Source organism: Cygnus olor, chromosome 2 (assembly GCF_009769625.2).
Source record: "Cygnus olor isolate bCygOlo1 chromosome 2, bCygOlo1.pri.v2, whole genome shotgun sequence".
Lineage (NCBI taxonomy): Eukaryota > Metazoa > Chordata > Aves > Anseriformes > Anatidae > Cygnus > Cygnus olor.
Genome location: NC_049170.1, coordinates 130,544,521 through 130,615,334, shown reverse-complemented (window position 1 = coordinate 130,615,334; position 70,814 = coordinate 130,544,521). Strand labels below are relative to the sequence as shown.

The 70,814-nt window shown below is 46.2% G+C and overlaps 1 protein-coding gene across 10 annotated transcripts; it reads left to right on the top strand.

Annotated features, from left to right (window-relative positions):
• Window positions 1-17,876: 17,876 nt before the first annotated feature.
• On the top strand, window positions 17,877-60,159 carry TPD52 (tumor protein D52). Of its 10 annotated transcripts, none has more exons than XM_040546165.1 (8): window positions 17,877-17,996; window positions 47,832-47,947; window positions 49,910-50,058; window positions 50,895-50,996; window positions 51,972-51,998; window positions 56,220-56,261; window positions 57,617-57,665; window positions 58,760-60,159. In XM_040546165.1, the coding sequence occupies exons 1-8, from the start codon at window positions 17,978-17,980 to the stop codon at window positions 58,874-58,876; spliced, it is 621 nt and encodes a 206-aa protein (XP_040402099.1). In that variant the 5' UTR covers window positions 17,877-17,977; the 3' UTR covers window positions 58,877-60,159. The 10 variants fall into 10 exon arrangements, with proteins under 10 accessions (XP_040402099.1, XP_040402102.1, XP_040402093.1 ...); XM_040546164.1 differs by lacking the exon at window positions 17,877-17,996 and adding an exon at window positions 24,086-24,234; XM_040546161.1 differs by lacking the exon at window positions 17,877-17,996 and adding an exon at window positions 42,647-42,785.
• Window positions 60,160-70,814: the final 10,655 nt, after the last annotated feature.

The following is a 70,814-nucleotide window of genomic DNA, read 5'->3' as shown; positions in this document are numbered from 1 at the left end:
TGTTTTCTCCTTATTTTCCTTTCATGTGAAGGCCAGCGTTTTAAAGCACTGATTGTTTGGAGCTGTAAAGCAGCTCGTGTTACTTTTGGTCTATCTTGTGGTTGATCATACCAGTTCTGCCTCAGCATTTTCGAACAAAAATAATTTCCTTCTTTACTCCTCTGCTACTGCATATGCAATCAGGAGTGCATAATCATCATTTTGGTTCCTTTTGGCTATTTTACAAAACAAAAGGTCTTTACCCATGCAATGCAACCAATTCAGTTTGAACAATTACAACAAAACAAAACAAAACCTTAAATGAAACCACCGCCATAATTTTAAGACTTTTATTCCAAGTAACCTTTTCTGGGAAAATGATGGTGACTGAAGCCAGAAATGATTGGGTGTCTTTTCCCAAAAAGGGCAGAGCAATGCTGAGACAGTAGTGTGCAGGACTGAGCTGAAACTGCTAAAAAGACTTTCCAAACAGTGTCTGATTAAAAAACTCAGAATATCATCCCCTACAATGAGTTTTTATTGCTTTTGGACATCATTCAGCACTTAGAAATACACATCATGGACTCCATAGCATACATTTAAGTGGTCTGTATGTTTTCCTTCATTATTTCGCGAACATGCTTCCTATTTTTATTATTTTAATTAAATCACTTTGTTGGAAAAGTGTGAAATCATTTTCAAACAGAATTAGTAGAGTTTTAAGTTCAAGTACATTATGGCTGAACCCCCAAACCGGTAAGTTTTGCTCCTGAAGATCAGTCTATATATTTTGACATATAAAAGGAGATACCAGGTCTTTATCTGACAATGGATATATATATATATATATATATATTTTAACTCTAGTGGCTGAGACTTCACATTTTCAGGCTTTCTCAAATATGAAGGAGAATTTTCTCTAAAACCTTACTGAAAAGCAAAAGTTTAAATTCCTCAAAACCAAATAACTCTTGGAAGCTGAGCTTTAAGGAAAACATTGGATGTTGGAACACGTTCTACAGAATTCAAAAAATGCAAAACAAATATCATTGGCTTGAATGAGTTACTTAGAGTAAAAACCATCTTTACCTACATCTGCTCTTTGAGAAAACAATATGGTCCTGGAAATATACCAGACTTCTCAGACAACGCTAATGTTCTTCTAATGCAGTTATTGATCTGGGAGTATTTCAAAGTCTGGGTGTTGTGAGGTGGCCTGCATCAGATTCTTTGAAGTTGCTCCCCTGCTGTGTTTTGGTTATAAATTGTGATTTATGACTGTGGTATTGCTAACCTCAGAATATTCATTATCCTCCGTTCTGTTATTTTGGTATCTTATACATAAGCTTCATCACCAAATTAGACTGAAAAAAGTAGTCCCTTATATAAAAATAGACTTCTGAGGAGCTCTGTAGGGTTTTATTTGCTCGCTTGTTTGTTTGCTTCGGGGGCAGTCTTCAGCTGGAGCTGCCAAACCCTCTTCTGTTGTAATTAAACGGTACATTTGGAAAAAAAGGAAAATATGTAGCGGTTTGTTTATTCAGGAGGAAATGTTTGATTTAATTTAACAGATTATATTCTTGAAAAAGAACGGGAGCAAAAATAGACCCTGTGCCAAGTTCTGCCTTTCGCTGCATCTGGGAATCTCAGGCGCCTGCAGAGGCTCCGAAACTGGAAGGGGAATTACGGACCTTCATCGGGCGGCTGGAAAAGCTGCTGTGGGTCTGCCCACCCTGCAGCTGAAACTGGTAAGGGACTGGGTCTGTGGCAACGGAGACGGTGGCTGAAACAACTGGTCTGTTAAAATGCACAGTGGATTTTGCAGCCTGAACTAAGCATGGGAAGGTCGGGCATCCCTTTCTTCAGCGCTGGTTTGAATGCTGAAAGCCTAGCGTTGCTGTTGTAGATACCTGTCTGAACGATGGCCTGAAGTAACAGGCTACATGTTGTCTTGAAATGTAGCCTGTGAGCTCCTGGGATCTGGATTTGGTACAGTAAGGGCCCATTCTTGCTGGGGTCGGGATGCCTCTGCAGTGCAGACAAGATACCCGAGCTCGCCCTGCAGCCAGGAGCATGCTGGCAGCTCGCAGGGAGTGCGGCTCTGCTCTGCAAAACAAACAAAGACGAGCCTTGGAAAGGGCATAAGGTTCATGAAGAGTAATAAAATTTTAAAGACTTGCAGTTAGGGCGATTCTTTTTAAAGAGACAGACAAAATGTCCTGCAAGTGTTACAACATCCCGGCCCTAGCTACCTTAGCTCTCAACGCCAGGGCCCAGTGAAGCCAGGGAGGGGTGGGGATGGGGTGTGAGCTGACCATGCGGGTGAACCTTGTTCTCTCTTCCAAGAAACCCAAACCACAATTAAGGAATTTAAATTACGGGGAGTCATAGCTTCATATTTCAGGGATTAGGAAATTTCAGTCAGCCAGGAAATAAAAAAGGGGAAGGAAAATCAAAGAATTCCTAGTGTTTGTAATCTACTAAGCGTCACCATGATTCATCTTTTCCCATATTGGGTGGAATGACATAAGAGGACAGCTTTTAATTTTATTCAGGCTGGCATCCAACAAGAGGAAGCCGATAACAGTGGCCAGTACATCAGCAGGTAGCTTCAGAAACTCTCTGGATGCTGTCGGGGAGCAATGGCCACTGTTGAGGATGCTCACGTTCATGCTCTGCACTTCTAACATTTTAAACGCGTCATCTTTTGAGCATCATCTCCATCTCTTCTTCAAGAAAAGCAAACGTGTCTACTGAGCAACAGCAGGTACCTTGATTTGTACCAAACAGTATATAATTTTTTTTTCCTTTTTCCTCCAATAACTCCTCTAATCATGCACAGGATGCTTCACAATTAATGCTGTCTTACGCTGAGAAGCATTTTCCATGCTGTTACCTGTTGTTAACAGAACAACTGTTCTGCTGTTGTTAACTGTTTTGTTCCATGCCTCTTCATTTTGGTGTTGTAAGAGGAGGTTGCTGCCTGTTTTTCTTTGCTGCATCAACCATGATCCTATCAACCTCTGCCATAAGTCCCCTGCACCATTTTTTTTTTTTTTTTTTTTTTTTTTTTTTTTGTGAGGGACGTGAACTGAAAGACAGAAGGGTACCAAATCCTTGCAGGTGCATTTAACAAGACACGGAGTCACAAAGTGTCTTACTCATAAAAGCAAAAGCCAGAGGCTTATTCTGCACCAGAGTTTTCTCTCTTGAAGGAATGTCTTTGTGCAGGATAACACACAAATCCGAGCCCTGAAAGCCAGACCTTGACCTTCTGCCAGCCAAGCTGAACCAGCTCTGCAAGCAATGTAAAGCTGGGGCTGGTTCAGAGGGTTTGACCCACCACACACACTTTTGAATTGCAAGGAGGAGCAAAGCCTTGCTGTTACATTCCTGTGACTCCTTCAGTGGTGGTTTTGAACTTCGGAGAATTAAAATGTTACTTTCAAGGCTTTTACATAAAGAATCTATTTCAGGAAAGTATTTTTAATACTTGCAGCTGGTGTTTCTCTTCATTGACTCTTCTTTCTTTAGTATCAATTGTACCATGTTCCCTACCAAAGCGCAGCTGCCCTCTAGTTTCAGAGGGCTGTGTTCTGCAGCTGTATTTATTGTGTACAGGAATGTGAAGGTGTTAGGAGCTTCTCATGCTACCATGCAATGGCCCCAGTGCTCCACCTGCAGGCCTGGGGCTTATCTTTGCTTCTCATGCTACCATGCAATGGCCCCAGTGCTCCACCTGCAGGCCTGGGGCTTATCTTTCCATGCACTTTGCACCGGGCCAAAGACTTCTGCATTTTAGAGGAGGAGGCAGGTTCAGTGTGCGTGTCCTCGCATCTGTGGGATTGAACACCTGGCAAAGGGGTTTTATTGCTGCTCTGTTTGGGAATAATTTTCCATCGGAGAAAGTGAAAACATTTATCTGGCACTCATACACCACGGTATTCTCTTTGAGTGCGAGTGTTTTCAGGTGTGCTGCCAGCCAAAGCCAGCGCCAGCCGCCCTGGAGAGCGACTTTGGCGTGAGGCAGCAGAGAGGAATCACACTTTATCGCAGACATAGCTGGGAAACTCAAGGACAGAAAGGAGGATGGGGCCAGCTGGGAAACGCTGAACAGATCAGCCCGAACGCCCACACCTCATTCTGCTCAAATGGCCTTGAAACGTGTTTACAGACCAAAGAAGTGTGAGTTGTGCTGGCTGACGGCGCTGGGAGCTGGTGCAGGAAATCAGCGGAGGAAGTCAGGGTTAATTTGCCGTCCTCGCGAATCTTAGGAATTTATTTTGCTTTCTGTTGAAAACATATTGTGCTAAAAAACAGTCTCGGGTTGCTCCAGGAGGGGTTTAGACAGGACATTGGGATGAATTTCTTCACAGACAGGGTGCTCGAGCATCGGAACAGGCGGCCCAGGGAGGTGGTGGAGGCTCCACGTGGGGATGGATGCGGCACTGAGGGACATGGGTTAGTGGTGGGACTCACCAGGTCACGTTGATGGATGGATTTTGTGATCTTGAAGGCCTTTCCCAACCTAGATGGTTCTTCAAAAAAGCTTTTGATAGCAGAGCCTTTCCTATGTTGCATTAAGTTCACTGTGGGCCTTGTTTTGGTAGCAAGCGAAGTACAAGCGAGGAGCACGTCGCACAGCACGGACACCACGAACCCCTCCGGCTCCAGAGCTCCTTGCAGGATGGGAACCTGATGGTGGCCACAGGGGAGGAGAGGTGGTGTTTCAGATTCAGAGAGGGCTCTAGCAAGGTACAGATGAGAGGCAGCACGCCGCCCCAGAAGTGCCTGCTCCTGGTGGCTGCCAATAAGCACACTTTCTTGTCTGTTACCTGGTTCAGAACATGGTGTCTAATGGGCAAGAAAGCCCTCAGAGCATCAACACTTAACATCTGCTGGCCTGCCTTCATGAGCAGCTCTCACCCAGAGGATCTCCTAGACCTCCCTGGCTTACCCTGCTAATCAGACCTCCAGTCGCATTGCCCCAGAACCACCGCAGCTGCAGCCGGGAAGAACAGCAAGGCAACGCAGCAGGCAGCTCATACGCAGCCCGGCTTGCACCAGATGCTTCTGCCAGGGCACTTTATGTATCAGTGTACCAAGGAGCCTGAGAGAAATATCTGAGCAAGGCTCCCAGCCTCCAGGGCCTTGCAAATCTGTGCAGTGGCCTTGGGACATGGCTTTGCAGAGTGGGATGTGACATGAGTTTTATCATCAGTACCGTGGAAACTAAGCAACCTGGAATGAGCCAGCTCTCGTTATCTTCAGACCTCTGCTGTTACGGCCACAAGATCCCTGCACAGTCCCAAGGAGAAAAAGCTGCTCTCAGCAGCTCTGAGACCTCTCCCAAGCATCCATCATCGTGGTGTAAGTCACTTCTGTCCATTAACTGAAACCTCTCTGCTTCCACAGCTGCATGTGTCACCAGTGCTTGCACACTTAGTGCTGTCTGCTCTTTTAGGAGGTGATCTTCAGTGGTACAGAAGTTGCGTTTTGTTTAAGAACAGGAATGTGTTCAACCAATTTGTTTGTGAACAATTTGGGCTTCCCATGCTGGATCCACAAAGCTTTTGCAGAACAGCCTTTGTATGAATGAGCCTACCTTGGCCTCGCACCCCAATGTTTAGTGCTCATAATTCATATACATGGCCAAATGACACTCACCAAGGGATATATGCATCCCATATCATGTGTCCCATGTGGTCAGTTTTTCACAAGGGACATGAAAACCTCTGAAAAGCCGCTGAGCCTTCATGTCCCCGCTGTGGCAAAGCCTTCTCCTGTACTTTTCCAGGTACTGTGCAGAATGCAGCACATGAATGTGATGTGAAACAGGCTTTGCTCTGCTGCCTTCATCTTCCTGTTAACAGCTACCAGGTGTTCCTCATTTTCCCATAAACTTTCAGGCTCAGCTTCGGAGAGGACAGGTAAACAAGTTTTGCTCTGTGATGCAGTAGGAGGTGGCACTGCTTGCTGCGGGTGAGGAGGGGGTGCTCAGGATAGGAGCACGAGGGCTGATACTGCTCACCTGCATCATCAGCAGAAGAGGTTAGGGGCTTTAGGCTCCCATGCAAGCAGGGGGATGTGTCAGAGGTTCGTGTGGCCCTGGGGCAATGTCGGTACCTCTGGCTGCCGCGTGCTGTTGGTTCTCACTTCCCCCACTGGAGAAAACACCTGACACATCTTGTGACACAAGCAGAGGCATTTACTGCCCTAGCAGCGTCACAGCATGCGGGCCTGCCTTGCCCATAACTGCCTGCTGGGGGAATGAAAACGTCCCAGAGGAAGATGAAGGAAATAATTTCAAAAGCTGATAGGAATCTGAACAGCATACCTGCCCTTGGTATCTTCCTGCAGATGTCTTGGTGTCTGACCACTTCATGGTACTTTTGGGGGAGGCACACACGGCAGGAAGGATGGTGAGGGACAACTTCTCTCTCTGGCATTTTGGGCAAGCACAGTTCCACATGAAAGCTGCAAGATTTCTGCCTCGATGCCCTGTTAGAAAAGGAGGAGGGAAGAGCAAGTGAGGCAGCTCTCATTGCAGGTTCCCCTCTACCTCAGCTAATGTTTGCACGGGAGCACAGAGACATTAGCCGGGTTCGGAGAACCATTAACCACCAGCTTTTGTGGCCTCGAGGTCATGGAGCAGCAGCGCAAGGCTGCAGGCAGGCAGCAAGGCTGGCGGTGCTGGGGGGACCATGGCACCTTGCCCACAAAGGGCAGAGCACTGCCTGCAGCCAGGTGCCTGTAGAGCTGCAGCCAGGATTGACTCTTCCTCTCTGATGCTGGAACAGCACAAAGATGTGAAGTTTAGACTTCCTAAAAGCTGTTTCTTTCCCCTGCCCTTTTTCTTTTTATCTTTTTTTTTTCTTTATCTCTTTTTTTTTTTTTTTTTTTAATACCTTTGCTGCAGTTCCAGGGGTCAAAAAAAACAGCCCTAGATATCTGACTGTGGTTACCATCTGCTAAATTTTAAACATCCTGGTCTAGTTGCCTTGTCTTCCTGTTTTCTTGGCCGGCCAAGGTGTGCCTTGCTCTCTCGTGAGCACCCATGCTGCTGGGAGGATTAAAGGCAGCTGTAAGAGTGGAATCCACCTGTGCCCCACCGCAGTGCTGGCATCCTGCTGTTTCCAGCCCCAGCTTTGAGCTGTGTCTGGTGCGTGAGGTCCCCAGGCTGGGGACGGGTCACAGCACTGCGGCACAGCCACCGCGCAGTGTCCTGTGCTCACAGCTTCATCCCCAGATGTCAGCCCAAGGACACCGGACCTCCCTCCCATCCCCACGCCTTCCCATTTTCTGGTAACGCAGCCCTGTGCTCTGACATCCAGCCAGAGCAAAAGGCTCAGCCTTCGTGTTTGCAAACTTAAATCAGGCACAAGGGATTATTCTACTCGCACCTGGCACGGACAGGAAAAAAAACACACCAACCTTTAAGGAAGACTCCTGTGTTAATATTACCACCTGCAAGTTTAGTTTTGTGCAATCCTCAGTGTTCAAGGCTTGCTCTCACCCACTTCTTTACGGTGGGAAGATGCTGCCCGCATGCAGAGCCCTCACGTCGTGTAATTAACAGTCTGACCGCTGGATGCTACTGTTGCTCCAAACATCTGCGAGCGCAGGCAGGGGGACGCCTGGCAGTGCCACCTTTGCATTTTTCAGCCCAGCTGAGTCGGTGACCTCTGGCTGGCCGGGCCGTCCCCTTGCTGCCTGCACCAGGTCCGGAGGGACAGCTGGAAGCTGTTGTTCGGACGCGAGGCGATGCCCGCTTCCAGCAGCACGCAAGCAAATTATTAAGTTAACAGCACCGGACTGAGATTTTAGTAATGATGAAGTCATCGATTTCTAAACCATTAGGCTTGGGAATTCTAGCATATTGCTCAGGACAGTCAAACCGTTGTGTAGGTAGCACACTAGCAGTGCACAAAGCCCAGAAACTACAGTTTTCAGGTACCTTTGAGCATTTATGCTGCAGTCTACTCATTATATTGTAGCCTACTCACCCACCTCCCACAGAACGATTAGTTAGACTTAGGTGTACGCACTCTTTTTATTATTATCATCACCACCACCATCATCATCACCAGATGCAAAAATTGATCCTTTTTTCTTTCAAAAGCAACGATTATCACCACAGCCTGGCACTAGACAAACATTGTATCCCGTCACGCACCAGCAAAAAATCTCTGAGCTAACTGCATCTATCCTTTAAGAACGGACCAGAGCAATCCCAAACTTAGGTTGTTTTCTCTTATTTTTCTCTCACCAGCAGCCTCCCCTTACTCCTGTGAGAGCCATTCTAGGGGACGCCCCGTATCGTGCCTGCTTCCCTCTATTTTAATTTTTACTTAATCCCTGTTATTCTCAGATTTTTGTCTCCCTTTTGGAATACTTCCCAGATCTGTAACCACTGTTACTCTCTACTTATCTCCCCCCAGCCTCCTTTCTGTACGGATCCCGTACACTTTGTGCACACAGCTTTCACTGACGTACCCTGAAGCAAAATCTTCCTATCAGAGGAGCACGGTTGGTATGATTGAGACATGCCCAGAGCAATTCATCACTTATTGATGGGCACCTCTGCGGAGTATTTCCTTTGTGCAAACTGGGTTACGGGCGCTCCCTTTTTCATCTTCCCCAAACAAGGCAGAGAGCCTTGTAGATGTGCAGGGTGATGTCCCCATGGGAACACAAAATCTCTGCTACAAAGCTGACAAATTCAGGAAATTTCTGCTCACCAGTTGTCCACAAAGATGGTTTTGCCAGTTTGAGCTTTTCCTTTGGATTCTTCACACACTGGAGGAAGCATCCAGGAACTGTTCCCCCAGCAAGGCAGCATTTTGTGATAACAACCTCCTATCTGTAGACCCAGTAACTTATTCACACACTGCCTCACTATTCCACAGTTTCAGTAGCTCCAAGCAGAAATGTCAAAGAATGATTTTAGCAGTTTTCTGAGACCTCCAAGTGATTTCTGAGCCTGTTTGTCCTGTCTCAAGATCCACCTGGCTTGAAATCAGAAGTAAAGCTCCTGCCTGAGACGTGAGAAGTATGGAGGCTCACAGACACTGCTCTGTCAAACAGGGAGCTGCTCTCAGGGAATTCACATAACTGTTTCAGCTGCTTAATGTAAATGATTAATGCTTTAATTTGTCTCATTTGGCTTTAGACCTAGTTTTGGTCATAAATTTGACAATCGGGCTCTTTGTCAGTGAGAAGAAAGAGACACCTCCAAGGGGGAGTGCCAGCGGATCTATGGCAGAAACCTAACTCAGGAGGATTCATAACTCAGGATGGAGATGCCGGCTTCTGCCCATTTGTGCATGGAATAGCAAGGGAAAAGCTTCATCACCGTGCTACCGATACAGCACGGAACTATTCAAATAAAAAGAGAGAAAAGCTTTCTCTTTTTGACCTGATGTTTTTGCTTAAAAAGTGGCCATCCAAATCCTTTCTTTTGATTCTGAACTATTTTTTTAAATCTCACCCTAAGAAATTATCAGAGATATGATACTGAAAACGGTTTACTTATCAAAATTGCCCTCTCTACATTTTGTACACAGGACTTTCTGCCCTGTTGCTGAAAGACTGCTGTTGGGCTGATGGGACATTTTAACATAGAAAATGTGGGAGTGTTTTAAACTGGCATGTAAGGGTTTCTTCATAGTTGAACCTCCTATTGTAACTCTGCTTGCTTGCCAGGGCAGAGCAGTCTACACCTTTTGCTACGTGCTTGCCTGCTGTCATGATTTAAGTGCAGGATTAAAGTGGGGGCGATAAATTAACCAAGTGTAGCTCCATACTGCATAACTCCCGGCGCTTTAAATGAAAAGCTGTGTGCTGTGGGCAGAGGAGTGCTTGGTGCAGAGCTTTGCCCTGCAGGCACATTTTTCACCGCCCCCTCTGTGGCCCCAGATGCTAGCGGTAGAAATGCCCATTTTACTCGTTTTTCTTTTAGGGGATCATCCTTTCCCCTTTATTTTATTATTATTATTATTATTTTTACATTATCTTTCTTGAGACTGTTACCAACTACACATGAAATCAAGCATTCAACCCAAGGCACAGAAACGCAATGCATGCTACAAGCTAGCGCAGCATAAAATATTCAAAGAATGAACACGCGTGTATTTAGGTCAAGGAAAATGAGGGATCCCTGCAGTCACTTCCTTTCTGTGCCCCGAACACACTGTTACTTGTTGGTATTTATGTGCCCGGGATGTCTCCTTCTTTCAGCTCCCCTCAGCTGAAGAGCTGGTGGCCTGGCATTGGGTCCCTGGAGCCTTTTCCATGCCATCTGCCTCCATCCCAGCTCAGTCCCCTTTCCACCAGCAGCATCTACAACAGCTTTGCCTATGATAGCTTTGCTTTCCCTTCTCCCTTTCTTTCTTCAGCACCATTATTTGCTGCCATGGGCTGGAATAGCAGCTGCTGTGGGAAAAGATGGAAACTTGGGACACAGATTTTGCTAATTATCTATCTTTTGTTAAACCTCGATCTTCCATTCTGGCATATGTAGGGCTGACACAGTCTCTGTGAAGATTACACGACTGTGCAAAATTCCCTCCATGGACATTTTTGCCTGTTGTCCCTTCACATACTCTCTCTGTGAGATTTCATTCATAAGGGTCTTTTTGCCACACCCGAGTCTTGCTCAGCGACCAATATATGGGAGTTGAGATGAGAAAAGCTCAAACTGCTCCTTTCCCACAGCAATTTGCCCAGTCACGGAATGAAAGCTGTTAGATCAATAAATAGATGTGGGCATTTTCTTTCTTTATTTTTTATTTATTTATTTTTAAGTCTGCCCCTGAAAATACAGGTCTAACTCAGTGAATGCCTGAAAGCTGAATGGCTGGGCACTCTCACTGACTATTTCGTGTAACTTTTCAGACATATATTTCTGAAATATGTTGGGGCTGTATTACTTCACAGCTAAAACTTTGTTGTTCCCTCCTACCTCCTGTAAAAATCCACTATGGGACGGATACCCACCCAGACTCTCATGGCTGTGGGGTGCCTGGGGGATGGGAAGGAGCCGGCCGTGGGCGCCCCTTGTCAGGTCTCAGGAATGTGTGGAATGAGAGTGGGGAAAAACATCCCCGGTTCTCCTTATCTCCAGCATTAGCCACGTCCACCACTACGTGGTTCAAAGAGAGCTCATTCGACCCTTTCAGGTTCAATGCTCCAACAGTGGTCGCCGGAACCTCTCCCGTGGGCAGCCTGCCCCACACACCCCTGTGGCCCTGCCCGCTGTCCCCTGCAGAAGCCCCCAAATCCCTCCAGGACACCACAGCTGAGAGTCTGCTCTCTAGGGGGTCCAGGTCCCTGTAAGTGTCCCTCAGATAAGGGACAGCAGATCCCTTCTGGCTCAGGACGGAGCAGCTGGCCTCCCCATCTGAGTGGGCTGCTCCCACTTCCCAAGCAGTCGCTGGAAGGAAGCAGGAGGTGGCCCCTCTGCAGCGAGGAGCCCTGCGAAACATCAGCCTTAACCTTGGGGTCAGGATTTTCCTGGCTGGTTCTGCACACTCCGTAATTTTTCTCCAGAACTAACAGGCTCCATCTCATTTACAGCACATAACCACTTCCCTCCGAGTTGCCAGTATTTCAATAATAAGATAAGCACTGCAAAATTAGCATGGTTAGTGCTCTAATTGGGCCATCTGTCCCCTCTCTGGCTCTCTGTGTGTTTGTTGCCTTTTTGATTGCTGTTTCTTATCTCCACCAGAATCCAGCCCTGAAAAACAGGTTTTGGGGCCAGAGAGCATCTTTCTCCCCACCACACATATTTATGCCAGCACGTAGCATAAAATGAACAAAATGAAAGCAACTGCAACAGTCGGAGGCTTTCTACCATTTGTGTAGACAAAAGGGGAAGGAGATCCTGCTCCATGTGCATTTCCATCACAACGCAATCCAGGGCTGCTCAGGTTGCCCAGAGAAGCTGTGGATGCCCCATCCCCGGGGGTGCTCAAGGCCAGGCTGGATGGGGCTTTGGGCAACCTGGTCTGGTGGGAGGTGTCCCTGCCCATGGCAGGGGGTTGGAGCTGGGTGGTCTTAAAGGTCCCCTCCAACCCAAACCATTCTGTGATTCTGTGATTCTACAATCCAGCCCCAGCATCGTTGTGCTCAGCCACTACTCAGCCCCTCCACACAGTCCAGGTAAGTCAACAATGAGTTTAGTAATGGGAGTAATAGATGCATTAACATTTATTTTGTGATTTCCTTTATTATTTTTTTTCCCAAGCACAGACCAGCTTCTCTAAATGGATTTCTTCAGTCCATAAGAATAACCCCCTGGGCTTTTACATTCCCTGTAAGGAAGAATGAGCAGTATGTTAAAAAGTTCTTCCTGCTGACTTATTTAAACCTGTCTTCTCCTAATCCTTCTGTTTTAGTCTGGACATTAAAATACATTTTCTTTCTCCTTTCATCACAAACTCACCCAGCAATTAGACTGCTGAAGATTCAGAAAAATTCTAAGTCGTACTAATGAGATACAGTTCTCTTTTGAGTACTATCTATCCAAGGAGATTAGGAGAAGGTGGCAAAAATAATGTTTCGTTTTGGAGATGGAAAAACGGAGCCAAGGCCAGCTCCCTGGTTAGGAAGCGCTGCCTGGAAGCTCACACCATGCTGGCCCCCACCTGGCCCCCAGCAAAGCCCCCAGCCTGCCCTTTCACTCATGTGAGCCCATGGCAATACCTGATCCCCTCACTGCCCCGGGCCTGATCCTGAGCTGGGCTGGCTGCTCAGCATCCCGGCTCCCAGCCAGGGAGGTCTCTGCCCTCCACACAAAGCCTCAGCAAGATGACATTGGCCTCGTGCAGCCACAGGATGAATCTGGTTCTCCCCAGCTCATTATTTCCAATGAGTAACAGCAGATTTGCCAATATTTATGCTGCACCCGCAGGAAAAGACAGCTTGTTTAAGCTGATGTCAACATAAACTGTGCTATTCGCTCTGGCTGAAAAGCTGTCCGTGTTTCCTAAACCATTCAGTTAAGGTAAAAACCCTCACACCTTTATAACCGTCTTCATATGCATTCATGCTCTGTATTAATATTCCCCATTACGGAGATCAGAGAGCAGGGAAATGACATTGGCACCTTCCTCCGGCACCGCTGACAGCCTTTGGCAGCTTCCCGACAGCACTGAGTGCGCTGTAAACAGCAGGGTCAGCAGGCTGAAGACAGGGTTATATTTTTATTAGAAGTATATTTCAGCTGTGGCACAATGTCACATCCTCGGGAGCTTCTAGTACACGTATACAAATGTTCTCTGCCTACACGACTGCCTTCGTGGGGGTCCTAAGGACGCGAGGCCAGCAGTGGGGTGAGAACGGGGACCCTGCACCTCAAACCCACCCCTCCGCTTCGTGGGGGACCTTGAGCTCGAGGAGGACTTACAAATTCCCAGTCTGTGTGAGAGCAGTGTTACCTTCCAGGTGGGAATAGCAAGTGCTAAACAAATATTTAGAGTTACTGGTTTCACCCCATTTCTCATGTGAAGAAATGCTCTCAGTTTGATCTGCTTTATTGAAGCCAGTTCTGCCTGAACTCAGTTGTGATATTACGTGGACATTACTTGGACATCGATGGTCGTGTGCACCTCACAGAAAACAAAGAATGTTCTCTTTCCTATGAGAGAGCACATGGTACTGGAATCCTTGCCCAAGCTCTGCCTCACGTTGGCATACCCAGACTAGTTGAGGGGCTGAGGATGTCAAGCTATGGAAGCAGGGGGCTCGTGCGGGGCTCCACATTTGTGCTGCCGTGTTCTGGCCTGACATGGGGCAAGAGGGGCAGCAGCAGAGACACAGAATCACAGAATGGCTTGGGTTGGAAGGGACCTTAAAGGTCACCTAGTTCCAACCCCATCGGATGCCACCCACTGGCACAGATGCCAAGGCCCCATCCAGCCTGGCCTTGAACACCTCCAGGGATGGGGAATCCATAACTAAGAACAAACTTTTTTTTTTCTTTTTTCTTTTTCTTTTTTTTTTTTCTTTATGGGTTAGAGTCAGTTAAACAGTTCTGGTTGCAATGTGGACATGCTCTAGATGAGGACAGCACAGCGTCATTAAAACTTGCCAGGAAGCAGAGAGAGGTCTGAGGACATGACCAGAGTGTTCCCTTGAGCTTCTGTATCTGAAAATGAAGTGAAAAGAATCAAAATTACATCAAACACCCTTTTTAAATCATTTGCATGATATTGGAGATTCTATCCTGTCTGCAACAGTGACAAGAAGGAGGCTATTTAGGGAGAGCATGTGAGGCTGGCCTCTGTGCTGTTCTCTTCTCCAGCACACGCAGTTATATTAAGGCTGCAGAAGGGTACATTCTTCCCAATTCCCTTTATTATTTATAGTTCTGAAGAAGAATATACAAGATAAGTGTTTTATAAGAAGCCTTGCAAGGAAGGAAGCTTGCTGGAGCTTTCTCCCCGTTTTCTCCCCACCAGAGCCACCTAAGCATGCCCTCCTCTGGCTGCTGGCCTCATGACTGTTGACTGCTCTGCTGTCCTCTCCTCCTGCTCTGCTCCACATCTGGCTCCATGCAGCCTTCAGGGACACGGAGGGGGTGTATTGGGTTTATGTGGCAAGGTTTTGGTAGCGGGGGCCTGCAGGGGTGGCTTCAGTGAGAAGAGACTAGAAGCTGCCCCATGTTAGATAAGGGCCAGTCTATGCCAGATAAGGGCATCTGAAAAGCCAAGCGAATCATTCACGTGTAATCACACCTCATAAATGTGCACACCTCCTCTTGCATTCACTAGTGTAGGAGAGTGTAAATAGGTGGAGTATTTATTATTATCAGCCCGTGTAAGATGTTGTCTTTTTCTTTCTTTTTTTTTTTTTTTTTGGGGGGGGGTGGGGGGGGGTTGGAGGAAGGGTGGGGTGGGGAGAGAAGTGTGCATGCTGTTTAAATATGAAATAAAAGACCACTTAAGGACAGAGGAAGCTTTACTAAAAGGTCTGTCTTCCCCTGGCCTTATTTATTATTTAGGTCTTCAGCTGACATATTTAATACTGCCAGGCACACGGAGACTGCAGTATGAAAGAAACGTGCTGCACAACATCAAGCTTCCTCACAGGAGCAGGGAATGCATCTTCAAAAGTTAATTGCTCTTTCACAATTAAATAAACCTCTTTATTGCTGCTCTGTTCGCTAAGGAGAACAACTGTGCAGCATGCCTTCAATTTCTTCAAGACACATCTTATATGGGCAGCTTGATCCTCCTCCCTTTTTCTGTTTTGATAGCAGTGAAAGCTTCACACCAGTCAGTTGACTCTGACTTTATCTTGGCATAGACACGAGGAGAATTATGTGTGTTATCTGTGATATTTTTTCTTAATGCTGAATTGGCTAGAGACACAGAGACACATACTGATTTATTTCATAAACGCTGGAGGATAAAGCATAGAAGAGCTGAAAAGAAAACATGGACTTTGTCCCAGGCTGTTTTAAGCCGACAGCAGCAGATAATATATTAAGTGGAGAGCACACTAGAGACACCAGTGTGTGCTGTTATAACAAGGGAAATAAAAACACAGATATCAGAGAGAACAGCTGCAAATATCAGCTCTTCACCACGGTAGGAAGGTAGAGGCCACCACCTGAGCAACAGAGCTGTTCAGATGCCTCTCTCCTCCAGAGCAAACCAAAATACGGTTCATAAAGCTGCTTCAAAGACCTCGATTAAATAGCCAACGATCCTATAACTAAACCTAACAACCAGAGCTGTCAGGGCTCTGCACAACAGATGAACATTGCCCCCTGGCAGCGGTCCCTTACCGAAGTGCAAAATGGGTGGCAGGAGGTGCAACGTGTGCTGCTGGGAGCCCAGGGCACGATGTAACCACCTGGCAGAGGTTTGGCCCAGGGTCTGGTTTCAGAGGCAAGCTGAGGAAGTGCGGCCTAGGTGAATTGACAGTGGGGTGGATTGATAACTGGCTGCATGGCAGAGCTCAGGGGGTTGTGCTCAGGGGTTGAGTCTAGTTGGAGGCCTGTAGCTAGCGGTGTCCCCCAGGGGTCAGTGCTGGGTCCAGTCTTGTTTAATTTATTCGTCAGTGATGAAGAAACAGCGCACCCTCAGCGAGCCTGCTGATGACACAAAGCTGGGAGGAGTGGCTGGTACCCCAGCGGGCTGTGCTGCCATTCAGAGGGACCTCGACAGGCTGAGGGTTGGGCCCAGAGGAACCTCGTGAAGTTCAACAAAGGTAAGTGCAGGGTCCTGCGCCTAGGGAGGAATAACCCCAAGCACCAGTACAGGCTGGGGGGTAACCTGCTGGAGAGCAGCTCTGCAGAGAGACCTGGGTGTCCTGGAGGACAGCAGGCTGACCATGTGTCAGCAATGTGCCCTTGTGGCCGAGAAGGCCAACGGGATCCTGGGCTGCATTCGGAAGAGTGTTGCCAGCAGGTCAAGGGAGGTGATCCTCCCCCTCTACTCAGCCCTGGTGAGGCCACACCTGGAGTGCTGTGTCCAGTTCTGGGCTCCCCAGTACAAGGGGGACATGGGGCTACTGGAGCGAGTCCAGAGGAGGGCTGCTTAGGTGATTAGGGGACTGGATTATCTGTCATACGAGGACAGGCTGAGAGAGCTGGGCCTGTTTAGCCTGGAAAAGAGAAGACTGAGGGGAGACCTCATCAATGTGTATACATATCTGAGGGGAGGGTGTCAAGAGGATGGAGCTGGTCTCTTCTCAGTTGTGCCCAGTGAAAGGACGAGAGGGAACGGGCACAAACTGAAGCACAGGAGGTTCTGGATGAATATGAGGGGGCATTTCTCTACTGTGAGGGTGACAGATTACTGGGACAGGTTGCCCAGAGAGGTTGTGGAGTCTCCTCTGGAGATACTCAAAACCCGCCTGGATGCCATCCTGAGCAATGATCTTCATAGGTCCCTTCCAACCTCGGCCATTCTTTGATTCTGTGGTTTGCGGTGCTGGGTCCTGCCACTGGACACCTGACCCAGATCCCAGAGATGCTGTCTTTGAGGATGAGGGAAATGAGAATAACTGTGGGTTGGAGCGATCAAGTGGCGATGCTTGTGGCTGCATGAAGGAGAAATGGAAAGGCTGGGACTTGATGGATGTGCAAAAGAGAGGGCAAACAAGCGTGCACACGGGGCCAGATGCATGTGTGAACGGCTGCATTACAGAGGGAAACACAGTCTTTCAGCACTTCCAGTGAGCATCCTGCAGTGTGGGTACACCAACACACTGCAATGACTTTCATGCAAAATTGCATAAGAAAGTTACCTTGTGACAGTTAACTTCTGCAGCCATACAGAGAACAGGATCTTTAGTGACACCAAGTCTGACTATTAGTTGGATTCATACTTGAAACTTAAGATCGCTTATTTAATGAAGTAATGGAAATGATAAATAGGCAACACAAAAATACTGTTCCAGGAGAGTAGGGGCATGTTTCAGGCTCTGAGGTTTCTCAGCTGTTCGCCCAGTTTGCATTTATTTGTGGATCCAGAGAGCTGCTGCTGTGGTGAGGACTGATTTTGCAAGGCTCTCAAAGCATGCAGCAAGCTTCATTACATGCATGCAGCCTCAGCAATTGCATGGGCAAATAAGAACACCCTCATATTTGCATTTAGCACATGCACGGATGTGTAACTCGGGCACAAAGTACACAGTCTCTTGCAAACACAGCAACTGCAGAGATTTCTCTTTGGTGGGAGAAAAAAAGAAAAGATGAAAGGCATTCAGGCAGGGGATGCCAGGTGGCTCACTTTGCACAACCACACTTGCACCTCGTTTGCTTCTGAACGGGGAGATGGGTGACCCATTTTCTGAGGCTTTCTGGTGGAAGTTTAGGTTCACTGAGAAATCAGGTGATCTCCATGCTGGTTTTGAACACAGAGGTAAATGGTGGGAAAGGAAGGAAGGAAGGGAGGAGGTCTGGTTGGTCCGTTTTGTTCTTTCTGAAATCAGAAGTACAGCCTGTCTGCCTAGGGGGAAGTTTCAAGAGTGGAGTTTCAAAATGAGCTTTGTGAGATCAGGTAGGAGCTAGAAGGTATCATTAGGAGGTGTAGTGTGGTTGCCTTCACTGCAGTCTGAAGGAAAAACTAACATACAAATCATAGCTGTTGTGCATCTTGTGTTGGAAGCATATTTCTAAGTGAGACTGTGGTGGAAGCACCTCCTGACTGGGTGATGGCGGCAGGAAGTAGGCAGCGCTGCTGGTAAAACATTCATGAGATGAATGAATCTTTAATCATGGTGTTTATGGTCTGATTTGTTGCTCGTCTTTTCACTTCATGTTGGCTGGCTCAGTGAAATGTCTTATCAGTGAGAACAGCCATATGCTTAGAATCTCAAGAAATATCTCTCTTAAAAGACTAGAAGCTATGCTATTGGGGAATTGTAAGGGATGACTTTATTTGCCAAGTAAGGAAAAAATGTTTAGTGAATGAATGTAAAGGCTGAAATTCTATGGCTTACATTATGAAAGTGAGCGGGCTTTTGAAATAGTCTTTATCTTGTTATAAAAACAAACTTGCAGCAGTTCTAGTTAATTGGGTCATCTTTTTTTTTTTTTTTTTTTTTTTTTTTCCTTCCTTGTAAGCTTTTAATGGTATTCCAGCGTTAGGAACCAAATCTTTTGTTTCTGTTTTCTTGTCTGTTTCTAGCAAATTATAAAGAAGCCTCTGTGCTTTGGTTTGTCGGTAATGAAGTGGACCTGGTATTACCTAGTTATCTCACAGGAATACACTGGAAGTTAACTACAGTTTGAAAAGCAACCCCAGGTCCCCTGCTTCTTAATTACCGTGCAGTAACTGTACAGCACTGCAGCCTTAGAAATAGCTTAATAATGAGTTTAATAATGAGAAGATGTGACCTCCTTTTATCCCTAGTATCAGTGTTTCGAAGGTGAAAATGGTCCAGTTAGCCCTTGTTCTGGAATCGAATCTTTATGACTAATTAGCAGCGGTTAGTTGACACAGATATAATTTAGCTAAAGCTTTGGCTACAGTATATTTACTGCACCAATAAAGATGCTTGTTGCAGATAGTAATGCGTGTGGTAAAGAAAAGAGTGTGCTTCCCTGATCAGTATAGTTGTTGTAACTGGAAACAGCTCGGAGGCTTGAGGACTCAGAATTCCTGGAGCTGTGGTTGAACCAACACTACCAGAGGAAGCTGCGCTACCGAGTTAGAAATGCTTTCTTCTGTTTCCATGAGGAATTCAAGAGTGGGGGCGGGAAGGTTATTCCTAGATAGGTGTGAGGTTTAGTAACTTTGGCAAAGGGGATTAAAAAGTGACGTTAACATCAAACGAATAGTTACAGATCATTCTTTGATGCGGTAAAGCTTATAGCATTCGTGGATCTGTGCGTACATCTATGCCGAGTCTTTTGCGTGCAAAATACTCCTTGTCAGGAGTTCTGGGGTCCTCATTAAGAGAAGCACACAGGTACCATTCCTCCACTGGGAAATCACGAAATAACCAGCGGGCAAACTCCGCGCCCGCGGGGTGCTCCAGCGCTCCCTCTAGCGACTCTGCACCACAGGTACCACAAACTTCTGATTTTTTTTTTTTTAAATTTTTCTGATGAACTCCCCTAATGTCTATTTATCACACGCTTGCTGGCAGCTGCACAGAGTGGGTGTCACATCCTGCTACGGAGGAGAGGTATGAGTTCTCGGCTAACATCTTTTTGCATGCACCAAGCAGGTTTAGTTAGAAGAAACGAGTTTCATGCAGGGGGGTGCCATGAAGCCTGGTCCTCTGAAAGATTTAGTTCCCCTAAGTATTTCAGGTGTTGTTCCAGGACAGATAACTGTACTACACCTAAATGACCACGCTGCAGTGCTGCGGGTGCAATGTAAAGCTCCACTATGGTGGGTTTTCAGAGCTAATCGGAGATGCCTCCTAACTTGGAGGTCTTCAGCTAAGAGCCCCATGAAAATTGTATCAACGTCCAAATGATTAGGACTGCAAGGAAAGTTTCTTATCAAGCATCTAAGCAGTTCAGAGTTTAACTCTGAGTTGCAAAAGTGACCTTGGACTTGAAGACACTCAGGCACTTACAGGTAAAAGTCACCTGCAGATATTTTCAGCAATGTACAGCACTTCTGGTGAGACGGGAGCCTGTGGCATTACTGAATTCCACCAGGAGCCTGCTTATCTACCCCAGTACGTACATGTAGATATGATCCTTAAGTCGATCTGTAGACACTTAAAGGTGTGAAAGATTAATTTTCTACTAAAGGGTTTCAGCAGGACAAGTTGAAAGTATAGATTCTCTTACTTGCTAGCCAGCTGCTACCTGACCCTGAAAAGGCACTTGCATGTGAAGTGTCTATTTTTGATGGTAAAGCTAACTGGCAAGGTGGAATTCTGCTTTTGAGGATTTCTAACACTGCCTCAGGTGGGACATACTGCACAGGATTTCTGTCCCAATGTATGGCCCTCGTTGGTTGCCAGGACTTTGATGTAGTAAGTGCTTTCAGGGTATGTCTGATAAACCAGGCCAAAAAAAAAAAAAAAAAGCCTATTTACTTGCTTGTCTGTTTTTCCTACCCTTAATAACAGGGGATAACCACCTAGGATATGGCAAGTACACGTTCATTGAGTATCTAGTTTTGATTTGCCCATGATACTGATGGTTCAGTATGCACTTGTCTCCCCTTTTCAGTTAGAAGTTAACCTTTTCAGTTAGATTAACAAAATCCTGTGGTTTAGGTCATTTAAATCCTTCTAGACATTGCCTTACAAAGGAGCCAAGCTGACTGTGCTCTTCTGCTGCGTTTGGAAATAAAAACATTGGACGTGTTCCTTAAGACAGATTGCTTCCAGCAGATGACTCAAGGCTCTGAATGAACAGAGGGCTCTTCTGGTGCCAAGTGAAGTACATAGCCTTGGAAAGAAAAGGCATTCAGGACAGCTCTCTAGCACTTTCCATTGCTTAGGCTAGGTGTCCTGTGTGGTTTGAGGAGCTTTCGTGGGTCCCACTTACTGGCACCGAACTCTCAGTCTGGCAACCAAAGGTGTCATGTGAACTCTGCAAGCTGCAGCAGATGACTTGCTGCGCTGCGTTGCCCAGCTATGTCCACGGACGTAGGTCTAAAATGTGTTAGCCCTCTCAGTAGCCGTGGCCAGCTCAGCACTGAGTTGCACAACCGTGTCTGTTTATGGCCGTACACGAGCATAACAGCCTCCCTGAACGAGTACAGCTCATCACTGGACTCAGCTCTTTGTACGCAGGAAGATGGGTTCTCTGGAGGTAATTGCATCTGTGACTACAGCGGAGGAGACAAAGTGCAGGGTGAGTCTGAAAAATAATTGCTTGTCTTAAGTCTGGATCCGTGAATGAACATGGAAGCATTAATTCTCTAAAACCTTGACCTTTACTTCTGGCTGCTTTGCCTGTTACTTGTGATAACATCTGATCTAGGGGGAATATTAAAGCTGGGATCTGACTCCACAGCAGGTGGTGCAGCCTGTTTGTTGCCCCAGTTCTGTGGCTGTGCAATGAAACCCAGCGTACAGCTGCCACAGGAGCTGCCTCTGGCGCTCTACTTGCATTCCCATGCAAGCAACACTTGCATGGGATGGGCGCTATCCTACTCAGGACAAAGAATTTTGAAATCCCATATTTAAATGGATAGTTCCAGGCTTGCCTTATATATGTGTGTGTATTTGGTACTTTTATAACCACCTGGAGGAATGAGAAGTCACTACACAAAGCACAGTAGCTCAGCACGCTGCTGGTCCCACTGCCTTTCTGTCTTGTCCTTCTTCGTAAAGACAATAAAGCCTTCAGGGCAGGCCCAGTCTTCTCTTCTGAGTTTGTGTTTATAACCTGTGATTGTAACTTTGCCTTTAGGCAAAATCATACTGATTTATTTAATAGGCGCTACTTACAGATGCTTGTTACAATGATTCAGTCTCCTCACTGTGTAAAAAGGAATATGTCATTGTCTTTGGAGATGGCCTGTGGCTTTTGAGCGTCTTTTTTGCAACTAAAACCCTTCTGGAAAAGACAGATGGGAATTCGATTTGGCCAATACCCTACAGGTAGCCCTATCTTCACTTTGAATGGCCTGCAGCTGCTAAGGAAACCAAATTGCAGGGTGAGCTGGAAAGCAGGGATTTCTGAACTTGTAGTTCCTCAAAATTGCTGTGGGACTGCACACATTAGAGCTACACCTAAGCCGCAGAGGGTTTTCTTCATTGTGACAGCCATGGGTGAGACACTGACGGAATGCCAGTGACTCCTGCAAGCTGTACCAAGGGCACAGAGTCATCTCTCGGGTTAGTACTGCTGTCCTCACTACTAGCTTTTGCACTTTGGGATGTGTTGGCTAAATAATCCTGGCTGCTAAAGCAGCGGAGAAACGCTGACAGCTTCCCTGCTCTGCAGGTTGGCTCCTGGGAGATGCTTTAGCGCTGCCAGAGTAAAGCAGCTGTACTTAAAGGGATGCAAATTGTAGTGCTGTTGGTGGTCTTTCACTGTGACTACAGCTCAATAGGAAATAGCAGCTGATCAGTGGGGAAGCTCAGGGCTTCACATGGAGTACCATGGGGAAAAAAAAAAAAATATATATATATATATATATATATATTTTAGGGGGGAAAAATACGTTTTCAAGTATCTGGCTTTTTTTTTTTTTTTTTGAAACAGTCATAACTGAGATGTGCAGGATCAGCTTGTTCTGGTGAGAATCATATGTCTAAATTGCTGTGCTATGAGGTAAGAATACATCCCTGTGTTCTCATTTTGTTTTATCTACTTGCTGTCCTTTATGGCACCACTGTAAATGCCTCGTGCTTCAGCTGTGCATAACCTAGAATTTAAGCTAGTGCTCCTTTACCCAGCAAAAGCTTGTGTCCTCAGCAGCCTCATAGGCTGAAAAATACCTGGATTTGATGCTGTTGTTTGTTATCTGAAGCAAGGACATCCCTGAATTGGCACCTCCTGACTCTCTATTGTGCTCTGTTTCACCATGTGACTGTGCATACTGCGTGTCAGTGACAATTTGGCTATTCACAAAGAGCCATGCCATGCATGCCTTGCTGCTCATTCTCTGCACACATCGATCTTTTGAACAAACACATCCATCGATGTCAAGGCCAGGGATTTGAAAAGGGTGCAGCAAGAGATGTATTCGGTAGCTTAATATTCTTGATAGTCTCTTAAAGCAGTTTACTTGTGAGACTACACAATGAAAACTCGCTGTGCTTGATGTTATATTAGTAGGAAGAGCTCAGATTGTAGGTAGGACAGTTGGTGGTCTGTTTTCTCTTCAGCTGTTTAATTCTCTATAACGTAGCCACAAGGCACTTGCTTGCCTGTTTTTAAGTGCTAGCAAGTCTCACGGGGGAATCTCTGAAGCTAAAACAAAATTACAGCTTAATTTCAGTAAAGTGGTGTTATCTGTGAGTGTGCCTATGCTTTGCTGGCAAATGTATAATAAATAGAAGGTGGAAGCACTGAGGACGGCAGCTTCCACAGCAGCACAAGGCGCTATGTTCAGTTACGATGCTCATGAAGCCTGTTCATGCTAATGGTGTTAGAGAGCAAGTTTTTCTTGCCCTGTTACCCTGGGTAAAGTTATGTCAAGGAACAGAAGTCCTGGTGTTGCATTACATGCATACCAGCCAAGGTGTGGAAGTACTGTACAGACAGCGAGACACCACACTGGGGAAAAAATCCTATATAAGGACTTGAATGAAGGGAAAAGGATTTGCGGCTGGAGGAACTCGGGCTGGGTTTGACAAGCCAGTAAATCCAGCCTTTAGGCTCCCAGTGCTGGATTAAAAATGCTAAGGGATGTGAAGAACTGACCACGTATGTGTTCACTGTGAAGATCTGAGTCTCTCCGAAGCGTGGCTGAGGTCTCTGAAGCCTTATTTCAGCTGAAGCCTTCGCTAAGCGTGGCTGTGTGCCGGGGGCAGCGGCGGGGCCATAAAATGGCGCCCCCAGCCCCCATCCGGAGGCCCCGGGGCCGCGTCCCGCCGGCACCCCCGGGCTGCGAGCGGCGCCCGTGTCCCCGGAACCCCCGTGGAACCCCCGTGCTGCCGCTGCTTAACCTCTACAGCCCGCTCCCAGGCGCTGATCGCGGCTCTTTTCCCCTCAGGGCCTGCTCCCAGCGGCGGCTTGGGGCCGCCCTCACCTGCGCGGGGCCGGCCCTGACGCGTCCCGCCCCGCCTGGCAGCGCGGGCGGCGCCTCCGCGGCACCGGCAGCGGGGAGCGGCGGAGCCGGGCCGCCATGGAGCCCCGCAGGGAGCAAGGTAGGGCCGGGCAGGGCGCTGCCCCTCGCCCGGTTAAACCCCCGGGGGAGCGGGGCTGGTTATTTTTTATGGGGGGCGGCCGCCGGCCGGGGAAACGCGGAACCGGAGGTGGGGAGGGAGGCGCCCGGCCGGCGGCTGCCACGTCCCGCTGGGGCCGGCACCCCCCTGGGGGCAGCGGGGGGAAAGGGACCGCGGTGCCCGGCTTGTGCCGGGCCCCAGCGGGGAGCTGCCTGTCCCCGAGGGGCTGCTGCCCCTGTGGCTCGCCGTTAGTGTGGGGAAGGTCCGTAAAACCTTCCTAATAGTTTGATTTTTAACAAGCAAAGCGAGCTCCCGAGGATATAGGTGGTGTGTCCCGGGGTGCCAGCCTGTGTGCGGGTCTGGACCCGAAAGCTTCCCCCGCAGAGGTACGCACGGACTGGTAGGATGTACATACACCACGTTGTGCCCAACCCCTTCCCACTGGGCCAGCACAGACACGGGTCAGTGCCCAGCTTCGTTAGAGCAAGGTGATTGTGCTGCCTGGGGTGTCCGTGCCCTTGGGACCGTGCCACTCATTTTTCATCCTGAGGAGCTGGACACGCTCGTGGCGAGCACAGCCACCCGCTGCGTGGCCGAGCCGCCTGTCCGGCCGGGTGAGGGACTCGGGCACCGGCCTTGATCGGTCCGAGCCTGTTCTGATGTTTTCAGGCCGCTGCTGTGTGCTTGTAAATGAGGAATGGCTGATTACTTGGCATAGAGAGAGAGGGGTGAGCTGGCTTTCCTGGAGCAGAAGGTAACGTGTAAGGGGCTGAAGCTTTCCTCAGGGAGGTTCTTCTAACTGTTCCCGAGTCCTGCACCGATCTTCAGTATGTGCTTAAACCCCACCTCAAAGCCGTGTTCTTGGGGACTGGCAAACAGAGCCATTCAGCCAGGAAGCAGTGTAAGTGTTGATCTGAATCTAATTCCAATTGCATGTATGTTAACACAGATTTCAGTAATTGTCCTGAAGCTTTCTCAGGTTTAGTTATTGCACTTACAGAGACTTGGACAGCTTCTAGGGGAAAAAGCTAAATATTGAGCTTTCCTCAAGAGCTCTAGTGACAGTGCTGGCTCTTCCTGGAGGCTTGTCCTGTTACTGAACTCATTTTTGCTTGAAATCCAGCTCTGAATAAGGAGAGTGCTGCACCCCAGACTGCATAACAAAGCAGTGTATCTGGTGTGACGAAACTGATTGCCATGAAGCTTGCATAGTATAACGCCCTCATCTGCTACATTCACTTTAGGGGGTGAGTATGCTATTTTGTCTTTCAGGCAAGGTGAAGACCTGCAGGTACAGGGAGAAAAACCTACAGAAGGCAACACACTTGTGCCTGTTCAGTTTGTGGCTTGTAGTATGCTGCTGGCTAGCCCTCAGAGGCTTTTCTCTGGCAAACTGGAGTGCTTGTACTGGAAATCCCATCTGATGATGCAGCGTTACTCACCAATGACATGCATTTTGCTAAACCCCAGGCTGTCAAGTCCTGTCCCTGGGGCTGGTGTGAACATCCTGGGTTGCTTCTGTTAACCAGAAATGAGTTTAAAACTGCATGTGTTTCCCCTCCCACCCACCATCTGTATGTGTCAAGAAGCAGTCTCTGCTTAGCTTGTGCACTGAGCCCTTATGTTGGAGAAGAGTGGAAAGGAAGGTACTAGCCTATGACCAGCAGCAGCAGAATCATTGAGTGATTTTTTTATTTTTTTGTCAGTTGGAGAGGCTTCATTTTCAGCGAAGGGATGTTTGGCATTCCTTTAAATGATGCTCAGTGCACACTCCTTTGCCAATCACTCTGGAAAGCTGGGGCTTTGAGTGCTTGGAGTCTCTTGCTCTGTGACTACAGGCACCAAAGCAGTGCTGCCAGTTCAGGCTGAAGGGATGTAGTATTCTCAGCTGAGGAGACCCTTCTTCTATTGCTTTGTGTCGAGGTGCCATGAATAAAAATCCTGTCTTTGTGTGGGCTAAGTTGCTGAATGGGCTACTAACTGAAGTTGCGTGGTCCTTTTTTAATAATAATAATAATAAAAAAAAAAGTACTTGGTTTTGCTTGCAAAAGAGTATCTCTGTGGCTTGCCCCTGATACCGTTAGTGCAGGTCCCATGCACCACTGGGAAACAAGGATGGAGCAGCCCCAGCAGTACAGAAGCAGCACATTGTGGTGCTCTGAATGAGGAGACTGCTTCTGAGCAGTCCAGTGACCGCACACAGCACAAACCATGATCTGGCGATACAGAAATCGTGATTTTTGTGATATAAGGTGGTTGTATGTTCAGCAGCTCTTCACTTACATATACCAGTGCCTTTCAAAATGTCCTGTTCATGGGGGACTTAGGAGTCCTGAAATACTGCATGGGATTTCTTAAGAGAGCATGTAAGTCTTTCTTTTCCTAGAGTCTTGACTTGCATTTCTGGGGCTGATAAAGTGGACTTTAACGTTCCTTATATGTCAAGGGAACTCTTTGCTGGCAGTAGGACAAAGCTTACCTCATTGTCCGACCGAACAAAGAAGCACCTCTTTCTTCTGCTTTGTTTGCTTTCTTTATCACAAAGTACTTGCAGTACTGGCGGTAGGATTTTTCTTAATGTGCTGTTGTAAAAAATCAAACGCTTTATAAGTAAATAAGACAGCTGTTGTCAGAACTGCAAAGGAGGAGTTAGCTCACTGAGCTGAGCATCCGTAGCAGTGTCCTCAGGATGAAGGAGGGAGAAATAGAAGACCTGTTAGATCAGTGGGTCCCTCGAACAGGAGCTGATCTGCCTGAAATCTCTGGGAGGGGAAAGTCTTGTTCTGACCTGCACTGAGGGTCCTGGGTGTTGTTACATGAATTACTTAACGATGTTTCTGTCCTTTCCTCCTCAGCGGGTGCCTGGATGAGGCGCTGAGCTGCTGGGGATCAGTGCGCGGTGTCGGAGGGGCCCTTCAGCAGCTGACGTGTGCAGCTGCCTGTGTTTTGGCACAGCGTGGGTGGCTGGAGCAGCATCAGCTGTTCTAGCCAGGCCAAAGATTTGGGAGTCGGAGGGTAACGGGAGGTTGTCATTTGTAATCACCCCCTTTTCAGGAGGAGGAGCAGGTGGGGTGGTGATGAGGCGGCTGCTTGTGGTGTGCACAGATCTTCTGTCCATCTTCCCTAAAGCACGCGCTGTGGCTTGCACGTATCCTGTCAGGAAAACCCTCCACCCAGCTACAGCTCCGAGAAAAAAGCCTGTTTATGGACCACTTGAGGTGGGGAAGGCTCAGCTTAAGGGTCTGCTTCCTCTGATCATCCGTGAGGCTAAGCTGTAACTGCTTGCAGCTTTTAAAATCCCAGCAATGCGAAATTCCAGCAGATCTTCTCTTCCAGTTTCCCACACCTCAAAGCCCTGCCAAACAGCCCGTGGGCTCCCCTTTCTCCTTCTAAAAACGCACATCTACGCAACGAGAGACCTCGGAGGCTCGGTCTGGCCCTGCCAGTTCAAAACAAACCGGGACTGTGGTGGTGTGAATTCGGTGAGTGCCTTGCTCTGCTTGATTTATGTGCCTTGTGGTAGAGTGGTACAGCTGACTTACGCTGTCAGAAGCCCTGTAAGGGCCATAGGGGACAGAGGGGAAAAAAAGCCTTAGTCATGGTTGTCTTCCTTCCTTCCTCCTCTCTTTGCTGCCCTCACCGTGAGTGCAATCATCAGATGACCTTGCCTCAAGCCTCTGTCAGGTTCCTCTTTTGGCGAGAGCAGCGGTGCAGGGCTGAACCGGACTCCTTCCTCCTGCCATCGCTCTGCTGCTTCACGAGCAGGTCTGGGGGCTGTCCGCTCTTCCTCTGCTTGCTCTTTTAACAGGAAGGGGCCCAGATGATTTTCACGGGGAAGGAGCTCCCCAGCCAGTACAAAGAAGCCTTGCGTGAAGTCAAGGGATGAGATTCGCCACGTACCATCAGTGAGTTGTGTGCGGATTGGTGTTTCTAGAGAGCGCTGGACGCTGGCGCAGGTGAGGGAGGATGTCAGCTGTACGAAAGAAGTGATGTTTCCATGGCAGCAGAAACAGGGTGTCGTCTTGAGAGCCAAGGTCTTGATGACCAGCTCTCAAAAGGAGGGTGAAAAAAACCCACAACCGCTCCATTCACTTAATAGGGGAAGAAACAACGGTGTTGGTTGTTGAACCCTGTGCACCAAATGTCTGATAGTTGTGGGGTTTTTTTTTTGCTCCTTTAAGGAAACCTCACCTGCAGGTAGACTGGTGGCAACTCCACTGTGAGCTCTGCTGGAGTCCTGGTGACGTGGGCGCTTTATATGGAGGCTCTCACATCAGAAGAGGGGAGGTGTTTACCCTTGTCCTTTTAATATCCTGCAGTGAGTAAGCAGAAAAATGTCAAACAAAGGATGACTGAAAGGGAAAGCGAGCATTAAGTGAGATTAAGCACTAAATTGAAATGCTGCTGTTCAGCCAAAATTGTTCCTCTGTCAGCTTCAATTTAGGGCTGCAGAGGGACCACTTACGTTCCTGTTAAAGGTAGCGAGCGTCTTCAGAGTCCCTCGTATCTGGGTTTGTATTAGCATGAGCCAGAGAGGCTGGAGCCTTTGATCAAAAACCTGTCGTGGAGGCAGCACTTCCCAGCACAGGTCTTCTCCTCTGAAGGTCTGCAGGAGCAGACAAGCTGCCCGTAACTGTCTCATCTGGCTCTCTCCTGCCGGTGCAGTGTCACTCCTGCCGCTTTATTTCTCTTCTTCTTCCTTTCCCTGTGGCTAAGGGAGCTGAACGGACACGTAGCTGTGTGCCAGCCTTGGCAGCAAAGTGTGACGTGAGCTATCGCTGGCGTAGAACGTGGCTGCCCTGCCACGGAAACATCTGTGCCTGGCAGAGGTAGAGGTGGCTGTGTGAACTTCTCAGCTGTGGCTACAAGTGGTGGCCGTCAGCTGCCTGAGGCTGCAGCTGGTTGCCCTTCGGAGAGGGGAAATGCAGCGAAGAGCATGCTGGCTGGCACGTTGTGCTGTCGTCTGCCCCTTTCCTTGTTGTCTGCCCCTTTCCGACGGGGAGCAAGCTCTCTCTATCTGTCAGAAACCAGCACTGGTATGAATGCCGTCGCTGAGTGGTGCAGCTTTCCTGTTTCGCCAGCTGGTCTCTCCGTTGCAGAACCAGAGAGCAAGCAGCGAGTGTCCTCGGGTGCTGACAGGCAGCGGAGTGCCCCGACAGCGGGTGTGCTGCCTTGGTGAGCCTGAGGTGCTCCAGTAACTCCTGCCCAGCTGAGCTCCTCTGTGGGAAGGAAGGTGCTGAGCTGCAGCCGGCAGCGGGCTCTGGGCTGTCCCTCTGCTTCGAGCCGAGTGTGCTGTGCTTAAAACCTCCGTGGGCGCTTTGCATGTGCGTGTAGTGTGTGAGCGTCAAGAGTCGTTACTGTAATTGGAGCTTTAGCTCAAGAACGATTATTAATTTAGATCGAATTATTGCAGGAAGATTACTTACGCAGATGAAGTCTCGTTGATAGTAATACAGCTGACATTCTTCCATGCACACAGTTTCTGCACCTTCTCCTGGTGTTATTCTCATCCTTCTACTGGCTTCTAAGGCTGCTAACGTCACAGTGGTGGTGGCAGGGGTGTTGAGAGCAAGTTGGCAGTATTGCGACCCCTTTTTGGGGAGGAATGTGCTGTTGGTGGCTTCTTCATCTCTTTAGGATCTTTAGGATCCTCTTCGTGTGTTTGCTAACATGCTTTTTACCCCTTTGCCTTTTCTTTCAAGCAAGCTTTGCAAGCTCCATGTTACACTCAAATTCACTATATTTAGCACCTTTATGTGTGTTAGTTCCAATTTCTGTGTTCTGTTACCTCTGAAATCCAGTTTGGTCCCGCTGTGGGTCTCTGCTGATTGACTTCCTCATAGCTGTGGGGTCTCAGCTTGGAGCAGTGGCAATACCCTACCGCAGGATCACAGAGGCTGGGGAGCAGCTTGCTGTGGGTGGTGGGAGAGGTTAGAAGAGGCAGAAAGCAGACGTCTTTTCCTGTTTTGCTTTCCCTTCTGTAGCAGCTAGAGGGAGCGGAGCTTTGTCAGAGCCTTCCAAGCCGAACGATGCACAAAGGGATGTGACCCGGGCTGGATTTGGTGTTCTGGTCAGATGCTTCCCCTGTGATTCTCTGGGATCAGAGCCCACGCTGGTCTCACTTCATGAGGAAAAGCCTTGAAAACCTTGAGAGAGCAAATTTGTAAGTAACGCTTCTTAGCTGTAATTTAGCGCAGCAAAGCAGCGTGTTTCAGCTCCGCCTCAGAGGCGTTGGTCATGTCTGTTGTGCTTTGTTTAACTTTTTCTAAGGTACTTAAATTAAGCTAATAGCGGGAGTCCGAAGCCGAGCAAAATTTAAACCTACTCATCCAGCTCCTCAGCTGTTCTCAGCCCAAACACATCGTGGTGTTTGAACGGCTGGCGTAACCCGATGTAGTTGAGCACACCTCGAAAGCTTTGCCGTGTGGTAAGGAGCATCAGAAAGAGGCTGAAGGAAAAAGCAGCGACGACGATTCCCCTGCCCGCAGACTAACAAACAGCTGTCGTTGACCAACCTGCTGTCTCTTCTGTGCGCTCTGATAGCTGTGTACAGCCGCCGAGCTTTGTCTGAGCACAGGCTTCAGTGGGCGGGAGCAGATCAGGACCTGCTGTCTCCACAGCACCGCCCAGACCTGGGCGAGGTGGTCCCTGAGGATCATCCCCGAGCAGCCGAGTGCTGCCGGGCTGAGGAGCTTTGAGAGCCTGCTTCCCAGGGCTGGGGAAGGAGCCTTGTTTAAATATCGACTTCCCTGCTGCCGGATGTCACCCTCGTGGCAGAAGACAGACAGGCTGTTTTACTGCAGCGTGCTCTGCTTTGAGCCTTGAGCTTTTAAAGCACCTGTCCTGCTGTGCTGCGTCTCCTCGCGAGCCGATTGCGGTGTCGTGCTCTGCGACTTTGTTTTAGAGGGGATTTGATCTTGAGTAAGAGGATAGACCCTTGATCTGCTCTTTGAAAGTGTATTTTCTGCAAGGAAGCCGGGACTTTTTGTCTCAGGCTCGATATCCCGAATGCAGTACAGATGCTTTTGGTATTTCCTTCAGATCCTACTGCGTCCTGCTCTGCGGTTCTGGCTTGGGGATGGTGACGTGAAGGGAATGGATTGGCAAACAGCAGCGCTGTGGCCAAGCTCCTTATTTTAGCTCACTTTCCTCCCCACCTCTCAGCACAGTGGTTTCTTGAATTCTAGCTTTCTCCCGAAGATCACTTTGGACAACACTGGGAGCCTTGAGCAACGTGGGGAGAGTTCAGGGCTAGGACTGAGGGGTCTCCTGGGAGCTCTGTTACAGCCTGGGGTGCTGCCCCTCCGATACAGCCAGCCCCAACACAGTGACCTGGACTGAGTTCCCGTCTCTTCTTCTTCCAGGACGACTTGAGCGCCTGCCTGGCGGGTACCTGTTTGTTCTTGTTCTTCAAGGGTTTGTCCTCTGGCTTATGACAGCCAACAGACCGGGCTGGTTCTTCAGGTGCCCCAAGCAGCTGTAGCACAGTTCCCCAGCTACAGTGTGTGCAGACTGACAGCTGGGAGCAAGCCCCTTGAGGGCTGGAGGGAAGGGATGTCATCCGGGGACCCGGGCAGGCCTGGGAGGTGGGCCTGTGTGAACCTCATGAGGTTCAGCAAGGCCGAGTGCGAGGTCCTGCGTCTGGGCTGGGACAATCCCAAACACGAATACAGGCTGGGTGGAGAACAGATTGAGAGCAGCCCTGAGGAGAAGGCCCTGGGGGTGGTGGTTGCTGGCTCATGTTGAGCTTCTCATCAATGCATGCTTGCAGCCCAGAAAGCCAACCGTGTCCTGGGCTGCGTCAAAAGCAGCGTGGCCAGCAGGGCGAGGGAGGGGATTGTCCTCCTCTGCTCTGCTCTTGTGAGGCCCCACCTGGAGCCCTGCGTTCAGCTCTGGGGCTCAGAGCAAAGGAGGGACGCAAGTATTAGAGTGAGTCCAGTCGAGGGCCATGAGGACGATCAGAGGGCTGGAGCACCTCTCCTGTGAAGACAGGCTGAGGGAGTTGGGGCTGTGCAGCCTGGAGAAGAGAAGGCTCTGGGGAGACCTTACAGCGGCCTTCCAGTGCCTAAAGGGGGCCTGCAGGAAAGCTGGGGAGGGACTCTGTGTCAGGGGGTGCAGTGATAGGACAAGGGGGAGTGGATTTAAACTAAAAGAGGGTTAGATTGGATATAAGGAAGAAATCCTTTACTCAAAGGGTGGTGAGGCTGCCCAGAAGCTGTGGATGCCCCATCCCTGGAGGTGTTCAAGGCCAGGCTGGATGGGGCTTTGGGCAACCTGGTCTGGTGGGAGGTGTCCCTGCCCATGGCAGGGGGTTGGAGCTGGGTGGTCTTTAAGTTCCCCTCGAACCCATGTGATTCTACAATATGCAAGTGCTTGAACTTGCCTCTCTTCAGTACCCGGACCCAGTTTTTACCTGTCAATGCAGAATGAAAAATTGTGAGTTGCATTATTAATAGTTAGCTAGATTCTGAGCACTTTCTGTGCCCATGGCAGAGCTACCAAACCTGGTGTAACAGTGATGTGCAGGGTATTATTAGCAAGACCACTCCTCAAGCATACAGGTTGGAAGGTGTACCAGACTAATCCATTAAGACGACAACTCATTACGTGGACTGGAGCATGACCGTATTTTGGGTGGGTCAGAATAGATGTGTTTTTTATGTTTACAGTTGTGAAATGGGGCATGTGATGGGTGAGCTTGTGCAATAGGAAGTGATGCTAAATGCAGACTTCACTGCAAACCCTAAGAGTAAAGCTTTTCACTGCTCCTTGATGTTGAGATCCAGCTCAAATACTGTGAGGCTCTCGTGTTTCAGTAAAATAAATGGTTTGACTTGCTCTACCTACTTCCCTTTAGAAATATACGTGAGGATACTGGAGATCAGCTTATCCAAGTATGTTGATGTTTAGGAAAACTTGCCTTTAAATGGCGTAGACTGGGACAGAATTATCATGTGTAAATACACGACTGCTGCTTGGAAATCTTGGCTTGAGATCAATACTCTTCTCATCTAAAGGAATTTCCCATTTAGGTTGTGAAAAGGCAAATATAAATTGCCTGCAATGTCACCCAGAGACAGAAAGTGGTGCCTTGTCCAAAGGCAGATCTGATGGAAGGGGGGATGCTCGAGTTCTCCCAGGATCTAGAAATCCTTAACAGCTTTTCCCCCTTGGCATGCATCTCTGGACAAGGTTTCGTGACCCTCTTCTTCACCACCTTCTGCTGTTGGAATGATTGGTGTTTTATGGCTGTCTGTTGATTCATGTTCAGCAACATCTCCGTGGGCTAACCATTCCGTTTAATTTACTGTCCTAGTCTGACGTGGAGTAAGAGCAAATGTCTCTTAACAGGATTTACTCAGCTCAAGCAGCATTAAAAGTCATTCAAGGACGTATCAATCAGATAAAGTCTCAGAATACTTATTAATATAATGGCAACCTCAGTGGTCGTATTACTTTACGGGCAGGTGCATTAGCTGCGTTATATTTAACACAAACAAACCCCCCTGCACTGGCTGGTTTTTGTTAGCAAATCGCTCCTGGCTTGTTGCACGCACCGCTGCAGGATCGTCTTGTCTCTTTAATGAGATTAAGAGCAGTGTGGAAACACTCGAGCCCCACGTCTTGACCAGTCTGCAGCAGTGGCAGAACACGTCACAGCGTCTCTTCGCCAGTAGCAGCTGCTGCTGTGAAGCAGTTGGGAAGCGCTGCAGGAATCCCTGCCGCCCAGCTGGGTATGCCATGTGGCGGTGGGGGCAGGTGGCAGCCAAAGCCCCGCTGGAGCGGGACGCTGCAAGCACTGCGTGTTTGTATGGGTGGCAGGTAAAATTCGGGACTTGTGAAGGGGGTTGGTCATGTCCCGTGTTTGCTGCTGCAGAGAGAAAGCACAACTTACTCTTACCTCTCAAAGGAGAGGTGCCCAGGACCAGGGAACTGCTGCGTCGGTGGTGCTGCTGTGCAAAAGCATGGAGATGGTTCTGGTAGCCTCGTGGGGCGATGTTGGCATGCCTGTGTTAGCTCCTCTTTCCTTAAGTTTGTGTGGGCTCACCAGAACTCTGCACCGGGTAAGAAAGGCAGATGAATAATACGGGCTTGTCTTCCCTACAGGCTCTTCTGCATGGATAAGCTGCGGTAACTGGCTCCGTGTCCGTTGTCTGCCTCTAGGTACCTCGTGGAAGGGCTGGTTCCCTGGAGGGTTTGTGGCAAAAAGCATTGCTGGGCTGGAGACGGGATTTGACTGCTTGGTGACAGAGGTGGCGAGACCTGGTGCATGTTCTTAAAGCCTGGAGGTTCCTGGAGTTGGTGTGTGATAGATATATGGGGTATATTGTACCACTGCACTTCTCCTGCTGGCTAGGTGGGGTTTTACAATTAAAAGAGTGCTTAACAGTATCACCTCAGATAAACGGACACCGAAATTGTCAATAGAATTTCGACACAGCTTGCTGATTGCTGTTGTGTGTGTTGTAGACATTAAACTTCAAGTGTTATGCAGTAATAATAGCAACTAGATTTCACTTGTTTGACAGCACTAATCTAAATCTTAAGTTTGGTTAGGCAAGGCCTGAGAAGGGAAGAGACAATCGGGAAGTGTATCAGCTTGATATTTGCTATCGTATTGGCTGACTTGGCAAAACATTTATCTTTGTAGTGGGTAACTGAGTAAGGAGACGGTGCAGCAGGAGAGAAGCTTAACTGTGCAAGCAGTAACTTCTGTGTGGAAGTTCTGGCAAAAAATGTACGCTTTTACAACTTTGCGCTCTTCAAGAGCGTGGTGTGACTGAAAGGAGCCATAAGACTTGAGAAATTAGAAAGGTTTGTGCTTCTCAAGGGGAGCCACTTGAAAATAACTGATGTCCTAGGAACCTAAGCGTAGCTTTAGTTTGTTGAGAGTGTGTACAATAAGGGCTAGATTTGGCTGTAAATCTTAAAATTCACTTCCACGTCTTAATACATATTTATTGGAGGTGTGCAGTGGGCTTAAGCCTGGGCTCTGGGAAGAAAGGCTAATAAAAGCCTGGGTTCTTGTTCACTTCTGTAGCTTCTAGAGGTTCTGGGTTACTCTGGAACGTGGGTGTGTGGTGTCTCCTGTCTTGTTTCTTTGTCCTCACGGAAGGCTCTTTAGCCAAGCGTTAAGTCATGGTCTTGCAAAAATGTCCTGTTTCAAGTACCTTCAGCTGAATTCCGGATATATTGTTAGGGTGTGTTTTAACCCAGCTGGCTGCGTGAGCCTGGAGGAGGGCAGGGTGGGATTTGTTAGGGCTCATTAAACGCCTGCCCGTTGCAGGAGCCCACCTGCATGTTGCTGTGCTCTGACTGTTTCTGGGCAGCTCGGCCTGGGTTGTTAACGATGGCCATGTCCTCAGCACAGAAGGGACTTTGCAGCCCTCTGGAAGGGCGTGCTAACACCTCCTGCTGGATGGGCGTGTGTTGGAGGTTCTTGGTCCAGCTTTGGTCCGGACCAAGGCAATCTGCTAGGAGACCGTGACGGCAAGAGCTAGGGGAAGTTGCTGGAGGAATAAAGGACGCTGCAGCGAGGTAGGTGGAGAACAAACTGGAGTTGAGATGGGAATTCAGAAACTCAGCTTCAGTGTGGTTTTCTGAGGCTCTGTTTAATCAGTGGATAAAGGAGGAGAGGCTTGTGCTTCAAACAGCACGAGGCAGCTTTAGCATAGTGGTACTGACAGGTAATTTGTCTTCCAGCTTTTCTGCGTTATAAGAGTACCCTCTTCCTGCCAAAGAGGTGGACGCTCGCTTGCCTGCTGGGGAATGGGGCTCAGGGAGACGCGAATGGCTTTCTGACACGCTCGCCAGGAGCTACTTCTGTGTTAAAGGTCTGAAATCGGGTGTCGTGCCCAACAAGCTGCCCGCTCGTTCATTTTTGTGAACAGAATGGAAGGCAGCTCTTTTTGTGTAAATACAGGCTGCTTTTTCCAGAATCTGTCTCGGTTAGACTGCTCAGGTACCTGTTGCCTGCAGGCTCCTCACTGAAATCAGAAGTCTCTGCCGCTGTGAGGTACCTGGCTTGTCTGAAGGTGCTTCCAAGCAAATAGCTCCCTACCGCGGTACAGCACGCACCCGACGGCTGCCAGCAGGGATCTCCAAGCACTTCTGGCATGTTCCCAGAGGTCAGCAGAGAAAGTATTCCTCTGCCACCCTCACGGTCAGGCCGTGCGAGGGAGCTGCACCTGGTTACAGCAGTGCCCCAGGGATGCTGTGGGAGCTGTGTGGGGTGCCACCAGGGAAGGTCTCCGTGCCTGGAGCTGTGGATGTGCAGTGTGAAACTGTTTGACACGAAGCTCAGAACTGAGGAGCTCACTTGTGACCGTGCTTGGCGGAGTGCTTGTGAGCCCTGTTTGTGGCCAGTTGCGCGCTGCTTGGTTGCAGAGGTGCTTCTGGTACTGCCGCCTGCTGTGCTTCTGTCCCTCATAGCACGTTTACACCCTTTGCTGCGCCAAATCCAGGCGCAAACTCGGTAACTATGTGGTGGGAGTTAGTCCGTACCTCGAGCGCTGACAGTGTTTGCTGGCGTTACTGAACAGTCTGGCTAAGGCTACAGATGTCGCTTTTTTTGTGCCCTGCCTTTTAAGTTTCATAACGCATGATTCAGCCTAATCAGTAACTCAGTCTGCTTTGTTTCTATCACTTCCAGCACCGTTTTGTGGTAGGACCTGATGCCGTGAGGTTAGCACGGTGGGCTTCCCAGAGCTGCTTTCCAGAGACAGAAGTGCCCATGTGCAGCTGGAAGAGGCAGGCCGAAGAGCACAGAAGATCAGAGCTGCCTTCTGGGGGAGGCTGGGAGTCGTTCCAATCAAACGCACTCTAGTAAAGCTTTTAATTAGATTGCAAAGTTACATGCTCAAACTTTAAAACAGTGCTGTTGCACACCACAGCCTTCTTTCTCCCTAATCTCTTCCAACTGCCATCTAGCTGCAGCTCAGCAATATTTTTCTCGCATTTTTCCCTGTTTGTCTCTGAACGGGGGATCAGAGTCTCTAGAGAATGGCAGCGGAGCTGGGATAAGCAGCTGAAATCAAATAACTAAACACAAATTCCTCTAAAACCTACCTGGCAGGGTTTTGACTTGGTTAATCTCGTTTGGAAATGTTCCTCTGTGTTTTCATTTTGGCCTGGCTTCTCCAAAGGTCGTGCGGTGCCTACCTGGTGACTCGCTCAGGGCGCTGGTTACAGCATCCTTTGGCCTGGGCTCTTGGTGTGGGCTGGAAACATTTTTCACCTGTTATTGCTGGAATGGACAAACATAATTGTTCTGGCCTCTGAGACACAGAACTTTGCGTTGAGGCAGGGATTTCTCCCTAACAAAAACCTGAAATGCTAGAGGAGATGGCTTCAAAAGGTAGTGGAGAAGCTGTGCGAATGCAAAGGCTTTTATCGGACGTAAACAGGCTGCGGATCTTACCATGGTATCATCTTGTCTAGCTGCACAATATGCTGGAGCGTGGATCCAATGGATCTAATCCTTCGCAACATGTCAGGAAATTAGTCTGTAATTGGATTGGGAGGAGGAAAGATGAGTACTGCTGCCTCAGCTGTCTGAAATGCTGCAGGCTGAGACTCTGGTCTTAAAAAAGGAGCAGTGCCGGTAACCTGGTAATCATGATCTCAAAAGCATCCGTGTTACAGGACACCTTGGGAGGTTCTGATCTAGTCATTCTAACAGATTTGTTTTTTAATGTGGGTGAATGAAGACAGTTTAGCGTGAGAAAATGTTGCAGGAGCTATCTCGATACAGAGAACCCTCCTAGGCAGTGTTGTCACATGCAGACTTGGTCTAGAGGAAGTCCTGGGGGGAGGCTGAAGTATTGGAATGAGGATGGTGGCCGTGAGTTGGATGCTGCTAGAAGACGGCAGACACCTAAACCTCCACGTCCAGGTCTGCTGGCTGTTACTAACAGGAGTGTAGAAGCCTGAACTGTTACTGTTCAATAACTGCTAGATCTCCACAGCTCCGCTTGCCCCATGAGCAAATCTTGTGGGCTGAAAGAACTTCCCCTTTTTAAAGGAAGGGGGACGGCATGGAAATTAGAGCATAAATGCACCAATTTAAGTTGCTGAGTGTCTGGCTTTGTCCTGTTGCTTCATGGCATCGCATCTTTTCTTCTTAGTGCAGTCTGAAGGCCTCGGCTCAGGCGCTGAAGGCTTTACTTGTCCGTAAGGTGGCAAGGCTTTGAAGATCAAACTGATGCTACAGAGCCTACGCTGGCTTAAGATGCTTAAGTGGCTTTTTAGCTCTTGTGATGGCTGATGTCCTGTGAAACTCTGTTGGAGTGGAGACAGGAGCCTCACTGTTGCTGCCTGGTTGGGACGAACCTGTGCGAGCTGGGGGTGAGGGACGACCTAGCTGGAAGTCCTTGCCCTGTTTGCTGTTACTAGAAAGCCTCTTCTGCACTCTTACTCGCTTTTTCTCTGCTCCCCAAAAGCCAACTCCCTTTTCCATTCTTTGGTAGAGCTCTTTGTCCCTTCACCCCACCCTCTCCTGCTTGCTGAATGAAGTGCTGAAGTCATGGCAGGCTTGCCTGAAGGATGGGCTGTGGTTGGTGCACATTTGGCATCTGTGTGCTTACACAGGATGCTGCAGGTGCCCGTGCACTGACAGAGCTCATCTGGTTACGCGCAGATTTTGGGGACTGATTACTTACATGGCTTCATCCACAGTACTGTTGGGATCCTGATCTAGAGTAGCCTCTGTGCTCCTCCACACCCAAGGCACTGGTGGTAGCCTTTGCATTTTGGATTTCACTCTGTGTGAAACACTACTGAGCGTACAACTTAACTTCTTCAAAGCCTGGAGATGGCTTTCAGTCGTACTGTAGCTGGGTTTCCTTCCTTTAGAGAAAGGGGGATGTAACTCTTTCAGGTATAAACTGTTCTCCTGCGAGACCTCCCATGTGAAAAGCCGGATCTCTGAAAGGCTGCCCTAACGGCTTAGCTACCACCAAGGCAGAAGTGCTTTAACAGCACTGCTTTATTTAAATTGGTGCTGGCCAGCATCAGGCTGGGGAGGCAGCTATAGAGCGGGGTAGCAGATGGTACCTGAGGAAAGACCAGTGCCTGACAATGAGCAGGCAAATGTCTGGTTAACGGTGTTTGCTCAATCTTTATGGCTTTTTTAGCTGTGCAGAAGGTTCCCTCCCGTACAACTCATGTGCACAATCTGTGCTACCTGGTGATGCTAAATAGTTACCTGGGAGAGCTTCAAACACTCAAGCCTTAACAGAGTAGATTATGGTGTGATTAATGGGGGGAAATGTGGTGGTAATGCCTTGCTGAGCCTTTCTGAGCCACTATGTGATATTCACTTGAACTTGTCAGTAATTGGTTCAAGCGTCCTTGACAGAAGTAATCTACCTTCATGTCAGTCTTCTAAACACCAGCTCCTAACACGGTGTAGGTGCCTGAAGTGCCAACCTATTTGTCCTTGACATGTCAGGATAACAAAGAAGCGCAAGTTCTGGAACAGCAGAAGCATCCACAGCAAAATCTTCCGTTTAAATCTCACGTGTAGTGAGCAAAACCCCACTGCTACCTGTCTCTGGAGCAAGTAAGTGCTTAGACTTTAACATCTATTGAGGAGGGCAAGGTACGTCTAATAGGGCATGGCTTTGCAGCCTCAAATTGTCTTGAGCCAGCTATATGTGCTCTGAATTCCTCTGGAGAGTGGGGAGGGAGGCAGGTTGTGCCATGGCATGTTTTGTTTGTGGGATGGCCCTTAACAAAGAACAAAGCTGTTCCCGTAGCTTAGGGGAATCCTGATTCCTGCCGTTGTCTAGCAGTGTTCGGACCGTGGAGGGCTAGAGGTGACCTGGCTGAGGTGACCGAGGAAGAGCCTCGTTTAGGGGGACATCTTCCTCCATAACCAGTTAGGGGGAGAACGAGAGGGGGGAGAGGCTCCCATCAGCCTCCCGCTGTCACCCACAGGCGCCTTTGTGAACTGTTTAGGGGGCTTGGTGGGGAGGTGCTATAGCAACCTGTGGCCGCTCCGAGCTAATTAACCTGAGCAAAGAGGCTGTGCATAAGCCCAGGTAGAAGAAGAATTCAGTCTTTGACCTGGAGGCTTAGGTCTGTAACCCGACAAACCTTCCCTGTAAGCTGAAGTTGTGTCCTGGCGGTGGGCAGTGCCCTGTACTCATCTCTCAGGCCGCAGTGAGGATGCGTGGTGCACGCGTGTGCCCGTGCTGCAGCAGGTGGCCGGGTTAGTAATCTCAGACCGGCAAGCCAGGTGCCAGTAGGGATGTGAGACTGACTTTTGCATAGCAAAGATACAGGAAGAGTCCCAGATTGAGTTTTGCCCCATGCCATCTATTGAAAAAACAGTACAGGGCGTTTCCTGTGAGCGACAGGAACATAAATGTTGACTCTCATACGTGCCCTCGTCCAGGAAATGGTATTCCTGCTCATTAGCAGGCATGAATGGATCATAAGATTTTTTTTCCTCTAACAGCACGTTAGGAGAGCTACGAGTAGCTCGCATCGATTAGCTTGCCGCGAGCGATTCTCTGGGGCTGTTAAGTTGCTGGCGGTAAACTCACCTTCGTGCTTTTCCGTGTCAGGAGAGTGGCATTCAGAGAAAACAGCTTTCCAGTACGCCGCATCTAATAGCTTGTCCTCATGTCTAATCCAGTTAGCGCAGCGGCTCCTGAGCTGTTGCACAGAGCGCAGGCTGTGTCTGCCGAGCTGCACGAGGAGAGGCTGCAGGGCACCACTGGCGGCGCTTCGCATCGGTGTGCTGGGTTAACAGATGCTGCCCGACTGCTGCGGCTCTGTTGTGCTTCTCTGCTCTTCCTGGGTGCTTTAACTAGAGCCTGCGACCAAAGCTTTGACCTTTTTTGGGTGAACTGTGCAATATTTCTGGCCGCTGCTGCAGTCACATGTCAGAAATGCAGAGGGACATTGTATTTTCTTCTTTTGAGTGGTTTCAGGAAATAGCAGAGCTGTATTCCGGGCTTCTGTGCTCTCATTGTTAGGAGCCTGCAGGTAGCCTGCACCAGAAACCAAAGTAGGTCTGCAGCCTAAAGGAGCTGCTCTTTAATTAGCCCAAAGGCCTGCTCCTGCAGTGGAAATGAGAAGCTAAAACTCAAGTGGTACACCTTCTTCTGGTACCCCTGGGGAATTCATTGACGTGGCTGTGCTGCAAGGCTCCTTCACTTCTGTGGCTCTGAGCAGAGAGAGGCCTCACGTCTCTGATCAGCGTTGTTTTAAAACCTCGCTCCTGTGGTGGAGGAAAAGGTTAACTTCCATTTGGTTATTCTGCGTGCAGGCTGTGGCTCAGAGCCCAGGTGAAGGCGTGGAGATGGGAGAGCTCAGTTAAGGAAATCATTGCCTGGCTGTGGAAGTGATCTGCCTTGTTAGTAAATTGTTTGCTCTTCATTGAAAAGAGCTGACCCTGTGTGTGGGGGATCAGTGAAGTGCTGCAAAACTGTGCTGAGTGCCCCTCTTAGGTGAGAAGAAGGCCTGCTTCCCAGGGCTAAATACTAAATGCATTACGTGAAGTCAGATGGCTTGTGCGAGTTGATTTCTTCATAGTACACGTGTCAAAATATCAGTACATCTCATCAGGGCCGTGCGTTCCAGCGGTACCGGTTCCTGGCGTAAGGCTGGCTGCTCCGAGTGGCTCTGGCTGACGCACCAAGGGCACGGGGCAGTGCACTTCAGCAATGCCTTTTTTAAAGAAAAAGGGGAAAAAAGCTCCAAACACAGCTTCGTAGGTAGCTGTGAAGCCCTCGTGGGCAAATACCGTAGAGCACATCTCCACCTCCATGAAGCTGGGTAGTGTCTCTAGCGTAGCCTTTGAGACGAGCGCTGCTCTGTCACCTCCTGAGCTCGCAGTGTGGGGCAGCAGAGCCTGGCTTCTGGCACCGGCCCCTCACAGCTGGAGTTACACAGTTACACAGGCAGAATTTTCCATTAATCAGAGGAAAAAGTCCTACACAGATGGTGTATAGGATAGATTACGGCTAGTAATCCTTTTGTGTCCTAGAAGATTAAGGATATCCTGGTGTGGCTGCTGTCAGCTGACCTTTTTTTATTTAAATGATTGAAAATTCTTGATGCCGTTCTTGCAGTAAGGGCGAAGGTTTCTCCATTCCCAGCGCACGGCTCCTGGGCTTCTGTTTGTTAAAGGCACGGTCTGTTTAAGTCCAGCCCCAGTTATAAATTTACAGGAACTCAACTTTGTGCCATGTAAACAGCAGAAGCTGTGGCGTGGTTAAGAAATTACTTGCTGGACGGCTCTATCAAACACGGGAGAGGTGTCGGCTGGGTTTTATGAGGAGGTTCGGTGAGCGCCAGGTGAGGAAACGAGGGCTGAAGAAAGTCTTGTGGCTGCCGAAAGCCAAGATGCCTCCTTCGGCAGCAGCAGAGGGCGGCTACGTGCTCTGAGCTTTCTGACATGGATCTGTCCGAGGATTACAAATCGCCCTTCGATTTCAACTCGGGAGTGGACAGAAACTACCTTTACCTCTCACCCGGCATAAACCTTTCTCCGCCTGGGTCGCCGACACTGACGAAGTCTGGTAACTTCCTGCTCTTTCTTTATTACAACTTCGTGTGGGAAGCTTAGTGGCTAGTATCTGTAGAAAGGATCTACTCATTAAGAATCTGTGACTGGGCTGAAAGGCAAGCGTAAGTAAAGTTAAGTACTGCTGTTATCTGTGGTGGTCTGTGGGCTTTGGGATCTCATCTAGGTAATATCTTGTGTGCATCTACCACCTTTATCTTATTTCTTAACTCTGTAGAAAGGCAGTTCGTGGGGAAACAAAGCAAAAAATCAGGAACTTCTCCAAGATTGATGTAGCCAGACTAGTTTGACTATTAGATTTTTGTTTTTTTTGGAGGGGGGAAGTGTAAGAACTGTATACTTAGACTATCTGGAGCTCTGAAATTACACTACCTGTTGCTCCCTGAGTATTAAAAAAAAAACTTCGCTGGTTGACAAAAACGTCCTGTAAAACCTCAACTCTCCTCACTTAGCATGCTCCGGAGGAAGCAGCTGTTACGTGCTGCGCTGCGGCAGCAGGTGCCTAGTGCTGAACCTGAGCAGCTCCCAGCTGGTGACCTGGTGTGCAGAGTGCCAGCAGCCATGCCTCCTGACACAGCCCTGCCTGCTTCTTACCTCCTTTGTTTCTTGCTGCTGGACACGATCGATTCTCTGGAGTAATGAAAAGCACTGAAGGCTTAGCCCTCCTTCCAGTATGACAAAGCAAAACTAAGCTACAGGCGATGGCTTTTTTTTTTTTGTGGGCTTGTTCTTGCACCCCTGGGGAGCGTCTGCGTGAACTGAACCAAACCTCTGCATGACCTAGATGAGCTGCAGGGCGCTGAGGAGCGGTGGTCAGCTCTGGCTCTGTACCTTGCCCTTCTTTGAAAGGGGGAGCAGCAGTCCTCAGTATCTAGTGGTGATGCATCACAGTAAGTGGCAACCTTTTTGCTGTTTTCTTTTTCATTCACTTTGGTTATATGATTGGTGTTTGGGAGAAGCCAAAGAATTCTCTTTCCTGAGGCTGAAAAAATGGGACTGGCCTTTTTACTGAAAGGGAAAGCACTTCAAATTTGATCTTTCTTATATATTGTGAAATAAATCCCCTCTGTAGCCACATCATATTCAAGTCTTATAAACTTAAGATTATTCCGGCAGCTTGTTCTTCTGAGCTCTAACAAGTACCTTTAGCTTTTTCTTTCACTTTCCCAACTATATAGTGGTCATCAGACACTGGGAATGAGTGTTTTGACACAGAAGGTCTGTCTAAAGATAAGGCTTTGTAAAGGCTAACCCTTCCCCAGCCAAAAGGTTGCTCATCTGAAGTGACCAGTGCTTCCTTAGACGGCTCGTGTTTGTTGCTAATCTCTGACTTCAGGCCAGGAAGTGGTAGGTCAAGATGGGTAACAAACTTGGGTTGAAAACTGCAAAGCACAGACCAAAACCTGAGTGTAAACCGAATGCTTCTTCTACCCTGTAAGAGGAACGTGGACTTAAGTCTTGTTTCTTTGACTGCTCGTGATCTGCAGAGACCTAACAAACAAAGTTCTTAATGTCTTTATTTGATTCCTTTAACTAGATCTAATAAACTGTTGGGATAACGTGTCAGTCTTAGAAAAGCAGACACCTAAAAACTGACCTTAAAATTAGGTAAGTTTTCCCACTACAGGCTAATTACTTCCAGATACTGGATTCTCTCTACAGATTTTTCCTCTGCTTAAGAGATTTGAAATGCTCACACTAAACTTGGTTATGGCAGGGTATCCAATGACTGAGTTTTAAGTGCTTTGCAGCTCTAAAGATGTAAGAAATGAGGCACTGTGAAGTAAGAGCAGAAGCCAAGCACTGCCGTGCACTAGTGCAGATGCCCCGTGTCCTGCAAGTACTGACATGAGAGGGGAAATAATGCCAGGGCAGAGGTGAACGGTAATGGGGTGAGAGCGGAGGTGGCAGGTGTCTGCATGCTTCGAATGGAACTAAAGGAGGAGTAATATGTGGGAGTGGGACAGAAAGCAAGAAGGGGAAGGTGTGACGAGATGAACTAGGTGAGGTGTGAAGGCATCTGATTAGCAGTGACTTCCTATCTTCCTAAACCATCTGTAAATGGGGAGGCGAGGTGAGATCTTTCCCATGCTTCTTAGCATTGAACCTCAAGTTCGACTTTGTGCTGCAAGAAGCAGCAGAAACTGCCTTGAAGCACCAATTTTCCAAAGGTAAAGTATATTCCCCAATATACTGGTTCACGCTGGAGGCAATCCAGCCTGTTCTCCTGCCTCTGAGTTCGCTCGATCTATTTTTGGTGAGATAATCCAGATGACCCTTCATAACCAGATTGAGCAGCCTCTCAGCAGGATGTGCTAATGCTCTGTAGGCAGTGTGCTCTTTGGTGCTTGACAAGCGTCTGAAATTTGGTTTTGAAATGGTGAGTTCTGTAGCCCTTAAAGGGGTTGCTAACCTAACTCTAAATCTGCCGTCAGAAAGAGAACAGTTTGCTGAGGATGACAGTGCATCAAGGAAAAGTGCAATTTAAATTTCTTCCTTCTGTTGGGCATATATAATAGCATAAATAGCAATCAGACAAAGTTATGGCATTCTTAATGGCTTGATGTTACAAAAAGGAAATGTGTTGATGTACAAATAAATGATCTGGTTGTGGGACGTGAGCTGTAATCCTATAGTGTTTTGGGCTGTAATGCTGTGTTTTGTTTGGGCATTAGACTTGAACCCTCTGTCCCCCCCCTTTAGATTTCTGCCAGAAAATAATTGGGAAACCTGTAAGCACTCTTATGTTTAAGACACACATAATTCTCTGGGGGAAATGTGGTACTGATTTCATAAATTCAGGGTTCAGTATGCTTCCTGATCGCTGTGCTCCCCAGCGGGCTCAACATTTACACGTGTCCTGTCCATGTAGCAGGGTGCTTCTAGAGGAGAATTGTTCTGGGCACAAATACAGGTGGAAAACATACTGTTATGGAGAGAATTTGTGGAAATGGAGCTTTGCTGTAGTTTAGTAACTTGATCAAGAAGAAGACGTCTCCTTTTATAGGCTTGACAGCTGCTAGGAGCATGTTTTACAGAATTATAGCCTTGCAGAATCTTTTTTTCCCCAGGCTTTTTCAGTGTATTGTGATGTAGCTGTTTGATACCAAGTCTCACAAGGAAATTACAGTGGTGGTCCCATTGCTCGTTAATGGGCTGTTGAATTCTCAAGCCAAATACTGTCACTGTAAGGCCGTCAAAAGCTGCTGAAACCAGGGTGGGATTGATCTGGTTAATTACTGGAGCGACTAGCAAGGGAACGTTAATGTGTCCTCAACTTCTCTGAATGAATGTATGCTTCCAACCCTATGAAAGGATAGAGAAGGCAATTGTTCTCCTGTTACCCCTTAAACGCTTCAGTGCCAGGCTGTTGTTAACAGAATAACTAGCTAATAGCTGGAAAAGATCCATGCATAACTGTTCTTTTCCTGATTTATTGGTTTTGTCACTCTCCACTATCATATTAAAAAAAAAAAAATCTCCTTGGTTTAATTTGTTAGACTCTTCATTTTACCCTGTTTTACTATTTATAAAGCTATTTTACCTCTTGATTAGTGTTAGTTCTGGGATCCTGTAACCGTTCCAGTATTCAATCTCTCTGCAAATTGGTCTCTTCGCAAATTATTGTAGGATTCCCTCGTTTTGGTGAACTGTGTTTAAGTATTGGCTACAAAGATACAAAATGGGAAATCTTTTGCTGTTTGTTGCATTACTTGGTTTGCTCAGCCCAGAGCAGAGCAGGCTGAGGGGAGGCCTCATGGCGGCCTGCAGCTCCCTCACGAGGGAAGCGGAGGGGCAGGCGCTGAGCTCTGCTCTCTGGGGACAGCGACAGGACCCGAGGGAACGGCATGGAGCTGGGACAGGGGAGGGTCAGGCTGGGTGTTAGGGAAAGGTTCTGCACCCAGAGGGTGGTCGGGCACTGGGACAGGCTCCCCAGGGAAGTGGTCACGGCACCAGGAAGCCTTTGGGCATCCTGTTAGGCCATGTGGTTTAACTCCTACGTTGCCCTGCGAAGTCCTTTGTTCGACTGGATGGTCCTTGTTGCCCACCTTCCAACACGAAATCATAGAATATCCTGAGAATCCTGAAAGCAGAGGACTAGTTAGGATTAGGAATAACTAAACTTTAAAAACTGAGCACATCATAGGAGAACAGTGTTCTTTGTATCACTTCCTTTGCGTGAAGCTGTGAAAACAAAAGCTGAGGAGGACCATAGGGATGTTTCGGATTAGTATAGAGGGGCTTGGCAGAGTTTTGGCTTCTGGATTTGGAAGGGGAAGTGGGGAAGAGCTGACTGACATCCTCATCAGTCCCTTCTCAGCACTCCACCAGTTTGTCTGCAGCGGAGGCCTTTTGGTCCTAAGCTCTTTCTCTGGGCTTCTGTCTTAACATCCAAGCACAAAAGAGCAACTTCTGGTTCCATGCTATCTGTGACTTCCTAGCCACGGTGGTCCAAGTTACAAGGGGCAGAAAGGTTGAGCACAGCATATTGGGAAGAGCGCCCACTTGCAGTGCACCCCTTTTCTCCACTGCTGCTGGACTTGTTTGTGGCCGTGGCAGTTCCCAGTTTGCTGAGAGGAGGCATTTTTCTCTGATCCAGAGAGCAGAGAGGGAGGGAGCGAGCCTTCTTTGCTGGTTCCAAGCACCTCTGACATCTCCAGAGTTTGTGCTGCATGAGCAATTCAGAGCAGCGATCATATGAAGTCCTGGGCAGAGGTTATGTATGAACCACTCTGTGGTTGAGATGTGCTCTGTGCCTTGGTTTTCATCAGAGTAGTGGGCCAGGTTGTTGTCAACAAGTTTCTAGTCTCTTCCCGTAGCAGAAGTTGAAATTATATTGAGTTTTATTGCAACTTGATAGAGTGAAACAGCCAGTAAAATGTCTTCTGGTCTCCTGTATGCCATAGTACTTGGAGTGTGACTCTGGTATCCTGTCGTAAGTCTTACTTATACACTGGCATGAAAGGGCTGTATATCAACATGCAGTTGTTGTCTGGCAAATGCACAATGATCTGACTTTTAATGGTTTGCTCACCTCTAGGGCTGCTGAGAACTGACTCTATACCTGAGGTTGGAGAGGATGCTGCTGCTACAGTTGGCATGGCAGAAACACTCTCAGAAGAAGAACAGGATGAGCTAAGAAGAGAGCTTGCTAAGGTAAATCTCTTAAATAGTTCTTAAGTTGTTTTTGAGAATTAAAATCCATGTCTTTGAACACACAACTAATGCTATGTGTACTCATTCTGAGTGAAGCTGGGTACAGCACTCTTCTGTATTGAGGGGTGTGAGAAGAAAGGGAACATGTCAGGAAGAAACTCCAGTTATAACTACAGGGAATTAGTTAAGCTAAAAGTGCTTAGTAAACAGAGCTTAAACCAGAATTTATAGATGTCTAACTTTGTTTACCCCTCTCTCACTTAAGGGTGGAAAAAAAAAAGCTGTCAGAACACAGTTAGAAGCCAGTACCAAGTGTTATCTCTATTGGTGTGGTGTGATTAAAGCTGTTTTCATGAAGGATGCTTTGTAGTAAATTCCATGCGTACACTGCTTTGCTAATAGCTGTGCAACTATTCTTGTTTATACTTGACAGTAGCAGAAAAATTAAGAGCAATTAAAGTAGCACTTGTTGAAGGACAGTCAAATATTCAAGCGTGGTGTATATATTTCATAAGTCATCAAAGTCAAGTTTCATTGAGTGGACTCTCTTCCTTTGTAGCTCCCTGCGGCTTTAGGACCCTAAAGGGAATAAAAGAAACTAGCTTAAGCTTAAAATTTTGGCATACCAAGGTTAGCTGTGAAATAAACACACAGCTTTTCAGTCAGGCTTTGTTTTTAGTGGTCCTGAGTATTGTTCCGTGTTGAAATGGTCAATTGAAGGTGGTAGGGGAATCTGGTCCTGCTCAGCTGTCATGCTGATCTTCATACAGGTATCCAAACCCAAGGTGCATTAAGGATAAGGTGCATTGAAGTAGTCACTGCACCAAGCCTGTCAGAGTTCGAGAAGCGTTGTGGCTGTGCACTTAGTCACATGGTCTAAACTTTTGGGTAGACCTGTGTGGTGCCAGGAGTTGGACTCGATGATCCGTATGGGTCCCTTCCAACTCGGGGTATTCTATGATACTGGTACTCCCTCAAGGGAGCTTAAATGAGTAGGCAGCCTGACATCCTAAAGTAGGGTGGTCCAGTCCGGATGAAGAAGGTAGGGTTGGATTGTACATGTTTGTACGTGTACATGCCTTTGTACATGTTGCCTTAGTGCCTCTGTCCCGCCTGTCAAGCAGTTTTACAATGCTTTTCTGTAGGCTGTATGCCTCTGACCGTGACCTGGTCCATGTTTTTGACTAACCATGTAATGGGTACACATACGTACGTGTGGGTACACATACGTACGTAATGATATATGTGTAATTGACTATCTGTGTAAATAAGAAAGTACACGGACATCATAGTTTCATTAGTTGTAGAACAGGTTACATTTTTTTAAACCACTCAGTCTGCCACTATTCCCACCCCTCCAACTCCTTTCCAGCATGCTCTGGGTAGGACGTTCCTGTAGCTGAATTCAGCTCACAGAAGAACCTTTATGGTCAAGAAAGGAGACGAAACTTGTGTGTGGAACAGATGCTCTGAGCTTCCTCATGTTGTTTGTAAGCTAGCATCTCTTCTGATGTGGAAAGAGCATGCAGGCTTGGTGGTTGTCCCAGGTTTGACTAATCTTCAAGCTCAACGTAGGCCAGTGGAGTCTAAAGGTAATAATTTCTAACGATACCATCTTTCAGAGCTACCCAGTTCCTTATTCCTGCTATACTAACAGAGCTAGCTGCAAGTAGGCTTCTTTCTGACTAACTGGTTATTGTTGTAGACTACATTGGCTTTCCCCTTTAGTAGTTAGAAACAACTGTGAGGCGATGCTAAAAAAAAAAAAAAACCACAAACAAAACTGTTATCCCTTCCATTACTGATGTCTAGTTGTCCTGGTTTCAGTTAGGACAGAGTTAATTTTCCTCCTAGTAGCTGGAGCTAAACCACAACACTAGTAGATGTTTTTCTCCTACTTATGGAGTTAAATGGCTCTGTAGAACCCTTGTTAACTTAATTCTCTCATCTTTGCTGCAATAGGTGGAAGAAGAAATCCAGACACTCTCACAAGTGCTAGCTGCCAAAGAGAAGCACCTAGCAGAAATCAAGAGAAAGCTGGGAATTAACTCCTTACAGGAACTAAAGCAGAACATTACCAAAAGTTGGCAAGATGTTACATCAACCGCAGCGTATGTACCTCTTCGTGATGGTAGTCTGAGATGAAGACTATGACATTCTTATGTCCAAATCCACTATTTTTGTGAAATAAGATGCGTAGATAACACAAAGTTAGGTTGCGCTAAGATTTGTGTGAATAATTCATAGATTTCTCTCGTTAAGGCCACTACTAGTCATATCATCTCATGCAAAATAAGAATGAACCACAATATGGAAGATTCTAATATATGTGAGTAACAGAACTGAGATACCATTACCAAGATATCAAGGTGTACCAAGTCAACAGAGTATCCTTTTCTAATGTGAAAAACTTTGTAAACTGAGCTCATGCAGGAGGAGTACAAAGTCACAGTTAATATTCTAGCCAAACAAAAACTTTTACTTTGAGGCATAGAGTGAACTTCATTTTCTGCAGTCAATGACTTTCCAGAATATGTGAGGATGTACCTCTAAATACAGAATCTTGTATTGTGAAGTTTATTGACAAAACCATTATGGATAAGACTTTAGACACTTGGTACCGGAAATAAGCTCTTTTTTTCAATATGTATTCATGCTGTTTTTTTTCTTTGAAAGTCCTAAAGTATCAGATTGCATCTGTTCTGGGGCTGGAGTAGTAAATATATGTTGGTGAATCTGATCTGAAATCTGAGGTGGCAAAGATGCTGTAGCCAGAAGGGATGGCAGTGATTCAAAATAGTCTCTTAAGTAGCTTGTCCACTCTTCCCAAAAGTTGAAGTATACTTCTGGGTTTGATACAGACTTAACATACATACACTAAAAGTTTCACTAAGTTTCTCATGTGTTCTGTTAAAATAACTATAGACTTAATTTTGTTTGAACACAGATACAAGAGAACATCAGAAACCCTGTCTCAGGCTGGTCAGAAGGCCTCTGCTGCTTTTTCAACTGTTGGTTCAGTCATAACCAAGAAGTTTGAAGATGTCAAGTAGGTTTCTTTAGCTTCTTAACAAGAAATTGCACTTCTTTATTTAAGCAGAAGATTACTAAAACAAATTTATGCTGTTAACGTACTTAGCACTTCTAAAAGTTTATCTATCAAGAACCCTTGGCATGCCTTAGTCTTAGCAGTGCTGAGTGACTTGCTGCAAAATGTGCCTGTATGTCCTCCCTGAAGTGGAAGAGTTCTGTGGGGTGTGTTTTATATATGCAAGAGAAATGACACATGCTATTACCTCCACTGCCACTCCAATTTTCCTGGTAGGATTGCGGATAGCAGCATCCCTGTCTGCCTCTGTGTGCCCAATGCAAGTAGCATCATCGCTTCTGTTCCCTGACTTTCTCAGCTTGTGGAATGCCACACTTAAAAGACAGTTAAAGATTGTTTTTGTATTTTGTGTGTGTGAATTCCTTTTACAGTGTCTTACTACTTTGTAAGCTGTTCTACCTCATAGCAGTGCTTGATTTTATTACCTTTTAATAGACTATTTTAATTCCTAAATATTGGTATACAACAGCATATTTTGACTGTGAAATGACACAGCCTTTTCATACAAATTAGGTAAGTGTGATGGTAACTTTTAGCACTACATGTACTGTTAACTGCATGCAAACTAAACTCTTCCTGGATGCAATCTAATCATATGCTTACAATTCTTTGATTATATAATTTTTACTACTGGAACATATAAAACTTATGTCCACTTGTAACTTGTTATGAATAGTGGATCAAACTTATTTTTCAATTATTGGGCAAGTAAAACACATTCTAACAGAATATTGCTGCATTGGAGAGCAATGTAATAAAATCAACCATTGATTTTTGAAGTGCTGCCATTAACCTCTTTCTTGCTTTTTGAAGTCTAGTGAGAAAAACTTTGAGGTGCAGCTTCAGTCACTTATTTTGCTTCAGATTTATCAGAACTTCCTTTCTCTCTTTAATGCTTACTCTGGCATTGTGCAGACTACAGGCATTTTCACATTCCTTTAGGTAAGGTGGGCGCAAGAACTGTTTCTAAAACTAAGCATGTAGTCAGACTGTCTCCATTAAAAGCTTTAAACGAGTTGTGTCTGTAAAAGGTAACTCTTTTTCTCCAGTGTTAGTTGTTGTAAAGCTGCAGTACTTATAATGTCAGAAGACATTTCTTCAAGTTCATCTGGTAACTATCCCAGAACATGAAATCTTGATAACATGTAATAATTAGTCTCTCTTTCATGTAAGAAAGAAACCTGTTAAAATGAGTCCGGATTTCTCTCTTTTTAAAGAGGCAGAATATGGTTTTGAGGTCAATGGCGTGCAGAGTTCCTCCTCTGTCTGTACAGTGTTTGTGCCTTGAGAGAGTAAAATTTTTCCCTTTCTGGTGTCTATTATAGTGGTTGTTTAGCATTGTGACTCTAATGAAATTACTACAGGCGGAGTGTGAGGTAGCTTGTGTGTTCACTGCTCATGGTTTTGCCAGTGAAACAGTCCTTATCTTTGCCTGATTACTTTAGCAGCTCTGGACTTGGAGCATTTTAATTACCTTTTCTGCAGTGTCTTTTATCTGCTTACTCTAAGCAAATATTCAGTGTAAAGTTTTCAGTAGATAACTTTCCTGTGTAGCAGCTTCTGTCTATTGCCTCATCCTCTCGTGCACCTCTGTCTGGCTTCATCTTCTTTGTACTCTCCTATTATGTAATCATTTAGATGGGAATAGGATCTCTAGAGATGTAGGTATCTGGCTGCTAGAACGCTAGCTAGGAGCTCTAGTCCCTTCTGCTGTGCGCGCAGAGGAGGCAGGCAGTGAGCCCGGTTTGTTCCAGGGTAAGAATGTCTGCAGTATCTCATCTTTGTCCATCAGCAGGACAGGGAGACTGGAAAATGCCTTTTGGATGCAGGGCTCAGCTGCTTGCTTAACAAGGTTCACCTTCCTTCCATCAGGCTGTGGTGTTCTCATGCAGGTATTGGACTAGCCTATTTGACAGAGATAAGCACAGACTCCTAGCTCTCTTCTGGCCTCAAGAATTTAATACCTCAACATCCAACCCAACAGGAGTGTCCTGATTGCTCAAGTTAGAGAGTATTCAACAGCGACCTGGCCACTATCAGAAATGAGGCCACTGGGAGCGAGAGTGACAGGGCCAGAGGAGTCACACTGTCGGTGTGCTTCTCTGGGGAAAGGAGGCAATGGAAATTCGAGGTAGGGATATAAATTCAGGAGCAGTTGGATTTTAAAAAAGGGGCGGGTGGGGGGGTTGGAATTAGTGCTGTTCTAGATCTTAATTGCACTTAGGAGATTAAAAACACTTTTTATTTTTTGCTTTCATGAGGATCAAGTTCAACTGGGATTCAACCAGTGAATTCAGGTCCCGTGGTTATGTAACCCTTAAATTGGTGTCTACTTTTAAGATGGCACAAGTCTGAATTTCAGGAAGTTTTAGATGTCAAAGTCTCTTCCTGGAACTGAGAATTTATGGGTCTGATACTTGAACTAGTACTGAATATTGGGGTGCATTTTTCTTAAGTGGTTTCTTTATTGTGACTTTCTCTTGTGCTGTTTTAACTTAGGGGTTTTTTATCTGCAGTGACATGATTGGGTTATTTCTATGTATTCCACGCAGCAAACCTATGCAGGTGTTCATTGTTGCAAAGTGACTGGAGAGAGTTGTAGAAGGGAATAAGGCAGCTAGCTAATGGAGCTGTGAACTTGAAAAGTATTGAAATAGAGAAGGAGGACTGGTATTGCGAAGTCAGGCAGCTGTTGCTTTCTTTATCTGTTTCTTCTGCTTTTTGTTGTGCTGTAAACAAATTCTGTCCCTTCTCAGGTTTTTCTTAATGCCTTTATTCTCCTTTATATGAACGTCTTGATTAGCTAGCCATCCTCATGTAGGCAACATGAGTATTATGTGCCAAATAGCAGTAGTACCAAGCTGCAGCTCTCACCAAACTTCCTGAGCAATCATAACTCTGCACTTAGCTCCTCTTGCACTGTGTCCATACCATGGAGCAGAAACCCTCATCTTTCTTCCTCCTGAGGTTGTAGAATAACTGCTTGCTTTGGAAATGTGATATGATCGTGGACTTCAAAATGTCATTTGTCAGCATATCAACTGGAAACCTAACTATTAACAGAAGGCACTAGTGCTTATGAGCTCTTCAGCATATTTTCCAGACAGGGACTCTGGCATGGCTCTGTGTGCTCTCAAAATGTGAGGCAATGTAGTAATTGTAAAAATAATAATTTGTAAAGGACCAGAAGCCTTTTAATGTAATACAAACTATATGGAAGATTAGGGAGCAACTTACTGTGTCTTTTTTGCTTTCATACGTAAACTAGTCTTGACTTGTGAGTGTTTTTTAAAAAAAAAAAAAAAAAGAAAAAGAAAAAGGGCTTCTCATCTTCAAACTGCCCTGCTTCTGGGTCTAGCCGAGTGAGTGCTTTGTGGCATTCCGTCAATTGTGAAAAGAAAAATTGACTCATCTTTGTAAAGCTTCTCAAGACTTAATCTTGCTTCCTAGAAAGCACTACTTGAACAAGTGATTTGATGTTTAAGATAAACTGCACTTACTCAGTGCTCCTGTGAACTAAATCATTTTGTGCCAAAACTATATATTATGGTGACACTTCACAAAACATTCTGAGTATGTGCAAGTGTATCATATGAGAAGTAAACTCAAGTATGCAAATAGTTCTTCTATTCAGTGATCTCTGAGTTTTTAGATAAAGTTCTCTAGGCACCTGTTAAAAGATCTGCAATAGCTTGTTGCTTCTCTGTTGCAAGCAGGTTTGCAGATTGCAAACAGAAAAAAAAAAGGTAACTTTCACCCTCTTTAGCCTTAAACTTCCTCAGCTAGTGAGGCACTTCTTGCAGGCTAAGGGGAAGTGGCTCAGCGTGACTGCACGAAGAATTATGTAGTATCAGCCTAGTTCTGTGATGAAACTTGGCACAGAGCGGTAAAACCAGAATTACTAGAAATCCACATCAGAGAAAGGAATATGAAGTCATCTTCTGTGTGCTCTGAAAAAACTTTGTGGAAGCCAAACCATCAGTGAAGATGAAAAACAGCAGAAAGGGGTTTAGGATAAAGGAATGAAACATGGCCACGTGTTACTGACATGTAGCAAGACAGCAGCTGGCCTCAAAGAATCTGATTGCCAGTACATTGTACCTACAAAACCTTGAGCTGTACATCAGCTTTAAGGGATTCCAACCTTAAGGCAACTTCTCTTACATGTGTGTTTTTCTTCCTATTGCTGTGTTCTGCCAATGAGCCTTTTGCTTCTGTGAATGCATATTCTGTTGTGCTGAGGTACGAATTTGAGCTTCGGAGGTGCATCAAATGTGAGGTTTTTTGTTATTCCTCCCCACACCAGCAATCACGTGGACGGGATTCTCTTGAAAGACATTGTCAAGCCCTATCAAAAATCAATATTCCAAACAATTACGAAAAATCATCATTTTTTCTAACTTACTGTGGTAGTTGACAAGAAACATTTAACACGAAGACTAATTTGTATCAAGAGTCAATAAGGATTTCCCAGCGTATGAAACTGATGGTATTGAAGTTATTTGGGAGCTCCTTAATCTACCTCCAGGAGCCTTCTAGGAGTAGGTATGTGTTCTCACCAAACCGTAACAGTATAGCAACACTGGTAGGTTACAGAAATCCTCCCTGAATTTCAGAAGTGTTGAAACTAGGACTCTTTCCCTGCCCCCGCCATAAACCTGAAGTTGGATACAGGTTGATGTAACTGCTCTCTCTAGATAAAACTTATATACTTATCAATATAAATTATACTGGATTGAAGTGGAAGCCCTCTGACCTTTGGACTAATTCTTTGAGTAGGAAGGTCTGTTGGTTGATAACTCTCTGGATTGTTTGCTTTCTACTTGATATTGTCGAAACTGTAAATGCAGCATGTCTCATTTGAAAAAACTTACCAGCAGACAGACTTCAGCTAAAAATATGTACTTACTAATGAGCATGGCACTTGATTATTTTTAAAGAGGAAAAAAGTTGTTGCAGCTTTTGCTCTGTTGTACTTGTATGTGTATGCGTGCATGGCTAAGCAATTAAAAAAAGCAAAACGAAGCAGTTCTTATTTAAGATTGTATAAAACTGGCTGTTTACCAAAGATGGTGTCTGGAAATCAGCTTTCTAAGCCAATTTTTTCTGTCTATCATTTCAACTGATTTCTTGCTTTCTTTTTTCTTAATGCTGGCAACTTAGTATACGCTCCATACAACATTCAATTAGCATGCCTATTATGAGGTAACGTATGCATAATCCAGCTGTTGCGTATATTTACTGTCATGTGTGGAATTAAGTAAAATCAAACATAACTAACAGATTAAAAAAATGAAACGAAACAAACCAAAGAAAGTACACAACTTTATATTGGTGCAGGAAATCGATTATGTAGAATATCTTTATTTCTACTTAACAGTGATGGTTATCAGACATCTGGAATGGGACTAAGTGCACTTTCCTGATGTTTGGAGAACTATAACACTTTACCTTCCTGTTAGAAATGTAACTGACAAGTTTAAAAGACAATAGTTCACCATCTGATTTAGGATTGTCTTTGGAACTGAAGAGAAAATGTGGCTTCATAAAAAGTCTCTTGTTGACTTGTGCTTGCTTGCTTTTCTCTTGGCATTCTTTTTTTTGACACTGTGTCCCTCCATCTCCTGAGGGAATCTGGTTTGATATATAGATGTCACTCTTTTCCTAAATGAAAGAGTGCTGCTAAGTGTGGGTGACTGACCCAAATAACAAGGGGGGGAGCTTAACCTGTTTACAAAGACTTTCATTTGTATGTAACTTATTTTTTTAGTCTTGATTAGTCTTGGTCCATGGAAGGCAAGCATTTTCCATTCTGCATAAAGGCAGAACAGGTGTACAAGCTACTGCGTAGGTTTGCAAGTGTCAGTGACAGCTAATCGGAGCACAAAGGCGCTCTTTTGACCCTAGTAGTAAAAATACAGTGGCCCTCAGCACTGAACATTGTGAGCTGTCCTGCTCTGCATGTGCAGAACGTACCTTTTGTAATCACAGCTGTCTCCAGCACTTAAACAAGGGGGAGTCTCTCAAACGTATATTAGCAGAAAATGTCACTGTGAACTATTTTGTTATTTAAACACAGCCTGTTAAATTAAAGTTGTTTCCCTCCAACAAGTAAAAAAAAAAAAAAAAAAAAAATCTGACAAGCTTTATTCAGCAGCAATACAGTAGGCTATCCAAAAGGGATGACAAAGCTTTTCTGGACAAAGCTTTTCTGAACAAACCCTTTAAGCCAGAAACCTGTTTGAAATCACTGTGTGTGGAGGGGTGGGGGAGTGTGGGGGGAAATTGCTAGATTTCCCTTCCTTCTTGTAATGAAAGATCCTATAGCTGAGACTGGCAATGGCTAATTGATGTGAATAAGTTGCAGCTTGAGTGTTCTTGAATTTTTACAGATAGAGATCCAGATGTAAACTATTCTAAGCTGCAATTAAAAACAAGGAAGAAGTCCCAAATAAACAAAATGCATGTTGACATTGGAAAAAGCAACTGTTTGCTTGTTTTCTGATATTTATACACTAACTAGATACATTTATAATTTTGCGGTTCCTTTTTGTCCCTAGAAATTCTCCTACTTTCAAATCTTTTGAGGAAAAAGTCGAGAACTTAAAGGTAAGCATTACTAAGAAGTCTTGGTGACTGTGGAGCTGTGTATGTGGAGAAGAGACTTCAGTGGGCTCTGGGTAACCTGTGTGTTTTTTGGTTACTTGTAAGTTGTTGAAGGTGCTTAGATGATGTCTTTAGAAATACTGTGTAAATGGTTTCTCTGCCTAATGATTTCGGAATCAAAACAGGAGGATGCTCATAACTAGATGGATCAACAGCTATCTAACCTGTACAAGTGGATAGTAATACACCTAGTATTATATCAAAAACAGTCTAGGCTTTTACTTCTGTGCCTTCCTAAGGACTAGTATCGTACGTAGGAGTGCAGATTGGGTTATTTTTAAACTATGTAAGGTCTTTGTACTTTAGTTCTGCAGAAAATATTTGTAAAAATAAATTTACTCACAAAAGCCTTAATACCAGAAAGAGACATTAGTAAGCTCTTTCCTACTCCACCCCCCCAAAAAAAAAAAAACAAAACCTAAAAACTACACCAGCTTCAGAAATAACTAATACATGTAACTAGATCCAGACTCCAGTGTTCTCAGGGACACACTGGGCTGGATGAGAAGCACGCAAGCAATAGCATTAGAGAATCATTAGATCTCTGCAAACTAATTGTCACTAATGGCCATGCCATACCACAAAATATCTTCTGTAGAGAAGTGGAAAGGTGAACACACTGCCTGGAGAAAGTAGCATAGCTGCAAGGCTCCACTAAAGAACTCAAGATGTGCTCTTGAGACTGAAAACCGTTCAAAGCTCCTTATTGAACAACACAGCAGCTAGTTTTAACTCTGAATCTTTCAAAGCCTAACTGGCTTAAAAGGCAGCATACCTGTACAGTTTTTAACTGAGGGTGTGTGTGTCAACCTTTAGACTCCCTAGAATTAGGTCTGCTTCATTCTTCGTGTCTTGAAGTCACAGGGAGGCTGGTGTGTCCGTGATATTTAAGGGTTTTCTAAGTAATATAAAGACTGTTGTGGGGATAGCTCAGTCCTGGAAAAGCTGCTCTGCTGAGAAGAGTTGTTAAGCCTCTTTGTGCAGAGGTACTGGTTTTATGTAGATAACTTTATGTTGAGGCTCTCTTTATGTTCTAGTCTAAAGTTGGAGGAAACAAACCTGCCGGGGGAGACTTTGGAGAAGTTTTGAACTCTGCTGCTAATGCCAGTGCCACAGAAACAATTGCAGAACAGACAGAGGAGGAGACCCACTGAGATTCCTGCCTCTGTCCTGCTACCCACTGCCAGATGCTGCAAGCAAGAACTAAGCACACTTCTAACATTCTTTGCGCTCTTTCCACCTGATGTGCGTTTATTTAGCACGTAGCTATTTTACCAGATTAACTGATAGCAAGCTTGTTCGTGGGTTCAAATTATTTTTGAAACTAAAATACATTGTTTGGGGTTTTGTGTGGGAAGGGGAATTTTTATGCCTTTCAAACATTTAAAGGACTTATCTCTAATTTGAAGGCAACCTTTAAAGTATAGCAATGAAAACTCTTCTGAGAAGTTAATTATACTGTACATATACTGTGGATACATAATTCCTTTTGAATCTGTAACTACTGTTCAACTTGATCATTTTGAATCTACTTCTGCTACCAAACTTTACTCCCTTGTGATTATTTCACGTAATTGTTGCCTGCATGGGAACCAGACTAGGACGATCATTCCCAGCTAAAGAAAGGACTTGTACTTCAACAGGCTTTAAGCAAGTTACTTGTAGCACAGTTACAGATGTGTAGCAATGTACTGTATTAAGAGCTTTTTTGTACAAAAGATAGTGGTAGTATAACACATGACATCTAAAACTTATTGATTTGTCTTTGGCTTATCTAACTAGAAGGACTCTGGAAGCAAGATGCCTATTAATGCTGGTTTAGTTCAGTTACAGTAACGTGATCACAATCACATTTTGTTCTGAACTTTTGATCAGTTGTGAATTCGTCTTAATTCACAGGTGGAGGTGTCACACACTAACAAAGTATGGACGGTAAGAATGAAAGTGGTTCTTCTGTTAGGCAGTGAGAGAGCTGCTGTCAAATGCTAATGTTCATTCCCATGTAGACTGACTGGAAAAGATCTACTACATACTACATAGTTGTGTTTTTCTGTACGTCTTAAGGGCCTGAACCCCTTAAGATGTATCACTACTCCCATTTCCTCTGCTGCGCAGAGTGTTACCTTGCAGCATAGCACTCTGGCAAGGTCTGTTCCTCTACCTGTTGCTTTATCTGATTGTTGTCTTCAAATTGCTTGTCTTTTCTATGTTTCTGGCACCTGGTGTGGGTAAGATTAGAGCTTTTGGCATGTGTTTTATCACCATGGCTAGGACTGGAAACACGTTTGAAACAGGTCTGTGAAGTCTGAAACTTCCCCCTGCCACGGTGGGGTCTGGAAGAAAAAAAGTTCCTGGTTTACTTTATTAGCATGCCAGCTGTCATGTATATATGCTCAATTCCTTGTGAGAAGCTTAATAAAAAAATAATTAAAAAGTGTGAGGAATGTGTTGTCCTGTTACTATAGAGGATTACACTTAAAAAAATAAATAAATGTACTTCCACTTGGAAATGGTTCTTAAACTTCAGTTGTGGAGTGTTGACACATACTAGTGCACCAGCCCCTACCAGCCTGGCATTACTAGAGAAGACTACTCATGCTACATTGAGGACGTAAGAAATGGGGCTGTGGGTGTATACCCTTGTCCTTTGGCAGCTATGCCTCAACAAAAGGGGGAATGGGGTGACAGGGTAAGAACTGAGCTCTTCTACGGCATTGGTACCATCTAAGGAACGTGATCTGTATTGTATCGGTTCCTTCTCCGTCTATTTAATCGCCCCACTGCAGGAGACTTCATCTAGTCCACCGTGGGGCTTTCTGCTTGTGAAGGACCCCCGGCCCCCTCAGCCGGCCGTGGGGCGGTGCCCGGCACCCCGCTGCTGCCGCTCCCCGCCCTAAGATGGCGGCCGCCCCGCCTCACCGCACCCCGCGCGCATGCGCCCGCCGGGGAGGGCAGCGGCGGCGTCCCGCCCAGCACGCGGTCCAAGATGGCGGCGCCGGGCTGGTGGCAGTGGCGGGCGGCGCGGCGGTGGCTGCTGACGGCGGCCGGGCGGGGCGGCGGCGGCGGCGGCGGCCTCAGGCAGGACGGCCCCCGGCAGGACCCCCCCGGGCAGGACCCTCCTCGGCAGGAGGCGGGGAAGCGGCCGGGAGGCACCGCGGCGACGGGAGGGCGGCAGGTGAGGGCGGGGAGGGGCCTCCCCTGGGCGGCAGGGCGGGGCAGGGGCGGTGTTGGCGTGGCCGGGGCAGTTGGCTGGGGGCGGGTAAAGCTCCAGGCGCCTCGGGCGGCGGTTTTGTGGTGTGGGCGCATTGTTGTGCCGGCTGTTGGTTTTGTGTTTTAAATCTTAAATGTCAGTTCTGCTCGTAGCTGTCCTGCCGAGGTCACAGCTGTCCCATCAGGAATGGTGCAGCCAGCAGGAGCAGGGAGGTGATCGTCCCCCTGTGCTCTGCTCTGGTGAGGCCGCACCTTGAGTGCTGGGTTCAGCTTTGGGCCCCTCACTACAAGAAGGACATCAGGGCCCTGGAGCATGTCCAGAGAAGGGCTACGAAGCTGGTGAAGGGCCTGGAACACAAGTCCTGTGAGGAGTGGCTGAGGAAACTGGGGTTGTTTAGTCTGGGGAAGAGGAGGCTCAGGGGACACCTTACTGCTCTCTACAACTACCTGAAAGGAAGGTGTGGGGAGCTGGGGGTCAGCCTCTTCTCACAGGTTACTAGTGATAGGACTAGAGGGAATGTCCTCAAGTTGTGCCAGGGGAGGTTCAGGTTGGAAATGAGGAGCCATTTCTTCTCAGAAAGAGCAGTCAGGCATTGGAATGGGTTGCCCAGGGAGGTGGTGGAGTCACCGTCCCTGGGGGTGTTTAAGGAAAGGTTGGATGTGGTGCTTAGGGACATGGTTTAGTGGGTGATATTGGTAGTAGGGGGATGGTTGGACCAGATGATCTTGGAGGCCTTTTCCAACCTTAATGACTCTGTGATCTACCTGTCCGCATTTGCCTATCTCACCTCTCATCCCTTCACTTTCTGTAGTAAATAGCCTACGGGAAGTTCTCGTGTTTTTTTAAAAATACTCCTACAAAAATGCGTCCTGTTTCTGTAGGAAACACGTGGGTTTAAAATAGGAGGTGCAGGTTTGTAGCAAAGTTATGTGCAGGCTTTTACTGGCAGGTAGAGGGAAGGTGGAAAGTGTGATGAAACGTCAGTGGGTGGGATCAAAGACCTGCGAGGCTGGTACTCTAGTGGCTTACAACATAAATATTAAGGCAGGAATGAGAGAAATAAGTGGAAATGCTCACCTGTGAAAGCAGCAGAAGTAGTAGCACAGGGGTTAAACGCATAGTTACGAGTGAGGACAGCCACAGTTCCCTGGGTGCTGGTTCTCTCGCTGCTGTCACAGTGGTGACATGGGGACAGTGATATTCTAGGCAAGGCCCAGCAGCACAGAGGACTGACAGAGAGCAGACACCACGTCCCAACAACAGGAGGATGGCAATCAGCTGGCATCCTCTTACCTGTTGGGTGTTCTCGTATCCCACCACGAAGCAGAAGTGCTTTTGACAGGCATGGTGAGACCCACGGTGAGCAGCAGCTAAGTCACCCTCTGTGGCCATTGCCATGAATTTTGTCACGTTGATTTTCCCACGGTACCAGTTGTGACAGTGGCCAGTTACAGGCACCTAGTCACAGGAAGAAGCAGTAGATGTGTATTAACATATCCCAGAATATCTCCTCCAGGCTGAAAAATCCCAATATCTTTGATTTTTCCTTACACAGAAGTGATTCCATACTGCTGTTCACCCTTGTTGCTCTTCATTTTGTAATTTTTCCAGTTCTGTGTGGCTGCGATTACGTTAGAGTGTGCCCAGTAGGATATGGAGGCTAATGCTGTTTGTTAATATTGCAGGACTGACACAGTACGGGTAATGCAGAAATGCCAGTTACTGGATCCAGGACCTGATATCCCAAATTACTTCGTAATCTTTAACATTCTGCTTTCCATTGAATATCCCTACTAATGAGGCTGGCTGTGCTAGGATGAAGCTGTGAGCTGGCTCGGGTGGTGTCCAAGGGAGAAGTCCACAAAAGATTTGAAGAACGGATCCAGTTGACCTGGATGTAGAATATACTGAACTTTGCTTAGATTTTTTTTTTTTCCTGTTAAAGTAACAAGTTAGGAACACAATCTTTCCTGCTTCTATATACTTACAAATTGTCATCAAGTTTTAAAGGTTGTGTAGGTATGCTGAACTAACTGAAATGTTATGTGGTATTCACAGCATCATTTCTAAGTGTAGTTATGTGTAGAAATATAAACACCTAATACAATATGGACTTCAGCCTAGGAATGCAAAATGAAGAGCTGGACCACGACTCCGGATTTTTCTATGCTCTGCTGAATTGGCCTGACCTGAACAAGAGGAAGGGCAGCGCCTTGCTGTGTGATGTCACGGTGATGTTAAGCGCGTAACAATGAGATGAAGTGAGACTGCCACAAGTCTACTTCTGTGCTGTTCATGGCCCAGTTAGCAAAGCGCTCAGAGAGCCCGAGTGTGACTGGTGGTTGTTCACGGCTCTTGTCTTTTTAAGCGGATGCAGAAGAGGGAGCGTGCTTGATGAGAGTGAGCGAGCTGTGCAAGGTGGGATACTGGAACAAGAGGAGAACACAAGGGGTCTGACTTCCAGTGTTATCTGCTGTCTCTTTCCAGGTTTCTTGAGATCTCCATTTCACCAACTGTAACGTATTTTTGATTGCTAGGAAGCATGTTTTGGGGGAAATAAACTTTCCACAGGTATGAGCAACCCTGATGGTAATGCAGCATAAAGTTGTGTGATACTCCTGGGAGATACTCAAAGCATTTGAAGTCCTTTTAGGAAAATCCTTTCAAGGGGAGCAACATGCTCCTCCCTGACAAAAGTGTGCAGTGGCTTCAGCTGCAGTCCTTTTCCAGGGTGCCATGCATCCATGGGATCTGCTCTTGCAAGACACAGCAGCTGTAACGGCACAGGGATGTAATTTGGGTCCTCAGTGATTCCGTTTCAGCAGAGGAAAGAAAAAATGCAGAGATTCAATGGTATTCCTGCACTGGTTTCATATATAGGGATTTTCTTCTCATTTTTGAAGCTGCACAGGTGCTGTGGTGTTTGGGGTGCTGCAGTGTTTGGGAGGCAAAGGTTTATTTTATATGCATGGCAGAAGACTTGGCAAATGGACATTGTTGATTTGCATTTGTTTTAGGTAACTAAAAAAGCATGATGATATTTTCCCTGGGTAGCTTCTTAACTTTTTTGGGCACAGCAGCAAATGCGTGACGCTGACCTTGCTTCATAGCTGCCTGCTGTTGTTCTCTGCTGTGCTGGTAACGTATCAGAGTAACGTGAAAGCAGTGAAATCTACAGAGCAGATGCTTAAATGTTGGTTTAAGTCGTTAAAAGTTAGCAGCACGGTAAGCAAAATATTCTGGGAACCCTGTGTGACGGTTAACCTTGCCTGCAGCGGGTGGCTTACCTCTCACTGCTTTCTCCTTCTGCATTCCCGTAACGTCATAGTGCCGAGCCTAGAATACCAAACCAAAAGACAAGCCTGGAGCTCTCCTCTACGTGGAGTCACGTAAGGAAATCGTTCAGAAGCAGGGGAGATGCTTTGGGTGTTACCTGCGCAGCAAGGTAGGGAGCCCCGCTTTTGGGAAGGACGGAGGGGCAGTGAGAGGACCAAGCCGCATGTTTGGGCCGGGGCACGGCGCTGGGCTCCCTGCCCCTGCTTCTCCTGCGGCGGCCGGCAGGGGGGGGCCGCGTCGCGCACAGGCAGCAGCAGCGGGCTCCCAGGGGAGGCGCTTGGTCAGAGGAAACCTAACCTTTTATTTTTGTTTTTTTAAAGTTGGCCTTGGAGGGACAGGCTCCGTTCAGAAGCTGGCGTGCGTCTGAACAGAGCGGCGCTGAAAATGGCACCTTGCAGCGTTCGGGCTTTATTTCCATATTTTCACCTTGGCGGAAGCGTACAGATTTCATACTGCTTCTCCTCAGCGTCACAGCTCTCACGCACAAAGTTTAGCATGTGCATCGTGCCTTCTTTTTCTGTTTAAATTCGTACACGTTATGCATCTGTACGTACTAAAGAGAGCCGATTGTATCCTCACTGTGGATGTGTTTCAATTTAAATTTCACTTACGTGATCATAATCCTCATTTTGCAACCTTAGAGGCAATAGTGTATAATAACGTGTATGCCTAAACACTTGGGATCGTTGAGAGAAAAGTATTTAGTTTAATCTCCAGACCACAGATTGAACTCCATAGCAATTTTTGAGCTCTGCAAAGGAAAAGCATCAGAAATCTACAAAACCGTGACTTTTCAATTGATTGGCATCAGTACGTAATCATAACTAATTTGTGAAATAGATTAGAAATTATTCCATCAAAAATGTTTGTATTTTTAATTTTTTTTTTGTCCAGTCAGATGCTCTTTTCCAAAAGGATTTGGGAATTTGAGGGCGTCTAAGTATTTAAATTTCTTGTTGCTGTTTTCAAAAATGAGGTATCAGTGGTCATAAAGAGAAGACAAGTGTTGTAACAGATGATATAAAGAGCTGTCTTAGCTATTTATATTTAAGGTGAGAGACTTAAAACTGAGACACAAAAGCGATACTTTTAAACGAATGTACTACCCTGTTACGAAAGGCACATGGATATCCTTTACAAAGGACGCATACCTGCCTTACTTATGCAGTATCTTGTCAACCTCAGTTTGGAATAATGTCTAACAGGGACGTTTTGAAAAAAAAACACAATTATTTATAGTGTAATTGTTGGTGGGAAATAGTTTTCTTAATCTATCTTTCCACCTAGGATATTGTCTAGGAGATGATTTTACTGAAGTTGCAGTTACTTGAGAACAAAAATACTTACTCTGTGCATTTTTCACTTCAGTACAATATTTCTTAGAGCCCCTAGAAACTCTCTGTGGGTGGAGTGCTCTTTCAGTCTTAACAAATAACTTAAAAACATTTTTGTTTTGATTGCAAATGTAATACCACTTTACAAAAAATACAGAGGTTACTCCTTCAGGCAGATGACCTTCTGGCCAGCATTCAAGTACTTGACACAGCTGACTAGCGGAGAGCACGAGTTGCCCCATGTGGAATTTGTAGGACCTGGAACGAGTTTTCTTTACCTGCAAGTTTCTCCTGGCTTGCGCTGTCTGTGTGTGCATTTGAGAGGCTTGGGTTATGCCTGCTTCTGCTACACCATGAACGCTTCCTGAGGCTGAATGCAGGACAAGAACTACATCGCAGACTTCTCAGCATCCTCTCAGCTGTGTCTGCTCTAAATGCTGATTTGCTTTATAGTCCTTTGCAGAGCACAGAGGTGTGGTGCTTGCTGCCCTTTTGGAGGACCCTTTGTGCACGGCTGCGATGGGCTGCAGTGACTGAGGAGCACAGACTTGTGTGGCAAGGCCCTTAACGCCTTGCAGAGCTCTGTGCTCAGCGTGAAGAAGACCACAGCACTTAGGGAACGGGTTGCAGTTGTCTTCTGCAACTTCTTTAGGTAGCTCCGAGTCTGCGAGTGATGACTGCATTGCTGGAGGTCGGTGAGTGGTAGGTACCTGTGATATACCGTGGGTAACTGGCTGTCGGAGTGGAATCCCAACGTGCAATCTGTCTGGGGACTACCAGTGGAGTGGTATCACAGTGTGGTGACCTCTCTAGAAAAGCAAGCGAGTCCAGCTCCTCGTTTAGCAGTTCTTGGTCAGCTGCCTGTGAGGTGTCTGGAGGAAGGTGCTGCCTGGAACCGTAATATAAAGGTTGGGTAGAAACTGCAATCCTTCCTAGTTACCAGCAGGATTTTACACCCACTGCTGCTGTGGGAGATCCCAGTTGCTCTCTTACTGTGGCTGTTGAAACTACCTCCTGCCCTCGAGGAGCCTGGAAAACAGCAGCTAGCCTACTTGGAAGGGCAGGGCGGCGATGAATGGAGAAACAGTCAGCCTGAAGACAAGACCGTGCTGTTGTGCGGGGTTGCCACTGACCCATGGCAACCTGAAATGCAAGGATGGAGACGTATGATGGCTCCGAAGGATAGCTCCGAGTTGTGCTGCAGCAGCCTAGCTGCAGGTGCTGGGCTCAGGCACCACGGGCTTCTCTTAGCACCGCGCGTGCTGGTCTGGTACGACTTTCTTTGTGATGTGACCCATGGAGTGGGCTCACCCTGGTTTAGACGTTTCCCTTCCTCAGAGATGAGAATTTCTTTTCAGAAGTAAACGGAAGAGTGGGATGTTTTGGGTGCCCTCAGCACGTGGGTGGGTGGGAATCTTGCTGTTGAGAGCTGATCCCAGCTCGTTTAGGAGTGGGTGCAGGCACAAGGGAGGAGTATATGTGAGCTGGGGGAGAGCTGGGAGGAATGTGAAAAGCTGTGGACACGCAGGGTCAGGGCCTTGTAGGAATCGCCTCTGAGTTCTTAATGTTTTCTTCCCATCTCTTCCCATATATTACAAAATGTAGTAAAAATATTTAGGTAACAAACTCAAATCACTTACAGTTTCTTTTCCTATGACTGATAAAGATACTGCGATAAGACTTGTCTCTCCTTTTGCAGAACATCAGTGAACTTTCATCTGTGCTATGATCTTCACCTCTCTTCACCTATTCGTTCGTTCTCTAATGGCTTCATGATTTAATCTTACATTGACACAACTGCAATGTTCTATAACTTTTTGCTATAAAATAATCCTGGAAGAAAAATATAGATATACTTTGTTTAAATTGTATACAGATATTATTTACATTCAAGAAAAATAGGCAGGTTTATTGTGAACAAATTATATATTATTTTATGTTATCAGATACATTCTTTGCTCAACACTGTTAGTACGTGATCCTTCCAGCTAGTAAACAGGATATTTTCTAAGTTGCGTTTGAAACCCTTTATGGAAGTCTTGTTTTCCAGTTTCTGCACTGTGTACCTAATGAAAATGTGAAGATAACTGGAGAACCTTCTTTTTACAACAAAGTTGCTATGGAGTTGACCAGTGCAGCAGATTTATATGTACATTTATAAGATTTTGGAGGTAAACCTTGGAGGTTTTGGTAGCATCGTAGTGTGTTAGCAATGTGTCTTTGCTGCGTTCCGGTATTACAAATGGACAATTGATTTGCCTCACTAGAAGTTTCAAAAAAGGGACTAAAAGCAGCTGTAGACGCTTAATTTCCTTGTGAAATACAGCTGTGATGTCTTTCCCCTCCCCAGATGTACTCTATTGTTTTATGCTGTTCCTCCTCAACATGGTTGCTTAAAGTCACAGAAAAAAAGTGTAAATACAAATTTTGGTCCTGTGCATCTCTGTATATAATACCAAAGAAATCCAGATTCAAACAAAACAGACCTTACCTTGGCACTTTTGGAAAGGGGCAGGTATAGCCATAATGGAGTCAGAAGGCTCCACTTTTTTTACTCGCTATGCTAGTGCATGCAGCATTTCTTACAAGACACACAAGGGTAGTTTGAATTACAACATTTGCATTTGTTTTATGAACAGTGTTACTACATTTGATTTAGCAGCATAGAGTAAGACATCAGTAATGAGTCATTTTACAAAAGAAGTAGTTAGTGTGTTGCATGCGTTTAAAGAACTGTTCTCATACTACATCTAGATGATAAGTCTAAGAAATACCCATCTTCAAACAGATGAAAGCTTCAGAAAGCAATGTAAAGAGCTTAGTAGACAACAGAGAAGTTTTGATTTTTAAAGCCCAGTTCAGGAAAACCTGTTGCATGTTATGCACAGTGTACAAATCATATTCCTGTGATCTTGGTTTTTTTTTGATGTCTGCATGATCCTACTTGAAAAGTGTAATTATGAGAGACAGAAGGATAGTTTTCACCGTGGTATTTTCCTGGTTAAGTGCTACATGTATTTGGTTAATTGTTATTTGCATCTCTTTTAAAAATGTGCTTAGTTCACAATATTACATTGTTCATTATTATGAGGACAATATATATACAAATATATTTTGACATACAAATGTAATGCATGCTCTCTGCACAGTTGAAAAGCTTTTAATTAGAAGTTATTCTGTATGCAAAAATAAAATTATATTCTTCAGTCAGCGTTGCAGTGAGTACCAAAATGTGGAGCTTGATGGAAAGATAAGCAGAAGGTAAAGACTGAACATTAAACGCGAATGTCAACTGCTTTCAAATAGTGTGTGATGAATCTCTCATTATTTTAAAAATACAAGTGTAATCCTTTCCCAATCGCCAATCAAAATACAATTTTAAAACATTTTTTTCAAGTGCAATTTCAGCACGTGGGATTTGGCTTAAAATTGTGTGTGCAGTGAATTGTAAAGCAAAATCTTCCAGAGAGCTTTGCCAAGTATGACAGCAAATAACTTGTAACTTCCTATGACCATGTTTGGTCCCTTTTGGATAATGCTACAAAATGTGACTGTACTGTTCTTAGTATAACTGATGTTAGGTCCTTTTGGTATTCTTTTTTTTTTCTTTTGGGGATGAAAAAGGTTGGCAAATAGAAACTGTAACTTGTACTAAGTGAAGATATTCTTCAATGAAAAGCAGTTATTTCCTCATAGCATGCATTTCAAATTAGCTTTGTAAATGTTTTTGTGTGTTCGCCTGTTTCTTAGTCACAACTCTTCCTAGGTGGGAGTCACTGAAGCAGCTACAGCTCTTGCAGATCTTCTTTGGAGTCACGTGCCAGGAGATCTTGTTGCTTGCATGAGAGATTGGAAAAATGGTACCTGCATTGTTGAAAGTGTAGTGGGTATTTGCATAACTGAAGATGAAACAAGTGTTTTTTAGGCTAGAAAGGATCACCGCGACCATCTAGGCTAACTCTGACATAGCACTGAAGTTTCAGCCAGACTCTTGGACTTTTTAAAAAAAAAAAAAAAAAAAAAGTCTCAACCATAATGCTTGCATGTAAGAACGCAACCTCAGAGTTTGTTCCAGTATTTCTTGTAGTGTTTTGTGCCTTATGAAGGCAGCTTGGATATCCATGTAAAGTAGTCTTCCAAATGGCATTACCTAGAGGCTTTTTTTCAGTATTATTATGGTTTACGTAGGACTAGATTGAAAAATAAAATAAGACATCATTTTCCAGGGCTTATAGCTCAGCCAGTTTCAAATGGATTGGTGAGAGCAGTTCTGAGTTCTCCAGCTTACAGCTGAGGTGTAAAACATTGCCAGAATGTTTTGCCCAGGCCACTCAGAAATCTTAGCAAGCAGGTGATGCTTTCTCAGAAGTTCCTTGGGGGGTTGAGGGTCTTCTTGGAGATTTCTGTTCATGCGCGCTCCCAGCGCACACGGGGGGCTCTGAGACTTCTCCTAGCACGTTGTGTGTGGCAAGATCACTGCCTGGTTTTACTGTCAAGTTAGTGGTGAATATGGAGACACCCCTGCTTCCATAGCTGTGCTACTTAAAGCCTGATCCTGTAGTATTAAAAAAAAAAAAAGTTAGTTTTAATGTAGAGTTCCTTCCGAAATAGTATTAGACTTGCACACTGAATTAGTTGCCAAAAATCGTAGTATCTTCAGCAAAATTTAAATGACTCTTTGCCAAAACAGTTAGTCACCGCTTCTCACCAAGGGATGCTTAAATGTCTAATTTCAGCTTTTTGCTTCCAGGCTTTTTGGCTGAAGAGGTTTGTTTGTTTTGCTTTCTGAAATTAAACCACACTTATTTTCTGTACTGAGGAGAATGTATGGATATTCCCCTTTTGGTTGGAACAACTGCAGGAGGTTTGCTCTTTGGCGGTTCTTTAGGGATGCTTGTAGTTTTAAGTTTGTGATGGGAAATACCTCTGGACAATTAAAACACTAAATATGTGAGTTTTTGAAAGTTAATAAAGATTTAATAAAGATAAGAATGAAAACATAGTCAATTTCCTTTATCCTGTTCTAGGCAAAAAAAAAAAAAAAAAGCTGTTCTCCTTTGCTTTTTTTTTTTTTTTTTGGTCATAAAATCTGAGATGTATTTCCTCTGAATTGCAAAGTTTTGGAGGAAAAGCCTTCAGCACTCACTGCTCTCTTCTTGAATACGAGTTTTGTAGTACCATATTTTATTGAAAAATGATTGTGTTTTCTTC

Coding starts and splice junctions, on each gene's coding strand:
- TPD52 (XM_040546159.1), top strand. CDS start 21,046: ATGTCCACGGACGTAGGTCTAAAATGTGTTAGCCCTCTCAGTAGCCGT. Junction 21,266..47,831: donor CGGAGGAGACAAAGTGCAGG/GTGAGTCTGAAA, acceptor GCTCACCTCTAG/GGCTGCTGAGAACTGACTCT. Junction 57,666..58,759: donor AAAAAGTCGAGAACTTAAAG/GTAAGCATTACT, acceptor TTTATGTTCTAG/TCTAAAGTTGGAGGAAACAA.